The 67,892-nt window shown below is 61.5% G+C and overlaps 1 protein-coding gene across 1 annotated transcript; it reads left to right on the forward strand.

Annotated features, from left to right (window-relative positions):
• The first annotated feature begins 21,724 nt into the window (after positions 1-21,724).
• LACTBL1 (lactamase beta like 1) lies at positions 21,725-44,650 on the forward strand. Its single transcript, XM_054175847.1, has 7 exons — positions 21,725-21,745; positions 27,086-27,230; positions 29,422-29,531; positions 31,956-32,113; positions 32,934-33,181; positions 39,956-40,061; positions 43,671-44,650. Exons 1-7 carry the CDS (start codon positions 21,725-21,727, stop codon positions 44,647-44,649), a joined length of 1,767 nt encoding a protein of 588 aa, XP_054031822.1. The 3' UTR covers position 44,650.
• The last annotated feature ends 23,242 nt before the right edge of the window (positions 44,651-67,892 follow it).

Below are 67,892 nucleotides of genomic sequence, written 5' to 3' on the forward strand. Positions count from 1 at the left end.
CTCAGCAGGGACATTCTCCACTAGCTCAGGACTTGGGGGTGCTGGTGAGGGAGGAGATGGCCAGGAGCAGGCCATGAAAATGCTCAGAGTCTGGAGCAGCTCTGCTCTGGGCACAGGCTGAGGGAGCTGGGGGTGGGCTGCATCCAAAGCATCACTGCCAGCAGAGCCAGAGAGGTGATTCTGCCACTGTGCTCTGCTCTGGTGAGACCTCACCTGGAGTACTGTGTGCAGCTCTGCAGCCCCAACACAGGAAGGACCTGGAGCTGGTGGAGAGGCTCCAGAGGAGGACACAAAGATGCTCAGGGGGTTGGAGCAGCTCTGCTGTGGGCACAGGCTGAGGGAGCTGGGGGTGTTCAGCCTGGAGAAGAGAAGGCTCCAGGGAGACCTCAGAGCAACCTCCCAGGACCTGAAGGGGCTGCAAGAAGGCTGCAGAGGGACTGCTGGCAAAGGCCTGCAGGGCCAGCCCCAGGGCCAATGGCTTCAAAGCAGAGCAGAGCAGATTGAGATTGGCTGTGAGGAACAAGTTCTGCCCCAGGAGGCTGCTGGAACCCTGCAGCAGGTTGCCCAGGGAGGTGGTTGGGCTCCATCCCTGGAGCTATTGAAGGGGAGGCTGGAGAGGGCTGTGGGCAGCCTGCTGCAGGGGAGGATGTCCCTGCTGAGTGCAGGGGCTGGAGTGGCTGAGCTGGGGAGCTCCCTTCCAGCCTGGACCATTCTGTGGTTCTATGATTCTAAGATCAGTGCAGCCTGGGAAGGAAGAGTTGGGCCCTGAGGAGGAGCAGGATGGAGGGAAAGTGAAGATGAGCCAACAGTGCACTCTGATGGCAAAGAGGGAAACCACAACCTGGGCTGTGCTGCCTCTGTGGCCAGCAAGGAGCTCCCCATCCCTGCTCAGGGGTTCTGTGCCTGTGCCCTGCATGCTCTGTGTCTGTGCTTCCTCCTGGCCCCCTCCCTCCAGAACAAGAAAGATGGGAAAGAGAAGAACAGGGGAGGTCTGGCAGAGGCTGGCTGAGGTGTTAAAGGTCTCATGGCTTGGTCTCAGGACAAGTAGAAGGAGATGCTGGCAGACCAAGAGGATGCTGAGGGGCTGGCACCCACAGCCCAGCAGTCCTTGGAGGGCACTGCAGTGAGCATGGAGCCAGACACTGCTCAGCCCCACCAAGCAGTAGGACAAGGGTCACAGAGGTGACAGATGCAGGGGGGAGACTGGGAACAGCTATCAGTGCAGCATTGCTCCTGGCTCAGTCATGTCCCACAGTGACCTCTGAGGGATCTCCCAGAGCATTGGATCTGCTGCACAGGGTCCAGCAGAGAGCTGGGAGGATGATGGAGGGACCTGAACACCTCTGCTATGGAGAGAGGCTGAGAGCCCTGGGGCTGTTTAGCCTGGAGAGGGGCTGTGAGCAATGTCTCTCAATAGCTGAGGGCAAGAGGAAGGGCCCAGGCTCTGCTCAGTGGTACCTGAGAGTAGCACAAGGAACAAGGGAGCCCAGGAGCTTCCACCTGAACAGGAGGAGAAACTTTGGTGTGAGGCTGCTGGAGCCTGGAGCAGGCTGCCCAGAGAGGTTGTGCAGTCTGCTGCTCTGGAGCCTTTCCAAGCCCAGCTGGCTGTGTTCTGTGTGCCCTGCCCTGGGTGACCCTGCTCTGGCAGGGGCTGGACTGGATGACCTCTGGAGGTCCCCTCCAAGCCCTAATGTTCTCTGATCTGCTTCTCCCCACACTGCTCCATGCAGAAGAGCTTCATCCCCAGGCTACCACCTCAGACTCCGCTCTCTCCTCTGCACACCAGGCCTGCTGTGGTGTGAGGTGTCCCTGCCCATGGCAGGGGGTTGGAACTGGCTGAGCCTTGAGCTCCCTTCCCAGCCTGGCAGTTCTGTGATTCTATTTGGATCATTTTCAGTCCATTTTTGTGTGTCTCTGTGACTCTACTGACCTGACACTTTTCACCCAGCAAATTCAGGCACAGACTGGAGAGCTGTTCCTACAGGAAAGGGAATGCAGACTGGAGCAGTGCTTGAAAATCAGCCTGGAGAGCATCAGTGCTGTGTGAACTGCAGAGCCAGTGCCACAGGCTGGGACACTGCCTGCTCCCTGCCCAGCTGCCTGATAAAGTCATCTTTGGTGACAGTATTTGTACAGTGCAGAACAAGAAGAGATCACAGCAGAGGTAGGGGCAGAAGGGAGCTGGGGAGTGGGGTAGGAAAGGAAGAAATCAGCTCCTAGCTGAAAAATTGTAACAGCAAAGAGATCTCACAGAGCAGAGCTGCTTGGAAGAGGCCTCCAGGCTCCCCCAGCCCAGCCCTGCACCCAGCCCTGCAGGCTCAGCACCAAGCCATGGCCCTAAGCCCCAGGCCCACAGCTGCTGGAACCCCCCCAGGGCTGGGCACTGCAGCACTGCCCTGGGCAGACCATTCCAGGGCTGAGATCCCTGCCAGGGCAGAAACCTTTCCTGGTTCCAGCCTCAGCCTCCCCTGGGGCAGCTTGGAACCATTGCCTCTGCTCCTGGCCCTGGGCACCAAGGAGCAGAGGCTGCCCCCTCCTCACCCCAACCTCCCTGCAGGGAGCTGCAGAGAGCAAGGAGGTCTCCCTCAGCCTCCTCTCCTCCAGCCTCAACCCCCCCAGCTCCCTCAGCCCTCCTCCAGCCCAGGGGCTCCAGGCCCTTCTCCAGCCTGGCTGCCCTGCTCTGGACACCTCCAGCCCCTCAGTGTCCTTCCTGCAGGGAGGGCCCAGGGCTGAGCACAGCCCTCCAGCTGTGGCCTGCCCAGTGCTGAGCACAGGGGGATGGTCACCTCCTGGCCCTGCTGCCCACCCTGCTTCTGCCCCAAGCCAGGAGGCCATTGCCCTGCTTGGCCCCTGGGCACTGCTGGCTCCTGGGCAGTGGCTGCCACCCAACCCCCCCAGGGCCCTCTCCCAGCTGCAGCTTTCCATCCACACCTCCCCAGGGCTGGAGCTCCCCATGGGGTTGCTGTGAGGCAGGGGCAGGCCCTGGCCCTTGGCCTTGTTGAGCTTCATCCACTGAGCCTTGGCCATGGCTCTGACCTGCCCAGACCCCCTGTGAGGCTTCCCTCCCCTCTGGCAGAGGCACTCAGCCACCCAGCTGGGTGCCACCTGCAGCCTCACTGAGGCTGCCTCCATGCCTCCAGTTGGAGGAGAAGGAGCAAATGTTGGCAGGTTCAGACTAGGCAATATTTTACTTGTTCTTAAAGACATCAGAGGGAAGGAATGCAAACAGAAAGGGAGAGATATGCAAATTAATGTAAATGGATCTGAAAATGTGCTCACAGCATCAGTCTCTTGGCACCTTACCCCACGGCTGTGCCTGACTGCCTGCATGTGACTGAGCAGGGGGTTAAAAGGGAGGCACAATGTGACTGCTGCAGTGCAGTACAGTGAGCAGCCCAGCCTGGGAGGGCAGCTGGCAGGCTGCATGGCCCCAGGCAGGGCTGGGGCTTCACTTCTGCTGCTCTCTTCTCACTTCAGAGCTAGCAGCACAGCCTCACTCTGTCCCCAGCCAGTGAGGGAAAGACAGACACCCAGAGCAGAGAGCGAGCCTGGGGGTCAGCATTCAGGACAGCTGAAGGTGCTGTTCAGGACAGCTCCTTCTGGTGGGGGTTGGGCTCTTCTCCCAGGCAACAGCACCAGAACAAGAGGACACAGTCTCAAGCTGTGCCAGGGGAGGTTTAGGCTCAAGGTGGCTACAGCTGGCATGCAGGGCTGCAGCAGGGGTGCAGGGCTGCAGCAGGCGTGCAGGGCTGCAGCAGGCATGCAGGGCTGCAGCAGGGGTGCAGGGCTGCAGCAGGCGTGCAGGGCTGCAGCAGGCGTGCAGGGCTGCAGCAGGGGTGTAGGGCTGCAGCTGGCGTGCAGGGCTGCAGCAGGTGTGCAGGGCTGCAGCAGGGGTGCAGGGCTGCAGCAGGCATGCAGGGCTGCAGCTGGCGTGCAGGGCTGCAGCAGGCATGCAGGGCTGCAGCTGGCGTGCAGGGGTGCAGGGGTGCAGCAGGTGTGCAGGGCTGCAGCAGGTGTGCACGGGTGCAGCAGGCGTGCAGGGGTGCAGGGGTGCAGCAGGGGTGCAGGGGTGCAGCAGGCGTGCGGGGCTGCAGCAGGGGTGCGGGGCTGCAGCAGGCGTGCGGGGCTGCAGGGCTGCAGCAGGCGTGCGGGGCTGCAGCAGGCGTGCGGGGCTGCAGGGCTGCAGCAGGCGTGCAGGGCTGCAGCAGGCGTGCGGGGCTGCAGGGCTGCAGCAGGCGTGCGGGGCTGCAGCAGGCGTGCGGGGCTGCAGGGCTGCAGCAGGTGTGCGGGGCTGCAGCAGGCGTGCGGGGCTGCAGGGCTGCAGCAGGCGTGCGGGGCTGCAGCAGGCGTGCGGGGCTGCAGGGCTGCAGCAGGCGTGCAGGGCTGCAGCAGGCGTGCAGGGGTGCAGGGCTGCAGCAGGCATGCAGGGCTCCAGCAGGGGTGCAGCAGGCGGGCAGGGGTGCAGCAGGGGTGCAGGAGGCATGCAGGGGTGCAGGGGTGCAGCAGGGGTGCAGGGGTGCAGCAGGGGTGCGGGGCTGCAGCAGGCGTGCAGGGCTGCAGCAGGCGTGAGGGGCAGCAGGGGTGCAGCAGGGGTGCAGGGGTGCAGCAGGGGTGCAGGGCTGCAGCACACATGCAGAGCTGCAGCAGGGGTGCACCAGGCATGCAGGGGTGCAGCAGGCGTGCAGAGGTGCAGCAGGGGTGCAGGGCTGCAGCCAATCTCAATCTGCTCTGCTCTGCTTTGAAGCCATTGGCCCTGGGGCTGGCCCTGCAGCCCTTTGCCAGCAGTCCCTCTGCAGCCTTCTTGCAGCCCCTTCAGGTGCTGGGAGGTTGCTCTGAGGTCTCCCTGGAGCCTTCTCTTCTCCAGGCTGAACACCCCCAGCTCCCTCAGCCTGGCCCCACAGCAGAGCTGCTCCAACCCCTGAGCATCTTTGTGGCCTCCTCTGGAGCCTCTCCCCCAGCTCCAGCTCCTTCCTGTGCTGGGGCTCCAAGCTGCACACAGCCCTGCAGGTGAGGTCTCAGCGCAGCACAGTGGCAGAATCCCCTCTCTGGCTCTGCTGGCAACGCTGCTTTGGATGCAGCCCAGGCTGTGAGTGGCTTCTCCACTGCTCTTTGCCAAGGCCACTGGCACCCAGTGCCCTGTGAAGCCAATGCTGCTCCCTCTTCACCCCCAGAAATGGAGAGAGTTTGATCTTGCAGCTCCACTTCACACTCACAGCCCTGCATGGCAGCTGCTGGTCTCTGCAGGGAGCCAGAGGCACACCCAGGAAGGCTTTTCACCAGCTCCCCACCGGTGGCTTCGTGCAGTCCTGACCACAGGGATGTGTGGGGGCTGTCCCTGAGCCTCCTCCTGTCCCAGCTGGAGGTGCCTCAGGCCCAGGCTGGTGGCAAGTGAGGAGTTAACAAACACTGCTGGACTCAAATCATTTCATTGTGCCTGCAAATCCCTGCTGCTAGCCACGGGGAAGGCCCTGGGCTGCAGCTCCCTCCCAAGACAATGAGAGGCAATTTCAGCCAGCCTCCTGCTGCTGACCTATTTAAAGAAGCCCCAGGCAGGGCAGAGCAGGTTGCTGCTGCCTCAGCCTGCAGCAGCCAGGGTCCTGCTGCAGCTGCAGTGCCCTGGTGCCACCTCTCTGGGAGCAGGCAGCCCACAGCCTGCCCTCAGCCTGGCCAATGGTGCCACTGGCAGCATCACTGCCCCTGCCCTGCTCAGGCTCTGTCAGAATGGTTTTGAGGAGGGTCTGGGGGTGTCAGGTGGTGACAGACTCCCCAGGAGCCAGCAATGGTCCCTGGCAGCCCAGAGCCAGCCCTGTGCTGAGCTGCATCCAGGGCAGAGAGAGCAGCAGCACAGGGAGGGGATCCTGCCCTCTGCTCTGCTCAGAGCCCACCTGCAGCACTGCCTCCAGCCCTGGGGCCCCCAGCACAAGAAGGACCTGGAGCTGCTGGAGAGGCTCCAGGGGAGGCTACAAAGATGATCAGGGGGTTGGAGCAGCTCTGCTATAGGAACAGCTGAAAGCATTGTGGCTGTTCAGCCTGGAGAAGGGAATCAAGAGCCACAGAGCTGTCAGGGCTGGAAGGGAGCTCAAGGCTCAGCCAGCTCCAACCCCCTGCCATGGGCAGGGACACCTCACACCACAGCAGGTTGCTCACAGCCACCTCCAGCCTGGCTGCAAACACCTCCAGGCAGGAGGCTTCCACCACCTCCCTGGGCAGCCTGTGCCAGGCTCTCACCACCCTCCTGGGCAACAACTTCTTCCTCACAGCCAATCTCAATCTCCCCACTTCTAGTTTTGCTCCATCCCCCCCAGTCCTATCCCTCCCTGACACCCTCAAAAGTCCCTCCCCAGCTTTCTTGCAGCCCCCTGCAGATCCTGGAAGGCCACAATGAGGTCTCCTGGGAGCCTTCTCCTCTCCAGCCTGCACAACCCCAACTCTCTCAGGCTGTGCTCACAGCAGAGCAGCTCTAGCCCTCTGCTCCTCCTCGTGGCCTTGTGCTCCCCTGGCTGGAAGTGGCTTTCAGTCTCACAGCATCACCAAGGTTGGAAGAGACCTCAAGGACCATCGAGTCCAGCCTGTCACCACAGACCTCATGCCCAGACCCTGGCCCCAGGTGCCACATCCAATCCCCTCTTGAAGATTTAGTCCTGCAGAGAGAGCAGCTGCAGCCTGCAGAGAGGAGCAGGCCCCAGCAGCTGGGCAGTGCAGGGCAGCAGCAGCAGCTGAGCTCAGCAGCAGGCCAGGCAGGAGAGCAGCAGCAGCAGCAAAGGCTCTCCTCTGGCTGGGCAGCAAGGGGAGGGCAATAGAGCCCCTTGGCCCCGGGGGACCCCTCCTCCTGGGAGGGGCAAACCAAGTCCTTCTCTGCCCACCTGGATGCAGTCTCTTTGGCCCTCCTGGCAGGCTGGGCTCGTTCAGCCCTCTGCCCCCACCAGCATGGCTGTAAGCCAGCAGAGCCAGAGCTGAGCAGCCTGGGGAGCAGGCTGTGGTGTGGGAGAGTGTGGAAGGCTTGGCTCAGGGGCAGGTGAAGGCTGTCAGTGGCTCTGCCCTTGTCTCTTGATGTCTCTCCTCTTGTGTGACTGCGGGAGGGTGGCTGGAGCCCTTGGCAGTGAGGGCCGAGGTGAAGAAGTGCTGGAGAAGCTCAGCCTCCTCCATGTCACTTGTCAGCAGCTCTCCTCTTTCCCTTCTGAGGGGAGAGCAGGAGCTGTCCAGGGCAGATCCCCAGCAGATGCAGCTGTGTCTTGCTCAGAGGCTGGAGAGAAAAGCAGGAGGCAGAGTTAGCTGCATGGCAGCTGGAGCCCAGGAGCTGGCTAGGGAGCAGCTTCCAGCAGGGCAAGAGGCAGCTGAGGCCTGCAGAGGCTGAAGGCCAGCAGAGGAGAGCAAGGCTGGAAGGGCAGGAGAGGAGCAGAGGCTGCTGAGCCCCCCAGGTGCAGTGCTGGCACTTACTGTGGAGGTTGCTTCCCTCTGCTGCTCTGCAGGGCCCCCAGGGGCCAATGCTCACAGCTGTGGCTGTGCCTCAGCCGAGCCACTTCCCGGAAGCTGTCGGTCAGCAGCCTGTTGGCTCTGTCCAGTTCCTCTTCCAGAGCTCCAAGGCTCTGCTCCATGGCCCTCCTGGAAGGCTTCTTGCTCCTCAGCTCTCTTCTGGCTTCGGCAAGGATGGTGGCCTGCAGCAGGGCAGCCCAAGGCCCAGCAGTCAGCAGGAGAGGCAAAGGCAAGGCAGAAGCCCTGGGAGGCAGGGGTGCAGCCCCAGCTGGCAGCTGCCAGGGGGACAGAACTCACCTGGGCGACCTCATGCTTGAAGTTGTCCTCTCTCATCCTTTGCAGCCAGCGCTGCTGACTCCTGGCCCCAGCAGGGGCTGCTGTGCAGTGAGCTGTGCAGTGAGCTGTGCAGTGAGCTGTGCAGTGCCTCAGCCCAGGCCTGGCCGAGCGCTGCTGCAGCTCAGCCAGCAGCCGCTGCAGCTTCTGGTTTGCAGCTCGCAGCTGGCAGCAATCTTCCAGCAGCTCCTCCTTGGCCTTCTGCTGAAGTTTGGCTTCCACTTCTGCCAGCAGCTGCTTGCCCAAAGCCTGCTGGAGCTCTGCCTGCCTCGGTGGCTTTGCTCTCTAGGGAAAGAAGCCATCTCAGCTGCTCAGGGAGCCTGCTGAGCCCCAGCACATCAGGCACTCTCTCAGCCCGTCCCCCTGGGGCAGCTGCTGCAGCCAGGGCCCTGAGGATCTCTGTGCTCCTCTGGGCCTGCTGCAGCAGCCAGCTCCCTCTGCTTCTGCCCCTGCCCCAGTGCCCTCCCTGCCCCTGCCCTGCCCAGCCTGCTTTCCATGCAGCCCAAGATGCCAGAGGCACTGAGGGCTGCAAGAGCCCCTGGGCAGCCCCTGGGCAGCTCGTCCTGCCCCGAGCTGCCCCAGCCTTCTGTGCTCTCCGAGCCTTCATCCCTGGGCCCTGGGCCACCTGCAGAGCTCTCTCAGGTACCTGTTGCTCCCTCTCCTGCAGCTGCTGACGCAGGAAAGCGTTTTCCTGCTGCAGCTGGGCCACTTGTTGCTGCAGCTCTTCTGTCCTCTGGGTGGCCTCTTTGCTCTGCTGCCTGTGGTGAGCCTCCTGCAGAGCACCCTGCCTCTGGAAAGCTGAGGTCTCCTGCAGGCAAACTCTCTTCAGCTCCTGCAGCTCCTTCTGCAGCCTGAAAATCTTCCTCTCCGCTTTGGCCAGCTGCTGAGCCATGTGCTGGAAGGTTGCTGTGCCCTGCTGCAGCAGCTCCGTGTGCCTGTGGAGGTGCTGCTGAGAGGCCCCTTCAGCTTTGCTCAGCTGCTCAGCCAGGTGCTGGATGATTTGCTCCTTCTCCAGGAGCTCTTCATGCTCCTGCAGCAGCTGCTGAGATGCTCTCCGAAAGGCTTGGGCGTCGAAGCTGTCAGCCGTCCGACGGCCTCCTGCGGCTCCTCCCTGCCTGCCCTGCCGCCGGCCCTCCGCAGGCCCTGCCCCGGGGCCGTGCCTGCCGAGAGAGAAAGCAGAAGCAGCTGCGGGCAGGGCTCGGGGCAGCTCCCTGCCCAGCATCCTCTGCCCCTTCCGCAGCTGCCTCCCCGCAGAGCAAAGCGCCACAGGCAGGCAGCCCAGCCCCGGCTCCTGGCCGAGGGCCCAGGAGGTGCCCAAAGAGCAGCCCCAGGCCTGCAGCCCCTACCTGTCCCCCAGCTCCCACCAGAGGCTCATCTGCTCCAGACACCTGCCCCGGCACTCACAGAAGCCACTGCTGCTCCTGGAGGGCAGGAGCCACTGCCACGGCCTTGAGCTTCGCACTGAGCGCCAGATGCTCTTCATGGCCCTGCAGGAATGGGCACTGCACTGCCTGGGCACTGCCTGGGCACTGCTGCCAGGCAGCACTTGCTGGCACTGCCAGCTGCTGGCTGCAGACCAGGAGCTGAGCCCCGAGGAGCAGCAAGGATCAGGCAGCTGCCTACAGCCTGTGCCAGCAGCAGCAGCACCAGGAGCAGCACCAGCACCGGCACCAACAGCACCAGCACCCCCACCAGCACTGGGCACCAACAGCACCACCAAGAGCAGCACTGGCACCAACAGCCCCAGCAGCACCAGCACTGGGTACCAACAGCACCACCAAGAGCAGCACTGGCACCAACAGCACCAGCACCACCAAGAGCAGCACTGGCACCAACAGCACCAGCTGCACTACCACCAAAACCACGTCCAGCACCAGTTCCACCAGCACCCCTGGCACCACCACCAGCACCAGCAGCAGCTCCAGGCACTGTGACTGCATGGCCTGCCCCAGCCCCTGATTTATGCTGCCCCTGATGTCATGAGTGGCTCTGTGACATCACAAAGCTGAGGCTGCTGAGGCCTCTGGGGCTGGATGGATCCTTCCCTCCAGCTGTCAGCCACAGCACACAGCTTGGTGCTGAGGGAGCCTCAGTGCCTCTGTCCATGGCCCCAACAGAGCTGCTAGAGAAGCCTGCTGCCAGTCCTGAACCCTGAGGGACTCCACTTGTCCCTGGCCTCCACCTGGCCAAGGACCACTGACAGCCACTCCTGGGCTCTTTCTTTGCCCCCCAGTGTCCTCCCATCAAAGCCACATCTGAGCAGCCTGGGGAGCAGGCTGTGCTGTGGGACAGGCTTGAAGGCTTTGCCCAGGTCCAGGTTAATGCTGTCAGTTGCTCTGTCCTTGGCTGTTGATGTTGTGACTTTGTCACAGAAGGCCACCAGGTTTGCCAGGCAGGATTTGCCCTCTGTGCAGCCCTGCTGACTGCCCCAAATCCTCTCTTTGTTATCCTTCTGCCTCAGCAGTGCCTGCAGGAGGATCTGCTCCAAGATCTTACCAAGCACAGAGCTGACACTGCCTGCTCTGTAGTGCCCTGGGTCATGGAACCTTGTTGGACATGGAGGTTATGTTTCTCCTTCTCCAGCCAGTGAGGACTTCCCTGGGTCCCCAGGACTTTCTCTCCACCCCAGGTTGCTGATAGTCCAATTCCAGCAGCCCTCTCCCCAGCTCCAGACTGCTCTGGTTTTCCTCCCCCCTGGATGGGGAAGGGTGGCCCATGGGAGGCAGGGGAGGAGGATAAGATGTGGTCCTTGGCAGGTGAGGCTGCTACCTAGCACAGGAACCTCTGGGACCCCCTGTAGTCTCAACTCATCCTGGCTGGAGCCCCTCAGGCTGAGGGAGCTGGAGAAGAGGAGGCTCAGGGGAGACCTTCTTGCTCTCTGCAACTCCCTGCAGGGAGGTTGTAGCCAGGAGGGGGTTGGGCTCTTCTCCCAGGCACCCAGCAGCAGAACAAGAGGACACAGTCTCAGGCTGTGCCAGGGGAGGTTTAGGTTGGATGTTAGGAAGAAGTTCTACACAGAGAGAGAGATTGGCCCTTGGGATGTGCTGCCCAGGGAGGTGGTGGAGTTCCCATCCCTGAAGGTGTTCAGGAGGAGACTTGATGGGGTGCTTGGTGCCATGGGTTAGTTGATTAGGTGGTGTTGGATTGGTGATGGGTTGGACTCAATGATCTTGAAGGTCTCTTCCAACCTGATTAATTCTATTCCATTCCATTATATTCCATTCCATTCCATTCCATTCCATTCCATTCCATTCCATTCCATTCCATTCCATTCCATTATATTCCATTCCATTCCATTCCATTATATTCCATTCCATTCCATTCCATTATATTCCATTCCATTCCATTCCATTCTATTCTATTCTATTCTATTCTATTCTATTCTATTCTATTCCATTCCATTCCATTCCATTCCATTCCATTCCATTCCATTCCATTCCATTCCATTCCATTCCATTCTATTCTATTCTATTCTATTCTATTCTATTCCACTCCATTCCATTCCATTCCATTCCATTCCATTCCATTCCATTCCATTCTATTCCACTCCATTCCATTCCATTCCATTCCATTCCATTCCATTCCATTCCATTCCATTCCATTCCATTCTATTCCATTCCATTCCATTCCATTCCATTCCATTCTCTATACCCTGAAGCTAAATTAATATCCCAGAGCTAAATAAATAAGCTGGAGGTAAGAGAAATACCCCAGAAGTCAGTAAGTACCTTGGAACTGAGTAGTCCAGAGCTAAACACTCCAGAATTAACTAAACAGCCCTGAGCTAAATAGATATATAGTTATATACATATATAAAAGTATATATATCTATGATATAATCTGTAGATAATATGTATTATATGCACATAAATATTAAACATATAGAAGAGAAAATGCCACTGCCAGAAGAGAGGGAGAGGAGGCTGAGTGGGACCTAGCAGCATCTTCCACTGCCTGAAGAGGCTGGAGAAGGCTCAGACAGGCTTGGGTGCACAGAGAGGGGGGCAGTGGGCACAAGCTGGCATGGGATGAGACATCCAGGAGAATTCCTTCATCTGAACGTGGAGAAGCAGCAGGACAGAGTCCCACAGGCAGATGGCTTCAAGGTCTTTAACATCTTCATTGATGATCTGGAGGAGGGCATTGAGTCAGTCATCAGCAAGTGTGCAGCTGACAGCAAGCTGGGAGCAGATGTTGGTCTGTTAGAGGGCAGAAGGGCTCTGCAGAGGGACTTGCCAGGCTGGGCAGATGGGCAGAGGCCAACAGGATGGCATTCAGCAAGTCCAAGTGCCAGGGGCTGCACTTTGGCCACAGCAACCCCATGCAGAGCTACAGGCTGGGGGCAGAGTGGCTGAGAGCTGCCAAACAGAGAGGGACCTGGGGGTGCTGGTTGATGGTAGGCTGAACATGAGGCAGCAGTGTGCCCAGGGGGCCAAGAGGGCCAAGGGCATCCTGGCCTGGAGCAGGAACAGTGTGGCCAGCAGGAGCAGGGAAGTCCTTGTGCCCTGTGCTCAGCACTGCTTAGGCCACACCTGGAGTCCTGTGTCCAGCTCTGGGCTCCTCAGGTCAGGAAAGAGGTTGAGCTGCTGGAAGGTGTCCAGAGAAGGGCAACAGAGCTGGGGAGGGGTCTGGGGCACAGCCCTGGGAGGAGAGGCTGAGGGAGCTGGGGTTGCTTAGCCTGGAGAGGAGGAGGCTCAGGGGTGACCTCATTGCCCTCTACAACTCTCTGAAGGGAGGTTGTAGCCAGGAAGGGGTTGGTCTTTCCTCCCAGGCACCCAGCAGCAGAACAAGAGGCCACAGTCTCAAGCTGTGCCAGGGGAGGTTTAGGCTGGAGGTGAGGAGAAAGTTCTTCACCGAGCGAGTCGTTCGTCATTGGGATGTGCTGCCCAGGGATGTGGTGGAGTCCCCATCCCTGGAGGTGTTCAGGAGGGGATTGGATGTGGCCCTTGGAGCCATGGTCTGGTCATGAGGTCTGTGGTGACAGCTTGGACTCCATGATCCTTGGGGTCTCTTCCAACCTTGGTGATACTGTGAGAGTGTGAGACTGTGAGGGTGTGAGACTGTCTCTTCCAACCCAGACCACTCTGATGCTATGGAATGAGTCCTACCCCTGAAGCCAGCTCTGCTCTTGGGTCTTGGAAGGAAATGAGAAGCTTTCCACTTTCACAACCCCTGCAGGATCCTCCTGGCTCCACAAAGGCCAAGGGGATCAGCCCTGGAGCTGCTCAGCTCACCTTGCAGGGCAGCCTGAGCCTTGGCCCCAGCCTTGTGCTGCTGCTCATTTGTCTGTGAAGGGAATCACCACCTCCAGGGGGGTGCAGGGGATTAGCAGAGCTGTGTCCCTCCTTTAGCAGCAGAGGCCAGGGAGCTCCCTGCTGCCATGGGGCTGCCAGGGGCCGCAGCCATCCTCAGCCAGCTGCCGGCAAGCAGTTAATGAGAGAGCTGTGGAAGGGCTCCGGGGAAATCCACCTCCCCGGCAGGCTTCTGCCAGCACAGGGCCTGGCAGCTGCAGCCAGCTGTGCTCTGCACGGCCCTGGGGCACTGGGGGCCTCAGAGTGCTCTGTGGGCTGAGGGAAGCCCTGCTCAGAGCCAGCACAGGACACCTTTTGCAGAGCTCTGGGGGCTCTGCTGGGCCCTGGCAGGTCAGAGCTCCCTGCCCCAAGGCCAGACCTCCTCTGGGGCCTGACCCAGTCCAGCCCTGCACCCAGCCCTGCAGGCTCAGCACCAAGCCATGGCCCTAAGCCCCAGGCCCACAGCTGCTGGAACCCCCCCAGGGCTGGGCACTGCAGCACTGCCCTGGGCAGACCATTCCAGGGCTGAGATCCCTGCCAGGGCAGAAACCTTTCCTGGTTCCAGCCTGAGCCTCCCCTGGGGCAGCTTGGAGCCATTGCCTCTGCTCCTGGCCCTGGGCACCAAGGAGCAGAGGCTGCCCCCTCCTCACCCCAACCTCCCTGCAGGGAGCTGCAGAGAGCAAGGAGGTCTCCCTCAGCCTCCTCTCCTCCAGCCTCAACCCCCCCAGCTCCCTCAGCCCTCCTCCAGCCCAGGGGCTCCAGGCCCTTCTCCAGCCTGGCTGCCCTGCTCTGGACACCTCCAGCCCCTCAATGTCCTTCCTGCAGGGAGGGCCCAGGGCTGAGCACAGCCCTCCACACCACAGCACTTCACACCACAGCACTCCACACCACAGCACACCCTCTGCATGCATCACAGAGCCCAGAGGTCCTTCTGGCTGCACAGAAGCAGCTGTGCTCAAGAGCCCTGCTTGGGATGCTCAGCTCTGCTGGGCACCTGGACCTGCACACCTGGCTGCAGTGCAGCTCAGAGCAGCTTCAGGCAGAGCAGGCAGGGGGATGTGGCAGGAGGCCTTAGTTGTGCTCCAGAAAGTGGAGGGAAATTGCCAGTGCTGAAAAAACTTACTTCAGCATCACAGCATCAGAGCATCAGAGCATCACAGCATCACAGCATCAGAGCATCACAGCATCACAGCATCAGAGCATCACAGCATCACAGCATCAGAGCATCACAGCATCAGAGCATCACAGCATCACAGCATCAGAGCATCACAGCATCAGCCAGGCTGGGAAAGAGCTCTAAGCTCATTGAGTCCAACCAATCACTCAGCACTTTCTAACCAACTACACCATGGCTCCAAGTGCCACATCCAATCCCCTCTTGAACACCTCCAGGGATGGGGACTCCACCACCTCCCTGGGCAGCACATCCCAAGGCCAATCTCTCTTGCTGGGAAGAATTTCTTCCTAACATCAGCCTGAACCTCCCCTGGTGCAGCCTGGGGCTGTGTCCTCTTGTTCTGAACCTGAGCAGAGGTAGGACATGCAAGCCATGGGTGATGCTTTGGGTCCTGCCCTCTCACTCCTGTGCTGGAATCAGCCTCTGCCATGCCACTGTGCTGCTGTAGCCCAGAGGGTTCCCAGTGCAGGTGTGAGGACTGCACAGCAGGGGCAGACAGGTTGTCCTGCTCCTGGTGTGTCAGTCACCTGCAGATCAGAGTCACAGAGTGTGAGGGGCTGGGAGGGACCTGGAAAGCTCATCCAGCCCAAGCCCTGCCAGGGCAGGGTCACCCAGAGCAGCTCACACAGGAACACAGCCAGGAGGGGGTTGAATATCTCCAGAGGAGACTCCACAGCCCCCCTGGGCAGCCTGCTCCAGGCTCTGTCACCCTCCCAGGGAATAAATTCTCCCTCCTGTTCCCATGGCACTTCCTCTGCCTCAGCTTCCACCACTGCCCCTTGGCTGGCATTGGGCATCCCCCAGCAGAGCCTGGCTCCAGCCTCTGGGCACTGCCCCTGCACAGCTTCATCCCCAGCAAGGAGCTCACCCTCAGGCTCCTGCTCTCCAAGCTGCAGAGCCCTCAGCTCCCTCAGGCTCTCCTCATGAGGAAGATCTTCCACTGCCTGCAGCAGCTCTGTGGCTCTGTGCTGGACTCTCTCCAGCAGTTCCCTGAGGTCCTTCTTGAGCTGAGGGCCCAGAACTGGGCACAAGATTCCAGCTGTGGCCTCAGCAGGGCAGAGCAGAGGGGGAGGAGAACCTCTCTGATCTCCTCAGCACAGCCCTTCTGATCCAGCCCAGGCTGCCCTTGGCCTTCTTGGCCACCAGGGCACACTGCTGGTTCTCCTGCTTCTCCTCACCCCACTGAGGGAGCAGAGTGGGTGAGCAGCTGCCTGGTGCTTAGCTGCTGGCTGGGTTTAAACTCAGCTTCCACCACTGCCCCTTGGCTGGCATTGGGCATCCCCCAGCAGAGCCTGGCTCCAGCCCCTGGGCACTGCCCCTGCACAGCTTCATCCCCAGATACTCACAGGGGGATAGAAACACAGAACAATAAAATCCTTTGGGTTGGAAAAGACCTTGATGGCCATCAAGTCCACCCACTCCCTAACTGTGCCAAGGCTGGTGCCAAACCACAGCCCTCAGCACCACTTCTCTGTGGCTTTGAAACCTTCCCCTGGCTGGGGCCTCAGCCTGGCAGCCTGGGCCAGGGCCCAACAACACTTTTGGTGAAGCAATTTTCTGCTATCCAACCTGAACCTCACCTGGTGTAACCTGAGGGCATTTCCTCTCATCCTACCACTTGCTACTGGGCAGAGGAGTCCAACCCCCACCTGGCTCCATCCTGGGCTGCATCCAGAGCAGTGTGGCCAGAGCTGGAGAGAGAGGATCCTGCCCCTCTGCTCTGCTCTCAGACCTCACCTGCAGGCCTGGGGCCAGCTCTGCAGCCCCAACACAGGAAGGACCTGGAGCTGGTGGAGGCCAGAGGAGGACACAAAGATGCTCAGGGGCTGGAGCAGCTCTGCTGTGGGGCCAGGCTGAGGGAGCTGGGGGTGTTCAGCCTGGAGAAGAGAAGGCTCCAGGGAGACCTCAGAGCAACCTTCCAGGACCTGAAGGGGCTGCAAGAAGGCTGCAGAGGGACTGTTGGCAAAGGCCTGCAGGGCCAGCCCCAGGGCCAATGGCTTCAAAGCAGAGCAGAGCAGATTGAGATTGGCTGTGAGGAACAAGTTCTGCCCCAGGAGGCTGCTGGAACCCTGCAGCAGGTTGCCCAGGGAGGTGGTTGGGCTCCATCCCTGGAGCTATTGCAGGGGAGTCTGGAGAGGGCTGTGGGCAGCCTGCTGCAGGGGAGGATGTCCCTGCTGAGTGCAGGGGCTGGAGTGGCTGAGCTGGGGAGCTCCCTCCCAGCCCAGAGCACTCTGTGGGTCTCACCAGGACCCAGCCCCACAGTCCCCAGGCAGGGGCAGCAGGGCAGCCCCAGAGGCTGTGGCAGTGCTGCTGGGGCAGGTCTGGAGTCAGTGCACACAGCAGGGGCAGTGGAGGCCACAGGCAGGCACAGGAGCAGGCAGAGCTGCTCTGGGGACCAGCAGCCCTCAGGCAAGGACTAAAGGCTCAGGTGTGCAGCTGAGCTGCAGCCCTCTGCACCAGCACAGGATGTGCAGGTGGAGAGCCCAGGGGAGGCTGGGGCAGGCTCCTGATGAATCCTCCCTCACAGAGCTCTGTCTGCTGCATCCCACCCCCTGCCCTGCAGCAGCTCTCCTGCAAGCTGCTGCCTGAGGTTACCACAGGGCTGCTGCTAAGCAGCTTTGCAGTGAGCTCCCAGCTCCTGGGCTCCTGGGCTCAGGCCATGCCAGCCAAGAGCCAGCCCAGCCCAGCCTGCTCTGTGCTGCCTGCTGGGCTGAACCCCCTGGACACCTCTCCTGGTGGTCTCCAGCAGTGTTCCTCCTGAGGCTTCTGAATTGCTGAGTGGGGAGAGCCAGCAGCTGGCAGTGCTGCCACTGCCTCTCTGCCTGCCCCAGGCTGCCCCAGGCTGCCCAGCCTGGCTGTGGCACCGTGCAGCAGCAGCCTGCCTGGCTCTCTGCTCCCTCCTGTGGCTTCCAGACCCCTTCAGCCACACAGAGCCCTCAGGAGAAGCAATCAGCTGCCAGGGGGACACAGAGGGCACACAGAGGGGCAGCAGGGTCCCCCCCAGCAGAGCTCTGCCATGGGGCACTGGGGAAGGGGGAAAGTCCTCCTGCACCCCCAGGCTGCTTCAAAGGCTGCTGGGGAGAGGAGGGCAATAGAGCTGCCAGCTGCTGTTCCTGCTGCAGCTTCCCCTTTGTCACTGCTGAAAGGCTGAGAGCACAGTGATGAGAGGAGAGCCAGACCTGGCCCAGCACCCAGGGGCTGCTCCCTGCTCTGCCTGCCAGGCAGAGAGTACTGCCCCACCCACCCCAGAGCCTGCCCCACCCACCCCAGAGCCTGCCCCACCCATCCAAGAGCCTGCCCCACCCATCCCAGAGCCTGCCCCACCCACCCCAGAGACTGCCCCACCCGTCCCAGAGCCTGCCCCATTCATCCTACCTGCCCCACCCACCCCAGAGCCTGCCCCTCCGCCCCAGAGTCTGCCCCACCCACCCCAGAGCCTGCCCCACCAATCCCAGAGACTGCCCCACCCACCCCAGAGCCTGCCCCACCCAACCAAGAGCCTGCCCCACCCATCCCAGAGCCTGCCCCACCCATCCCAGAGACTGCCCCACCCACCCCAGAGCCTGCCCCTCCGCCCCAGAGTCTGCCCCACCCACCCCAGAGCCTGCCCCACCCGTCCCAGAGCCTGCCCCACCCACCCCAGAGACTGCCCCACCCGTCCCAGAGCCTGCCCCATTCATCCTACCTGCCCCACCCACCCCAGAGCCTGCCCCACCCACCCCAGAGCCTGCCCCATTCATCCCACCTGCCCCACCCACCCCAGAGCCTGCCCCACCCACCCCAGAGCCTGCCCCATTCATCCCACCTGCCCCACCCACCCCAGAGCCTGCCCCATTCATCCCACCTGCCCCACCCACCCCAGAGCCTGCCCCACCCATCCCAGAGCCTGCCCCATTCATCCTGCCTGCCCCACCCACCCCAGAGCCTGCCCCATCCATCCCACCTGCCCCACCCATCCCACCTGCCCCACCTGTCCCAGAGCCTGCCCCACCCATCCTAGAGCCTGCCCCATCCACCTCAGAGCCTGCCCCACCCACCCCAGACCCTGCCCCACCCATCCCACCTGCCCCACCCATCCCAGAGCCTGCCCCACCCACCCCAGAGCCTACCCCACCCATCCCAGAGCCTGCCCCACCCACCCCAGAGCCTGCCCCACCCATCCCACACCTTCCCCAGCTCCTCTCCTGACTCTTCCTGCTGCTCCAGGCCCTCCTCCCCCTGGCTGCTGGGCCTGAGGCTGTGCAAGGGTCTGGGGGGGACTTCACCCAGGCCTCTCCTGCCGGCTTGGAGCTCTCAGGTGCACAGAGGGCAGGGGGGGAAAGGCTTCTGGGTGCACTTCACAGCCACTCCCTGCCCTCTCCCTGGGCCTTTGTCTCAGGCAAGGAGGAGCTCAGGGCTGGCTCTCCCCCAGCACAGGAGCAGCCAAACCCTCCCCAGCCCCTGCTGGCTCCCACAACTACACCCTGGGAGCCTGCCCTCAGCCAGGGGCTGGGCAGCAGCTGGGACCTGCCAGAGACCTCCAGGTGCCTGTGGCAGGACAGTGGCAGCCACAGCCTCCAAGGAAGAGATCCTGCTGGAAGCATTGAGGAGAAAGACTGTGGAGAGGTCTTGAGGCTGAGCTGCAGCCAGAGCTCTGCTCCAGCCCGAAGCAGCTCAGGCTCAGACTTCACAGTGAGCCTCAGCCTCACAGAATGCATCAGGCAGGGACCCCCAAAGGGCATCTTGGCCAAGCCCCTGCAGGCAGCAGGCACAGCTCCAGCTGCAGCAGGCTGCCCTCAGGTCTGGTCTGGAGTGCCTCAGGGCACAGCCCTGCCCATTACCCCTCACTGAGCTGGGGCTGCTCAGCCTGGAGAGGAGAAGGCTCCAGGGAGACCTCCTGGTGGCTTTTCAGTGCTTGGGCTGGGATTGTAAGATGGGGACAAGGGGTGGGGATGCAAAACTCAAGGAGAGCAGATTCAGAGGGGGTAGAAGGGAGAAATTATCTCTGTTAAGTGAAAAAGTGAAAAGCCCCTTCCCAGCCAAAGCAGCCTGGGCCTGTGGGACCAGCTGGAGAGGGCAGGGGGTGGCAGCACCCCTGAGCTGCATCATGCCCCTGGATGTGGTGCAGAGCTGAGGGGGGGAGCATGGCCTCCTCTGTGCTGAGCATTGATCACAGGCACAGAGTGTGAGGGGCTGGAAGGGACCTGGAAGGCTCATCCAGTCCAAGCCCTGCCAGGGCAGGGTCACCCAGAGCAGCTCACACAGGAACACAGCCAGGAGGGGGTTCAATACCTCCAGAGGAGACTCCACAGCCCCCCTGGGCAGCCTGCTCCAGGCTCTGTCACCCTCCCAGGGAATAAATTCTCCCTCCTGTTCCCATGGCACTTCCTCTGCCTCAGCTTCCACCACTGCCCCTTGGCTGGCATTGGGCATCCCCCAGCAGAGCCTGGCTCCAGCCTCTGGGCACTGCCCCTGCACAGCTTCATCCCCAGCAAGGAGCTCACCCTCAGGCTCCTGCTCTCCAAGCTGCAGAGCCCTCAGCTCCCTCAGGCTCTCCTCATGAGGAAGATCTTCCACAGCCTGCAGCAGCTCTGTGGCTCTGTGCTGGACTCTCTCCAGCAGTTCCCTGAGGTCCTTCTTGAGCTGAGGGCTCAGAACTGGACACAAGATTCCAGCTGTGGCCTCAGCAGGGCAGAGCAGAGGGGGAGGAGAAGCTCTCTGACCTCCTCAGCACAGCCCTTCTGATCCAGCCCAGGCTGCCCTTGGCCTTCTTGGCCACCAGAGCTCATTGTTGGCTCAGGGTCATCCTGCTGTGCACCAGGACCCCCAGGGCCTTTTTCCCTTCCCTGCTCTCCCACAGCTCAGTCCCCAAACCATCCTGATCTGTGAGGTTGCCCTTCCCCAGGAGCCAGACTCTCCCCTTGCCCTTCTTGCATTCCACCCCAGTTCTCCCTGCCCAGCTCTCAGCCTGCCCAGGTCTGGCTGGATGCAGCACAGCCCTCCTGTGGCAGCCACTCCACCCAGCTTGGTGCCAGCAGCCAGCTGGCTGGCAGTGCCCCCTGTGCCCTCAGCCAGGTCATTGGTGAACAGATTGAATGGTCCTGGTGCCAGCACTGGCCCCTGAGGGACTCCACCTGACTCAGGCCTCCATCCACTGACCACAGCTCTCTGGCTTGTTCCCTTCAGCCAGCCCACAGCCACCTCACTGCCTGACCCTCCCCTGACCCTCCAGGCCACACTGCCAGCTGGGAGGACGCTGTGGCAGTGTCCAGTGCTCCACTGAAATCAAGACACAGGCACTGCTCTGCCAGCTCCTGTCCCCCTGCTGAGGTCCTCTCCAAGGGCTAGCAGGTTGGTCAAACACTTCAGCCCCCAGTGTGCCCCCAGCTCCCCAGCTCCCCTCTGCTGTGCTGCTTGAGCTGTGAAAGCAGCAGCAGGACCCAGCTGGGGCTGGATCCCTGGCCAGATGCTGCAGTGCTTGAGCAGGGGTGAGGCATGGCTGATTAATCTGTGCTCAGAGAGGCTGCCTGCTGGGATTAGTGCTTCAGATGCTCTTAACATCTGCAGCTGCACAGCAGCCCCAAATTCAGCAGCACTGGGAGCTGGAGGGGTGCAGCAAGGCTGGTAAGAGCTCCAGGGGGGAGGGGGGAGGGCAGGGTGCTGTGGATTGCCACTGCCAGGTAGCAGGACAGGAAGGAGGAGCTGTGGGGAAGGTGGCAGGGGGGACAATTCTCTTGGCTTTGAGCTGGGAGAGGGGAGACTGAGACTGGAGAGGAGGAAGAGATTCTTGGCAGTGAGGCTGGGGAGACTCTGGCACAGGCTGCCCAGGGAGGCTGTGGCTGTGCCCTGCCTGGAGGTGCTCCAGGCCAGGCTGGATGAGGCCCTGAGCAGCCTGGGCTGTGGGGAGGGGTCCCTGCCCACAGCAGGGGGCTGGAGCTGGATGATCCTGAAGGCCCTTTCCAACCCAAAGCATTCTCTCCATCTGTGCTCCCACAGCTGACAGAGGTTTGCTTGGCTGTGCCTGTGGTCCCCAAGCCCAGGGAGGATGCTGTTGGCTGGGTGGAGGCAGCAAGGCTGGGAAGCCAGGGAGAGGGCTGGGAGGACCTCACAGAGCAGGCACAGCGCAGATGTGGCAGCCCTGAAGGTCTGCAAGCTGCAGCCCCCTGTGTTTGGGAGGTGGGGGGAGGGTGGTCGTGGTGCCAGGCACCTCCCAGCTCCTGCAGGGAGCACAGGAGGCTGCCAAGGCTGAGGCAGGGACAGGGAAGGGCTCACTGAGGGCTTCCCTCGGGTGGCTGCTGTGGTCCAGGTCCCTGTCCCAGAGCAGTCCCTCCCTCCTGGTCTGTTCAGCTGAGCTTTGTGGCTTCCTTGCCCCAGCTCTGCTTTGCTGCACTAACTCTCAGCTTCTTTTCATCACAGCCTCCTGGTTGTGAAGACAACAGCCCCGGGGATGAACAGAGCCTCCTGAGCAGCCATGGATGGGCTCCAGCTGCGGGTAAGGCTCCCCCCATGCAGGGCACCGCTCCCAGCCCCCCTCCCAGCCCCCAGCAGCTAAGGGCAGGGAGAGCACCGGCTCCAGCCGGGGGCAGAGAGCTGCCAGCAGTGAGTCCCTGCCCTGTCCCTGGGGGAACTCCAGGAGGCAGCTCAGGATCAAGCCCAGAGAGCGCCTGAGCTCCTGGCTTAAGCTCCTCCAGCTCCCCTGCCCAAGAGCAGCCCAGCCTGGCCCTGCCCTGCCTGCCCCTGCCCAGCCTGCCCCCTGCCCAGCCTGCCTAGCCTGTCCCCTGCCCAGCCTGCCCCTGCCCTGCCTGCCCCTGCCCTGCCTGCCCCTGCCCAGCCTGCCCCTGCCCTGCCTGCCCCTGCCCTGCCTGCCTAGCCTGTCCCCTGCCCAGCCTGCCCCTGCCCTGCCTGCCCCTGCCCTGCCTGCCTAGCCTGTCCCCTGCCCAGCCTGCCCCTGTCCCCTGCCCAGCCTGCCCCTGTCCCCTGCCCTGCCTGCCCCCTGCCCAGCCTGCCCCTGCCCTGCCTGACCCCTGACCCCTGCCCCCTCCCCAGCCTGCCCCTGCCCTGCCTGCCCCCTGCCCCCTGCCCAGCCTGCCCCTGCCCAGCCTGCCCTGCCTGCCCCTGCCCTGCCTGCCCCCTGCCCAGCCTGCCCTGCCTGCCCCTGCCCAGCCTGCCCCTGCCCAGCCTGCCCTGCCTGCCCCTGCCCTGCCTGCCCCCTGCCCAGCCTGTCCTGCCTGCCCCTGCCCTGCCTGCCCAGGGCTGCCTGGCTGGAGGCACACAGGGACTGTCCATCCCAGCAGTTAATCTCCTCCTGTTCAGATGTCAGGAGGAGATGAAGCCTCTATAAATAGGTGGTGAAGGCCTCCTGGTTTCAGCTGTGCTCCACACACATGGCAGGGAAGCATTAGGGGGAATTAGCATCCAATCTCCCAGGCCCTTTCCTGGGCACAGAGGCTATTCTCTGCCTGCTGCTTAATCTCCTTGCCCAGGGGAGCTCAGCAGCACGTTCTGGAGGGTCTGAGCCAGCCCAATGGCCAAGGAAACCTGGAGCAGGACCTCCAGGCACCTGAAGTGGCCACTTGAAGCAGAGTGGCTGAGCAGCCCCTGCCCCTGATACCCTGGAGCATGGCAAGGTGCTCAGAGCCCCCCTGCCCGGGGCTGGGAGCAGCTGCTGTGGGCTGGTTGCCTCTTGCACATGCTGGGACACCTGACAGCAGCCTCTGGGACCAGGACAGCTCCTGCTGAGGGTATGTGTGGGGCCTGGGGTTCTTTCCAGCTCTCCCTAAGTGGTGCTGAGATGTTTGGGGCTGGGCACTGGCAGGGTCTGTGATAATTTGCCTGGATGGGCCAGGGGGGCAGGGTGGTGCAGCTGGGAGCTGTGGGTGAAGTCTTCATTTCCTCTTCAAAGATCAGGGGGGAGGCAAAAACCCACAGCAGAGAGCTCAGCTCCCCATGGGAAGCTGGGGGGCAGCTGCTGCTGAAGGCTCTGCAGTCCCCTGCCTGTGTCTGGGTGGTAGCCTCCATCCCCCTGCCTGGCTGTGCTGATGGAGGGATTGTGGTGGGTGGAAAATTCCCCTGCCCAGCATTCAGCTGCCAGCCCAGCTGGGAGCAGAGGAAGCTGCATCCAGCAGCAGAGCTCCAACCTGCAGTGCAGTGCAGTGCATCTGAGCTGCAGTATTTGCAGGGGTTTGCAATCAATGGACAGCACAAGAACTTCCCTGGCCAAGGAGCAGGGGAAGCTGCCAGCTGCTCCCTCCCTGCCTCCCCCTGCACCAAAGGGGCAAGAGAGAGGAGCAGAGAAGTTAGACTCAGCCAAAGCAATGCAGCCAAGGTCAGGCAGGAGCAAGTTAGGATCTGTGCAGAGCACAGAAGTGAGGAGAGAGAAATTGTTTGGGGAACCAAATCTTCTGGTAGCTCTCTCTCCACTGGGGTTGTGCAGGATGAGCTTTGGCTTCCTTCTCCCCCCCAGCAGTGATTTATTTCCCTTGCACTGCTTTCTGGTCAGGATCTGTGACCAAAGGTGAGAGGCACAGCCCAAACCCACCACAGTGATGCACAGGAGATGGAGAAAGCAGCTGCAGGGGAGGTGATAGCAGCCAGGGGCTGGGGTGGGAAGGGAGAGGAGGTTTGCAGGTATCTGTCCATCTGGTTTTCCCAGGGGCTCACAGCTAGAGGGTAGAAGTGGTACTCTTCCTGCAGGGCAGCTTAGCAGGTAGAGCATCTCCTCAGGGGGATGAATGTTCCTCACACCACTGCCTGCCTGGTGCCCTGCCAAGAGCAGAGCTCCATGCCTCTGGTCCCATGGCTGTGCAGTGCCACTAGACACAGAATCACAGAATCCAGCAGGTTGGAAAAGACCTCAGAGCTCATCAAGTCCAACCTATGGCCTAATCCCTAACCCCTCCTGACAGCTAAGCCATGGCTCCAAGGGCCACATCCAGTCCCCTCTTGAACACCTCCAGGCACAGGGACTCCACCACCTCCCTGGGCAGCACATCCCCAGGGCCAATCTCTTGCTGGGAAGAACTTTCTCCTCACCTCCAGCCTAAACCTCCCCTGGCACAGCTTGAGACTGTGTCCTCTTGTTCTGGGGCTGGGTGCCTGGGAGAAAAGACCAACCCCCACCTGGCTCCAACCTCCCTTCAGGGAGTTGCAGAGAGCAAGAAGGTCTCCCCTGAGCCTCCTCTTCTGCAGGCTAAGCAACCCCAGCTCCCTCAGCCTCTCCTCCCAGGGCTGTGCCCCAGACCCCTCCCCAGCCTTGTTGCCCTTCTCTGGACACCTTCAAGTCTCTCAATGTCCTTCTTAAAGGGCAGTGATGGCTCAGAGAATGAAGGAGCACTTCAGGGCACTTGCCATCCACAAGAGACAAAGAAGAGTTTGGAGAGGAGGAGGAGAGGTCAGTGCTGGTGTCTGTGGGTGCCCAGCTAGTGGTGCAGGGCATCTGGAGGTCAGGAGGTGAAGCATCTACCAGAAAGCCTTTTCCCTTCTCTCAGCCAGCCAGGAATGGGAGTTCAGCAATGAAGCAAGGAAACAGGCAGGGAAAGGATCAGAGGAAGGGCAGGCTGGTGAGGAGTTGTGCTGGAACTAAACCCTAGAAAGTCAGCCCAAGGAGGGCCCTGCCCCAGCCCTTGCTGCAGGAAACAGCAGCAGCAGCTCACTGCAGCACCCTTCAGCATCAACTGAATCCTGCAGCATGAGGCTGAATAAAGAGCTCCCAGAACAGAGGCTTCCCCTGGTGTGGATGCCATCTGCTGCCCTCTGAGGCACTGAATGGGGAGGGTTCCTCTAAACCAAACTGGGTTTGGTGTCCAGAGGAAACACAGATCACTGGGGCTGGAGCATGGACTCTGTGCTCTGGCAGCTGCAGGGCTGAGAGGCTCTGCAGGCACCTGCATGGTCCCAGCCCAGCTTGGAAGCTCTGATCAGGTTATGGAGGAAGCTGAAGAGAGCTGCCCTCAGAAACGTGTGGGAGGCTTCCTGAGCAGGCATCCAGGGCTCTGGAAAGAGCTGTGGTGGTTCATGCTCTTTGAGGTCTCTTCCACCCTTGGTGATACTGTGATGCTGTGAACTGCAGCCTGGAGTTGTCAGATTTGCCAGCTGGATCCTCACAGAGCCCTGGGCAGGGCTGGAAGTGGCAATGAGCCCTGGGGGGCCAAGAGGCCAAGGGGGTCCTGGGGGGCACTCAGCAGTGTGGCAGCAGAGCCAGGGAGGTTCTGCTCCCCCTCTGCTCTGCCCTGCTGAGACCTCCCCTGGAAGATTGCATCCAGCCCTGGGCTCCCCAGCTCAGGAGGGACAGGGAGCTGCTGCAGAGAGGCCAAGGGAGGCTGCAAGGCTGCTGAAGGGACTGCAGCACTGCCTGGGGAGGAGAGGCTGAGAGCCCTGGGGATGTTCAGTCTGCAGAGGAGAAGGCTGAGAGGGATCTGATCAATGGCTGTCAATAGCTGAGGGCTGGGGGCCAGGAGGGAGGGCCAGGGCCAGGCTCTGCTCACTGTGCCCTGGGATAGGCCAAGGGGCAGTGGATGGAGACTGCAGCACAGGAGGCTCCAGCTCAGCATGAGGAGGATCTGTGAGGCTCCCAGAGGCCTGGAGCAGGCTGCCCAGAGAGGTTGTGGAGTCTCCTCTGGAGCCTTCCCAGCCCTGCCTGGATGTGTTCTGTGTGCCCTGTGCTGGGTTCTATGTCCTGCTCTGGCAGGGGGGGGACTGGAGGGTCTCCAGAGGTCCCTTCCAGCCTCTCCCATCTGTGATCTGTGACTGCAGGGTGCCCAGCTGGGGGTGCCAAGGCTCAGTTGCCTTGCAGCAGGTTTGTAGCAACTCTCCTCTATCTCAATAATAAAACAAAACACCAAATGGGGCACAGGACCTGGGGGGTGTCAGAGGAGTGCTTCAATCTGTCTCTCCCCCAAGTCAGCCCAGGCAAGCTGGAGCAGCTTTGGCACATGGAGCACACTGGATGCCAAAGGCAGAGCATGTTTCCCAGCACTGATTGCCAAGCCTCCCCGAGCAGCACACTGACCTGCAGCCAGGGAGGGAGCACAGCTCAGGCTCAGCCACCTCAGCTTTTGTCATCTGCTCCTTGCTTTCCTCCAGCAGCTCTGGGGCTGTCTCACCAACCTGGATGGGCTCCAGCCTTGTGAGAGCTGCACAGACCCAAACCATCAGCCCCTTTCCCTACACGTGGCATCTGGGAATGCCAAAGCTTGCAGATGGTTGGTGATAGAATCTCAGGCACAGAGCAGAAGGGTAAGGGCAGAATGTGGTGAACAACTCCATCCATGAGAGCAGGATCTGCTGAGAAGCTCTGGCTGGTGGCTGCCACGAGCAGATGCTGGGCTCTGGGGGGGGCAAGGACCAGGAACAAGTCATAATGGCTGAGCAGGGAGGAAATGAGAGCTGTGGCAGAGGCCTGCCTGGGCTGATGAGGCTCACCTGCAGGCAGAGGAAAAGGAGCAAGGAGTGCACAGTGCTCTTGGGCAGCATGGCCAACAAGCAGGGGGACCCAAGGTCTTGTGAAGCTCCCTGGGAGGCAAGAAGCCATCCCTGGCCCCAGTTCTGTCAATGGGAGCTGCTGTGCCCAGCTCTGGGGCTGCAGCAGCCTCCTCTCTCCTCTGGAGCCTTTCCAACCCCACCTGGATGTGTTCCTGGCTGCCCTGCCCTGGCTGCCCCTGCTGTGCCCAGGGGCCTGGCCTGGATGAGCTCTGGAGGTGCCTGTTCTGTGGATGGCATCGACCCCTGCCCCTGCAGGAGCTCCACTCTGCTGCAGTGTGCCCCTGCCCCTGGGGCTGTGCAGGACTGGCAGCTGCTGTGCCCCTGACCTCCTCTCTGTCCTTCCTGCCCACAGCCAGCGCCCAGCAGCCGCAGCCTGCTCAAGCTTGCTGCCATGGAGGTGAAGTGGATCCACATCTCGGCCATCTTCTTCTTCCTGCTGTCCCTGGCCATGACAGGCTGCTTCCTGTGGCAGTACAGCCTGCCCAAGCTGGAGCCCAGTGAGTAGCCATTGTTCAGCTGCCTGATGGCTTGCCACAGGACTGGGAGATGCCTTGCTCCCCCCTCCAAGAGCACACAAAATTGCCTCCTTGCTGCTGCAAGGATAGAGAGGAGAACAACCCTGGCTGGAGGGAGGACCCCACAGCTCTGCTGCTGCCTGGAGAGGCTGCAGTACTTCTGGCCCTAACCTGGGGTGATTGCTATGCCAAGGAGATCATTCAGTTTGAACTCTCCATCAGCCCCCAGGGCTCTGTGATTTAGTGTCCTGTGGTAAAAGCCATCCCAGGTTAGAAAGGGCTTTGCTGTACAGCTCACCAGGGGCTTCAAATCATGGAATGATAGACTGGGTTGGGTTGGAAGGGGCCTTAGAGATCACCCAGTGCCACCCCCCTGCCATGGGCAGGGACCCCTCCCCCCAGCCCAGGCAGCTCAGGGCCTCATCCAACCTGGTCCTGAACACCTCCAGGCAGGGGACAGCCACAGCCTCCCTGGGCAGCCTGTGCCAGAGTCTCCCCAGCCTCACTCTCAACAATTTCTTCCTCATCTCCACTCTCAGTCTCCCCTCTCCCAGCTCAAAGCCATTGTCCTCATCCTGGCACTCCCAGCCCCTGTCCAAAGTCCCTCCCCAGCTCTCCTGGAGCCCCTTCAGGTACTGGAAGGTTGCTCTGAGGTCTCCCTGGAGCCTTCTCTTCTCCAGGCTGAACACCCCCAGCTCCCTCAGCCTGTGCCCACAGCAGAGCTGCTCCAACCCCCTGAGCATCTTTGTGGCCTCCTCTGGACCCTCTCCACCAGCTCCAGGTCCTTCCTGTGCTGGGGCTGCAGAGCTGGCCCCAGGCCTGCAGGTGAGGTCTGAGAGCAGAGCAGAGGGGCAGGATCCTCTCTCTCCAGCTCTGGCCACACTGCTCTGGATGCAGCCCAGGCTGCCCTTGGCCTCCTGTGCTGCATCTCACCCTGCCTGCTCCTGGCCAGCTTCTCCCCCCCAGCACCCCCAAGTCCTTCTCCTCAGGGCTGCTTTCCATCCCCTGCTCCCCCAGCCTGTGCTGACAGTGAGGATTGTTCAGCCCAGCTGCAGGACCTGCACTTGCTCTTGCTGGAGCTCCTGAGGGTCACCTGGGCACCACCTCTGCAGCCTGCCCAGGTGCCTGTGGCTGCCCTCCTGTCCCTCTGGCACAGGGACAGCACCACTCAGCCTGCTGCTGCTGCACACTGCTGCTGCCTGGGTCCTGCTGTCTGCAGCAGTGATAAAGATGCTGAACAGCTCAGGTCCCAGTGTGGAGCCCTGAGGGCCACCACTGTCACTGCTCTCATCTGAGCTCAGGCCACCGCTGGGCACTGCCCTCTGGATGTCAGCCCCCAGGCAGCTCCCTGCCCGCTGAGGCTCCCTCCAGCGCGCCCACAGCTCTGCAGCCGGCCGTGGGGCAGCGCAGAGGCCTTGCAGCAGGCAGTGGGGCAGAGAAGCCAAGGCTGCCTCTGGGGAGCAGCAGCAAGGGAGCTGCGGCGGGGCGAGCTGCGGCTGTGGCGGGGGCTGAGGCGGCCGGCGGGGGCTGAGGCTGAGGGGGCTGAGGCTGAGGGGACTGAGGCTGAGGGGGCTGAGGCGGCCGGCGGGGGCTGAGGCTGAGGGGGCTGAGGCGGCCGGCGGGGGCTGAGGCTGAGGGGGCTGAGGCTGCCGGCGGGGGCTGAGGCTGAGGGGGCTGAGGCTGCGGGTGGGGGCTGAGGCTGAGGGGGCTGAGGCTGAGGGGGCTGAGGCTGCCGGCGGGGGCTGAGGCTGCCGGCAGGGGCTGAGGCTGAGGGGGCTGAGGCTGAGGGGGCTGAGGCTGAGGGGGCTGAGGCTGCCGGCGGGGGCTGAGGCTGCCGGCGGGGGCTGAGGCTGAGGGGGCTGAGGCTGAGGGGGCTGAGGCTGCCGGCGGGGGCTGAGGCTGCCGGCGGGAGCTGAGGCTGAGGGGGCTGAGGCTGAGGGGGCTGAGGCTGCCGGCGGGGGCTGAGGCTGCGGGCGGGGGCTGAGGCTGTGGCTGCGGGCGGGGGCTGAGGATGCCTGCGGGGGCTGAGGCTGCGGGCGGGGGCTGAGGCTGCGGGCGGGGGCTGAGGCTGTGGCTGCGGGCGGGGGCTGAGGCTGAGGGGGCTGAGGCTGCCGGCGGGGGCTGAGGCTGCCGGCGGGGGCTGAGGCCTCGCTGCTCTCTCTGTGTCTTGCAGCGGCGGCGGCGCCGGAGCAGCGCCCCCAGGCGGTGCGGATGTGCCCTCGCTACCCCGAGCCCGCGCCCCTCCAGCACCCCCTGCCCGTCCTCAAGGAGGCCCTGGAGAAGGTCAGCAGCGCAGGGCCAGAGGCAGGCACAGCTCCTGCCTGCTCTGCCCGTGTCTGCACGGGGAGGGAGGGGGAGGGAAGGAGGGGGAGGGGGAGAGTGAGTGTGAGAGTGAGTGTGAGAGTGTGTGGTGTGAGTGAATGAGCGGGAGTGTGCAGTGGGAGTGAGTGTGTGTGAGAGTGAGTGTGAGTGAATGAGTGAGTGTGAGTGTGAGTGAAGGAGTGGGAGTGAAGGAGTGGGAGTGAGTGTGTGAGTGAATGAGTGGGAGTGTGAGTGCAAGTGAATGAGTGTGAGTGAAGTGAATGAGTGCGTGTGTGAGCGAGAGTGAATGAGTGTGAGTGAATGAGTGTGAGTGTGAGTGAATGAGTGTGAGTGTGAGTGAATGAGTGTGAGTGAAGTGAATGAGTGTGTGAGTGAGTGAATGTGTGTGTGAGTGTGAGTGTGAGTTTATGAGTGTGAAGGAGTGTGAGTGAAGGAGTGTGAGTGAAGGAGTGTGAGTGTGTGTGAGTGAATGAGTGAGAGTGTGAGTGCAAGTGAATGAGTGTGAGTGTGAGTGAGTGTGAGTGAAGTGAATGAGTGTGAGTGTGAGTGAGTGTGAGTGCAAGTGAATGAGTGTGAGTGTGAGTGAGTGTGAGTGAAGTGAATGAGTGTGAGTGTAAGTGAATGAGTGTGAGTGAAGTGAATGAGTGTGAGTGTGAGTTTATGAGTGTGAGTGAAGTGAATGAGTGTGAGTGAGTGAATGTGTGTGTGAGTGAGTGTGAGTGTGAGTGAATGAGTGTGAAGGAGTGTGAGTGAAGGAGTGTGAGTGAAGGAGTGTGAGTGTGTGTGAGTGAATGAGAGTGTGAGTGCAAGTGAATGAGTGTGAGTGAAGTGAATGAGTGTGAGTGAAGTGAATGAGTGTGAGTGTGAGTGAATGTGAGTGTGAGTGTGAGTGTATGAGTGTGAGTGAGGTGAATGAGTGTGAGTGAGTGAATGTGTGTGTGAGAATGAGTGTGAGTGAGTGAAGTGAATGAGTGTGAGTAAATGAGTGTGAGTGTGTGTGAATGTGTGTGAGTGTGAGTGAGTGTGTGTGTGAGTGAATGTGTTAGTGAGTGTGAGTGAATATGAGAGTGTGGGAGTGTGTCAGTGTGAGTGAGTGTGAGTGAGTGAGTGTGAGTGTGTTGGTGTGCAGCTGTGCAGTTTGCAGCCCAGCTCCTCTCCCTGCTCCCTGGCTCGCTGCTTGCTCTGTGTCTCCGCTGCTGGCTCCGGTCTGGGCGCTGGGTGCGGCACAGCAGCAGGCCAGAGATGAGCTCTGGGACCTGTGCCCAGGGGGGTCCTGTCCTGCTCAGAGGGGGTAGAGCTGCCCTGTGCAGGGGCTGTGCCTGGGCTGCTCTCTGGGTTTGTGTCAATGGAACTCTGTGTTCCTGGCCTTCTGTGCTGTGCTGGGCTGCAATTACCCCAAACTAGCCCAGGAGAAACTGCCCCACAGTGAATTGCCAGACTGGCTCAGAAGCTTTGGAAGCAAATACAATCAGAGTCATCCAGGTGGGAAAGACCTCAGAGAGCATCAAGTCCAAGCTGTCACCCAACACCTCCTGGCAGCCAAACCATGGCTCCAAGTGACACATCCAATCCCCTCTTGAACACCTCCAGGGATGGGGACTCCACCACCCCCCTGGGCAGCACATCCCCATGGCCAATCTCTCTTGCTGGGAAGAATTTCTTCCTAACATCCAGCCTGAACCTCCCCTGGCACAGCTTGAGACTGTGTCCTCTTGTTCTGCTGCTGGCTGCCAGGCAGAAGAGACCAACCTCCACCTGGCTCCAACCTCCCTGCAGGGAGTTGCAGAGAGCAAGAAGGTCTCCCCTGAGCCTCCTCTTCTGCAGGCTAAGCAACCCCAGCTCCCTCAGCCTCTCCTCCCAGGGCTGTGCTCCAGACCCCTCCCCAGCTCTGTTGCCCTTCTCTGGACACCTTCCAGCAGCTCAACCTCTTTCCTGACCTGAGGAGCCCAGAACTGGACACAGGACTCCAGGTGTGGCCTGAGCAGTGCTGAGCACAGGGCAGGATGAGCTCCCTGCTGCTGCTGGCCACACTGTTCCTGAAGCCCCACCCAGAGAGGGGGAAATGAGGAGAGAGGAGCTCAGTTTACCCATCCAAGTTTGCCTGCTCTGCCCAGTGAGATGCCTCAGAGCCTATCATGGCTTTTCCTGTCCCATCCAGCAGTCATTGATTTACCTTCTGCTGCTTTCGAGACCTGGGCACAAGTTTCCAGGCCCCGCCTGGAGCTGCCCCCCCTCTGCTCTTCTGTGCAGCTGGGGGTGCAGCAGTCCCACCCTGCTTCCCAGCCCTGGGCAGGGTGGCAGTTTTGCTTCCTGAGGCACATCCCCGTTCTGGGGGGGTCGGGGCCGTCGCAGGCTGGCTGCCCCTGATGCCCCCCGGCCCCGCAGGTGGATCTGATGCTGCGCCAGAAGCTGCAGGACGGGGCCGTGCCTGCCGCCTCTGCCATCGCCATCTACAACGACACCGTGCTCTGGACAGGCAACTTCGGCAGGAAGAACGGCTCAGAGCCCTCCTCAGGGCTGCCCAACGAGTACACCATCTACAGGTGAGGCAGAGGTGCCAGGGCCTGGCAGCTGGGGAAGGGGCAGGTGGGTGCCTGCGGCCTGAGCAGCGAGGCGGAAGCTCTTTCGTGCCTCCCAGACAGGGTGAAAGGGAAAAGCTCCACACGGGATTGGAAGGTTCAGCAGGAGTGTTCATAGAGTCAGCCAGGCTGGAAGGGACCTCCAAGGTCATCCAGTCCAGCCCATCACCCAGCCCCATCCAACCCACCAGAGCATGGCACTGAGTGCCTCATCCAGGCTTTGCCTGGACACCTCCAGGGCTGGGGACTCCACCACCTCCCTGGGCAGCACATCCCCAGGGCCAATCTCTCCTGCTGGGAAGAACTTCTTCCTAATATCCCCTGCTGAGCACAGGGCAGAATGACCTCCCTGCTCCTGCTGGCCTCAGGGAGCTGGGGTTGCTTAGCCTGGAGGAGAGGAGGCTCAGGGGAGACCTTCTTGCTCTCTGCAACTCCCTGAAGGGAGGTTGGAGCCAGGTGGGGGTTGGTCTCTTCTGCCAGGCACCCAGCACCAGAACAAGAGGACACAGTCTCAGGCTCTGCCAGGGGAGGTTTAGGCTTGAGCTTAGCAAGAAGTTCTTCCCAGACAGAGAGATTCCCTTTGGGTTGTGCTGCCCAGGGAGGGGTGGGGGTGGGGTCCCTGGGGGTGTTTCAGCAGAGCCTGGATGAGGCACTGGGTGCCAGGGTCTGGTTGATCAGTTAGGGTTGGGTGATTGGTTGGGCTTGGGGACCTTGGAGGTCTGTTCCAGCCTGGGTGACTCTGACTCTCACTGCTCCCTCTGTGTCCCTCTGCTCCCGCTGCTAGGATTGCCAGCGTCTCCAAGCTCTTCCCCACCCTCATGCTGTACAAGCTGTGGGAGGAAGGCAAAGTCACCTCCCTCGACGACCCCCTGGAGCGCTACGCCCAGAGCTTTGTCATCAAGAACCCCCTGGGGAGGCTGAAGGAGGCAGAGCAAAGGTTCCCAGCAGAGGGGCTGATGTTCCTGGAGAAAGGCTCCCTGCCCCCCCGGCCATCGCCGGTCACGCTGCGCAGGATGGCCAGCCAGCTCTCAGGTGAGGCCTGCCCTGCCCTGCCCAGCCCAGCCTTGCCCTGCCCTGCCCAGCCCTGCCCTATCCTGCCCTGCCCTGCCCTGCCCAGCCCTGCCCTATCCTGCCCTGCCCTGCCCAGCCCAGCCCTGCCCTGCCCAGCCCGGCCCTGCCCAGCCCTGCCCAGCCCTGCCCTATCCTGCCCTGCCCTGCCCTGCCCTGCCCTGCCCTGCCCAGCCCTGCCCTGCCCTGCCCAGCCCTGCCCTATCCTGCCCTGCCCAGCCCTGCCCTATCCTGCCCTGCCCAGCCCTGCCCTGCCCAGCCCTGCCCAGCCCTGCCCTGCCCTGCCCTTCCCTGCCCTGCCCTGCCCTGCCTTATCCTGCCCAGCCCTGCCCTGCCCGGCCCTGCCCTGCTCTGCCCGGCCCTGCCTTATCCTGCCCAGCCCTGCCCTGCCCTGCCCTGCCCTGTCCTGCCCAGCCCTGCCCTGCCCAGCCCTGCCCAGCCCTGCCCTGCCCTGCCCTGCCCTGTCCTGCCCAGCCCTGCCCTGCCCTGCCCTTCCCTGCCCTGCCCTGCCCAGCCCTGCCCAGCCCTGCCCAGCCCAGCCCTGCCCTGCCTTATCCTGCCCAGCCCTGCCCTGCCCGGCCCTGCCCTGCTCTGCCCTGCCCTGCCTTATCCTGCCCAGCCCTGCCCTGCCCTGCCTTATCCTGCCCAGCCCTGCCCTGCCCTGCCCTGCCCTGCCCTGCCCTGCCCTGCCCTTCCCTTCCCTGCCCTGCCCTGCCCTGCCCTTCCCTGCCCTGCCCTGCCCTTCCCTTCCCTGCCCTGCCCTTCCCTGCCCAGCCCTGCCCTGCCCAGCCCTGCCCTGCCCTGCCCTGCCCTGCCCTTCCCTTCCCTGCCCTGCCCTGCCCTGCTCAATCCCTGTCAGGGTTGGAAGCAGAGCACGTGGTGCTGGGGAGCAGGGCTTGGCAGGGTTAGATACTGGTTGGCCTCCATGGCCTTAAAGGTCTTTCCCAGCCTGCAGGACTCTGCATGAGAGATTCTGAGCTGCTCTGCAGGTGAGGAGAACACCAAGTGTTAGATCATGGACCTGGCAGGCTGGGAAGGGACCCCAAGGCTCAGCCAGCTCCAGCCCCCTGCCATGGGCAGGGACACCTCACACCACAGCAGGTTGCTCACAGCCACCTCCAGCCTGGCTGCAAACACCTCCAGGCAGGAGGCTGCCACCACCTCCCTGGGTGCCACCACCTCCCTGAGTTCCCAGAGCTCAGTCAGGAGCCTTGGAACCAGGCTGTCAGCAGCTTCCTGGGGTGCTAAAGGAAGCTCTTGTCCAGGCCACCTGGAAGGGGAAGGTCCCAGGCTGCACTGCTGGGGCTGTGTCACTGCCAGTGAGGGGAATGTCTACAGCCTGGGACACAGCAGCATCCCCTGCTCTGTGAGACCTCCTGCAGGCCTGGGCCAGCTCTGCAGCCCCAACACAGGGAGGACCTGGAGCTGGGGGAGAGGCTCCAGAGGAGGACACAAAGATGTTCCAGGAGCTGGAACAGCTCTGCTCTGGAGCCAGCCTGAGGCAGCTGGGGGTGTTCAGCCTGGAGAAGAGAAGGCTCCAGGGAGACCTCAGAGCAACCTCCCAGGACCTGAAGGGGCTGCAAGAAGGCTGCAAAGGGACTGCTGGCAAAGGCCTGCAGGGCCAGCCCCAGGGCCAATGGCTTCAAAGCAGAGCAGAGCAGATTGAGATTGGCTGTGAGGAACAAGTTCTGCCCCAGGAGGCTGCTGGAACCCTGCAGCAGGTTGCCCAGGGAGGTGGTTGGGCTCCATCCCTGGAGCTATTGAAGGGGAGGCTGGAGAGGGCTGTGGGCAGCCTGCTGCAGGGGAGGATGTCCCTGCTGAGTGCAGGGGCTGGAGTGGCTGAGCTGGGGAGCTCCCTCCCAGCCCAGAGCACTCTCTGGCTCTATGAAGCCAGGCCCCAGTGGCTCAGAGGTTTCTGTGCTGCAGCCCCAAACACTCTGATGTTCCTGAGAGGCAGAGCTGAGAGGCAGAGTGGCACCAGCCCTCTTTGCTGTAAATAGAGAGACCTTGATGACTGAGCTAACTTCAGCTGTCAGTGTGGCTCCTGAGCTGGGATTCCTGAGCTATGAATAGGTTTGGTCTTGCTGGCAGGAGATCATTAATCTGCTGCTACCTCCACCATTGAGTAACTCTTCCTTTAAGCTCCTAGGTGCTCACAGGGCTCAGGAGAACTTTAACCTCCTGACACTTGGCTCTGAGGTTGCAGAATGTGATGGGCAGAGAGGCTGTGCTGGTAATTCAGGTGGCATTAGATTAAACTCTGCATCACCTGCAGGGCTCCAGGCTGGAATAGTTGTCCTAAAACTAGGACCTAAGGGCAACAGAGCAGAGAGGCAAACTGCAGTGGCTCAGGACAAAGTGCAGCAACATCCCAAGCAAGACAAAGTCAGAGGGAGGGTTCCCCATAAGGGGAGGATGTGACTGACATCTGGAACCAGAGACAACCAACCAAACCTGGCCAGTGGCAGAGAGAGAGCTCTGAGTGAGCACAAAACTGCCCAGGTCCTCTCCTGCAGACAAGGCCTTGCTTTAGCCAACTTGATGCTGTCCCCAGGGGCAGCAGCTTGGTCCCCTCTGACTCTCAGGAGCACACAAAGCTGCTGTGCTTGCAGCAGTCTGCTGGGCTGCAGCTCCCAGGGAGTACATTTTCTGTGCTGTATGAAGCTCTGGTTCTCCTTCCCAGGGTGACCTGAGCTGGAGGCTGTGCTGCTGCAGGGGTCTGAGCAGAGGAGAGCAGAGGAGAGGGGCAGAATCCCCTCCCTTTCTACAGGTGTGCCAAGGTCTCCTTTCTCCTCCCTCTGCCACCTAAGGGCACTCTCCTGCCCACACAAGGGCTGCTGTATGCAGCTCTTGTTCTCCTTCCCAGGGTGACCTGAGCTGGGCTGGGCTGAGCTCAGTGCAGGTGCAGCTTCCTGCCTGGTTCATGCTGTGCAGGGCAAAAACCTGGACTTGGCTGTGATGGGAAGGAGCAAGAGCACAACAGGTGTCAGTGTGCATGGCTGAGGGTGACTCAGGAGGACAGAAAAGCTTTGTTAGTGCCTGCATCACTGGTGGGGAAGGAAAACATCTTCAGCTCTCCTTCAGTCCCACTGGGGCAGTCCAGAGTGGTGTTTGATCCTGGCCAGTGGGCAGCATGGGGTAGAAATCCTCCTTGTCCCAGAGAGCTACAGTCACAGAGTCACAGAGTGTCAGAGGTTGGAAGGGACCTCCAGGGATCATCCAGTCCAAGCCCTGCCAGGGCAGGGTCACCCAGAGCAGCTCACACAGGAACACAGCCAGGAGGGGGTTGAATATCTCCAGAGGAGACTCCACAGCCCCCCTGGGCAGCCTGCTCCAGGCTCTGTCACCCTCCCAGGGAATAAATTCTCCCTCCTGTTCCCATGGCACTTCCTCTGCCTCAGCTTCCACCACTGCCCCTTGGCTGGCATTGGGCATCCCCCAGCAGAGCCTGGCTCCAGCCTCTGGGCACTGCCCCTGCACAGCTTCATCCCCAGCAAGGAGCTCACCCTCAGGCTCCTGCTCTCCAAGCTGCAGAGCCCTCAGCTCCCTCAGGCTCTCCTCATGAGGAAGATCTTCCACAGCCTGCAGCAGCTCTGTGGCTCTGTGCTGGACTCTCTCCAGCAGTTCCCTGAGGTCCTTCTTGAGCTGAGGGCTCAGAACTGGGCACAAGATTCCAGCTGTGGCCTCAGCAGGGCAGAGCAGAGGGGAAGGAGAACCTCTCTGGGCCTGCTAACCACAGCCCTTCTGATCCACCCTAGAGCAACCCTGTTCATGGTCAGCCATAGAATCATAGAACCACAGAGCTGCCAGGGCTGGAAGGGACCCCAAGGCTCAGCCAGCTCCAGCCCCCTGCCATGGGCAGGGACACCTCACACCACAGCAGGTTGCTCACAGCCACCTCCAGCCTGGCTGCAAACACCTCCAGGCAGGAGAATTCCACCACCTCCCTGGGCAGCCTGTGCCAGGCTCTCACCACCCTCCTGGGGAACAACTTCTTCCTCACATCCAATCTGACATCCATCCACTGCTTCCATCACTCTGCTGGGGTTCACAGAATCACAGAAAGATTTAGGTTGGAGAAGAGCCTCAGGATCACCAAGTCCAACCCAGAGCCTACTCTACAAGTAGGTAGAAACCATATCCCCAAGCACCACATCCAAACAGATCCAGGGCTGGTGACTCCACCAGCTCCCTGGGCAGCCTCTTCCAATGCCTGATCACTCTTGCTGTGAAAGAATTCTTCCTCATGTCCAGCCCCAAGCTCCCCTGGTGCAGTTTCTTCCCTTGCTTAGCTCCTTTTGCATTCCCCTGTCCTTAGCTCTCTAGATTGTGGCCCAAGTCTCCCACACCACAGCAGCAGGACACAAGAGCAGACCTGGACCCTGGCACCATAGAATCAAGGTTGGAAAAGACCTCAGAGCTCAGCAAGTCCAAGCTGTCACCCAGCACCTCCTGACAACTAACCCATGGCTCCAAGGGCCACATCCAATCCCCCCCTGAACATCTCCAGGGCTGGGGACTCCACCACCTCCCTGGGCAGCACATCCCAATGGCCAACAACTGGGAAGCACTTTCTCCTCACCTCCAGCCTAAACCTCCCCAGAAGGAGAGGCACAGCTTCAAACCCCCCCTGAAGATCACAGAATCAATTGTCAGGGTCAGAAGGGACCTCAAGGATCATCCAGCCCCAACCCCCCTGCCTTGGGCAGGGTCACCTCACGCTGGATCAGGTTCCCACTAAGATCAAATGGATGTTGAGGTCACCTCACATTTCCTGGCTGTCAAAACCCCAAAGGGAAGAGGCTCTGCTCAGTCCCAAGATCAAAGGCACTGCCTGACATGTTCCACAGAGGGTTTGCATCCAAGTCCCTCCCGTGGCAGCTGCTCTCTGAGCTCTCCTCATTAGCTGGGCTGCTCCACGCCACTACAAAAGGAACTCCAAAGCTTTTCCTCCTCAGCACTTGCTGGGGACATGGCTGGAGGGAAGCTCCAGCTTGTTAAGGCTCTGGTTCTCAGAGCCATGTGAATGACAGCAGGAGAGGCTCCTGTACATTATTACCAGCATGCTTGTCACATCAATTAGCAGCCCATGAGGCAGGGCTCGCTGCCTGTGGAGCTTCTGCTGTGCTCACACAGCCTCTGGGTTACCATCTCTAATGAACCTCAAGAGGCTGCACAGCTGTGCTGGTGCTGCCTGAACTCTCCCTGCAGAGGACATGAAGGAGTCCATTGTCTGCTGGAGGGTGCTCAGAGCCTCTCCTCTCTGCTCACTCAGCTGCACAAATCCCCACTGACTGGAAGCAGAAAAAGGGCTCTTGAGGTGCAAACCCCAAGGTCAGGCCAGCTGGGGCAGGAAGGTGCTGCTGCTCCAGCAGCACAGGGCCTGGCTCAGCTGTGCCTTGATGGAGCAGATGCTCACCAAGCAGAGCACTGCAAGTTGTGTTCTGGCATGCCACAGGATCACAGATCCCAGGATCACAGATCCCAGGATCTGAGGAAGTTAGTGGTTGGAAGGGACCCCTGGAGATCTTCAAGTCCAAGCCCCTGCCAGAGCAGGACACAGAATCCAGCACAGGGCACACAGAACACATCCAGGCAGGGCTGGGAAGGCTCCAGAGGAGACTCCACAACCTCTCTGGGCACCCTGCTGCAGGCCTCTGGGACCCTCACAGGGAAGAAGTTCCTCCTCATGCTGAGCTGGAGCCTCCTGTGCTGCAGTCTCCATCCACTGCCCCTTGGCCTATCCCAGGGCACAGTGAGCAGAGCCTGGCCCTGGCCCTCCCTCCTGACCCCCAGCCCTCAGCTATTGACAGCCATTGATCAGATCCCTCTCAGCCTTCTCCTCTCCAGACTAACCACCCCCAGGGCTCTCAGCCTCTCCTCCCCAGGCACTCTCCAGTCCTTTCAGCATCCTTGCAGCCTCTCTTGGACTCTCTCCAGTGGATGTCCCCTCTCTGGTTTCCTTCCAGCCTCTAAATCAAAGTCAGCTTGGAATGTGCTGCCCAGGGAGGTGGTGGAGTCCCCATCCCTGGAGGTGTTCAAGAGAGGCTTGGATGTGGCACTTGGAGCCATGGTCTGGTCATGAGGTCTGTGGTGACAGCTTGGACTTGGTGATCTTTGAGGTCTCTTCCAACCTTGGTGATTCTGTGATTCTGAGAGGGTTTGGGCTGTTCAGCCTGGAGAAGAGAAGGCTCCAGGCAGACCTCAGAGCAGCCTTCCAGGACCTGAAGGGCTCCAGGAGAGCTAGGGAGGAACTTTGGACAAGGGCTGGGAGTGGCAGGATGAGGACAATGGCTTTGAGCTGGGAGAGAGGAGACTGAGACTGGAGATGAGGAAGAAAGTCTTGAGAGTGAGGCTGGGGAGACTCTGGCACAGGCTGCCCAGGGAGGCTGTGGCTGTCCCCTGCCTGGAGGTGTTCAGGGCCAGGCTGGATGAGGCCCTGAGCAGCCTGGGCTGGTGGGACATGTCCCTGCCCATGGCAGGGGCTTGGAACTGGCTGAGCTTTGAGCTCCCTTCCGACCCAACCCAGGCTGTGGTTCTGTGCTCCCCTGCTCCAACCTCCCTCCCAGAGCAGCACCACCCAGGCTGGGTCAGCCTTGCAGCACCTCGCTGTGTGCATGCAGCACCTGTGTGCAGCTTCTGTTCCCCTCTTTGCCTTTTGCTCACTCCTCCCCAGGCTCACTGTGTGCTGCCCCAGGGCTTGTCTCAGCTGGTTAACCTCTCTGCTGCCTGGCACAGGTCTGCCCAGGAGGCTGCGATCCACAACGCTGCTGTGGAAGGGCAACACGCAGGAGGCTCTGGCGCTGCTGAAGGATGATGTGCTGGTGGCTGACCCAGGAACCAGGTCAGAAACATTCACTTGGGAGATGCCATCACAGCCCTTAGGATGCACACAGCTCTGATCACTGGGCTTGTGTCCTCCATGCTCCATGGGGTGGTGGGTGGAAAATTCCCCCCAAAGTTGAATTGCCAGAGCAGCTCAGCTCCCATCCTGGCTGAGCCTCTGCCCAGCTGCAGGACTCTGCTCCCATCCTGGCTGAGCCTCTGCCCAGCTGCAGGACTCTGCTCCCATCCTGGCTGAGCCTCTGCCCAGCTGCAGGACTCTGCTCCCATCCTGGCTGAGCCTCTGCCCAGCTGCAGGACTCTGCTCCCATCCTGGCTGAGCCTCTGCCCAGCTGCAGGACTCTGCTCCCATCCTGGCTGAGCCTCTGCCCAGCTGCAGGACTCTGCTCCCATCCTGGCTGAGCCTCTGCCCAGCTGCAGGACTCTGCTCCCATCCTGGCTGAGCCTCTGCCCAGCTGCAGGACTCTGATCCCATCCTGGCTGAGCCTCTGCCCAGCTGCAGGACTCTGCTCCCATCCTGGCTGAGCCTCTGCCCAGCTGCAGGACTCTGCTCCCATCCTGGCTGAGCCTCTGCCCAGCTGCAGGACTCTGCTCCCATCCTGGCTGAGCCTCTGCCCAGCTGCAGGACTCTGCTCCCATCCTGGCTGAATCTCATTTGGTTCCTCTGTGCCCAGCTCTCAGCCTGCCCAAGTCTCTGAATGGCCTCACAGCTTTCAGGGGTCTCAGCCCCGTTCAGTGTCATCAGCAAGCTTGCTGAGCAGCCTCTGCCTGTCTGTGTCTGTTCCTTCATCAATGTCATTGATGAAGATGTTGAGCTATTTTGTTAGCTGCTCAGCCACAACAAAGCAATGCAGCCTTGGTCAGCAAAAAAGCAGCTGAAGCACCAGCAGCAGAGTGAGGAGGTGAAAGGAGAGAAGGTCAGACCACACAGACCACCCTGGGGTGTGATGAGCCCCACACCTGCCCCTGCCTCTGCCCCTGGGGTATGATGAGCCCCAAGCCTGTCCCCATGGTGGAGGTTGTCCAACCCTCTGCTCATCTGTGGCCCTGTTAGCTGATGCTGGTGTGAGTCACCCCAGGCTGTCCATGCTGTGTCTGTTGTGGTTTCCATGTCTCTAAGCCACCTCCAAGCTCTGTTACCATCCCCCTGGCCTGGCAACACTCTCTTGGCCGAGCTGCAAACCCTCAGCAGCAGGCAGCAGGTCAGGGGAAGCATTCAGACAGCCTGGGGGAAACTTCCTAAGGCTGTGAAGGTTTAAAGGAACCAAATCACACTTTGGATTGATTTTTGCCACTGGTTGCTGATGATTCTCCATGGCTTAAAGGCTGCAGGCTTAGAGCAGTCCATGCTTTGCTCATGGCAGCCCTGCTTTGGCTTTGTCCCATGGCCTGTGAGGAGTTCACACAGATGTTGTGTCCCTGCCCATGGCAGGGGGGTTGGAACTAGATGATCCTTGTGGTCCCTTCCAGCCCTGACTGATTCTGTGATACTGTGATGTTGCCTGAGGGATCTTGAGAGTTTAACACAGCCGCCCTGGGGTCTGCATTGTGCTTACCACTGAGGTCACAGAATTGTTCTGCTTGGGAAAGACTTCTAAGGTCATGGAGCCCAGCTGCCAGCCTGAGACCCCCATGGCCACTGAGTGCCATGGCCACACCTCCCCTGAGCACCTGGAGGGATGGGGACCCCATCAGACAGCCACTCACACGGCCTCAGCTCCTTAGGCTTGAGAGCTTAAACCTGTCCCTGGGTGGCCCTGGTGAGACCACACCTGCAATGCTGTGTCCAGTCTGGGGCTCCCCAGTTAAGAGAGACAGAGACCTGCTGGAGAGGGTCCAAGGGAGAGCTGCATGGATGCCTGGGGGTCTGGAACATTTGTTAGGAGAGACTGAGAGCCCTGGGGCTCTTTAGACTGGAAAGGAGAAGGCTGAGAGAGATCTGATCGATGTCTATCAAGATCTGAGGAGTGGGGGTCAGGAAGGAAGGGTCCAGGCTCTGTTCAGTGGCATCTAGTAGTAGGACAAGGAGCAATGGATCTAAACTGGAACCCAGGGGGTTCCACCTGAGCATGAGGAGAAAATTCTTCACTCTGAGGCTGCTGGAGGCCTGGAGCAGGCTGCCCAGAGAGGCTGTGGAGTCTCCTGCTCTGGAGACCTTCAGAGCCCACCTGGCTGTGCTCCTGTGTGCCCTGCCCTGGGTGACCCTGCTCTGGCAGGGGGTTGGACTGGGTGAGCTCTGGAGGTCCCTTCCAACCTCTAAGATCCTGTGAAGCTGTGACACCGAATTGTGATGTAAGCAGAACTCAGCTGTGGGGCCTCACACAGCTGCAGAAGAGACTCTCAGAGCTGAGGAGATGATGAAATTTGGCTGTTTGAAGAGCAGTTCCCACTGCTGTCTTTGAACTTGATCCAAGGGTAAAGACTTCAAGCACTCTCTGGATGCTCAGGGCTGGGGCACTCAGCTGTCTTGGCAGGCTGAACATTGCTGGGTGCTGCTTTGAAGCCTTGGCAGTGCTGTTTAAGTGCTTTTAGCATCTTAAGGTAGCTTAGGTGATGAAGTGATTATCCCACCTTAGATCCCCAAAGAGGCTTACCTGGGATTTGGAGACCTTTGAGGTAAGCACTTGGAACCCAGCTCTTGAGGGGAGTGGATCTGTTCTTTGGAGAGCAAGCAGCCAGGACAGGCAAGGTTGGCATAACTTTGGTGCTTCAGCTTTCCATCTCCACATCTCCTGCTGTACCTAGGGCTCAAGAGCTCTGCTAATGTCCTGCAGGAAGGAGCATTTGCAGAGGTCTTGGGGGTGCTGGGAGGGGAGAAGCTGGCCAGGAGCAGGCAGAGTGAGATGCAGCACAGAAGGCAAATCACAGCCTGGGCTGCATCCAAAGCAGTGTAGCCAGAGCTGGAGAGAGAGGATCCTGCCCCTCTGCTCTGCTCTCTCAGACTTCACCTGCAGGAAGGACCTGGAGCTGGTGGAGAGGCTCCAGAGGAGGCCACAAAGATGCTCAGGGGGTTGGAGCAGCTCTGCTGTGGGCACAGGCTGAGGGAGCTGGGGGTGTTCAGCCTGGAGAAGAGAAGGCTCCAGGGAGACCTCAGAGCAACCTCCCAGGACCTGAAGGGGCTGCAAGAAGGCTGCAGAGGGACTGTTGGCAAAGGCCTGCAGGGCCAGCCCCAGGGCCAATGGCTTCAAAGCAGAGCAGAGCAGATTGAGATTGGCTGTGAGGAACAAGTTCTGCCCCAGGAGGCTGCTGGAACCCTGCAGCAGGTTGCCCAGGGAGGTGGTTGGGCTCCATCCCTGGAGCTATTGCAGGGGAGGCTGGAGAGGGCTGTGGGCAGCCTGCTGCAGGGGAGGATGTCCCTGCTGAGTGCAGGGGCTGGAGTGGCTGAGCTGGGGAGCTCCCTCCCAGCCCAGAGCACTCTGTGCTTCAATCATTCTATGATTCTCTTTCTTAACAGCAATGCCAAGCAGCAATGCCTCCTCCCTCTCTCCTCAGCATCCCCCCCGAGGAGCTGACAGTTGCCCCCCGGAGAGGAGAGCCCCAGCCCCTGCTGCTGCACTGTGCCCCCCGCAGCGAGCGGGGCTGACCCAGGGGTGTTGCTCTTGCCTTTCAGATGCCACTACAGCAACCTGGCCTTCTCCCTGCTGGCACACGTGCTGGCTGAGCACGCCGCCGAGGGGCAGTACCAGCGCTGGGTGGCAGAGCACATCCTGGACCGCCTGGGCATGGAGGACACCGGCTTCGACATCACCGCCCCCGTCCGCGCCCAGATGGCCGTGGGCTTCTACGGCAGCCGGCAGCCGGCCCCCCTCTACGACCTGGGCTGGTACAGACCCTCTGGCCAGATGTACTCCACGGCTGCCGACCTCGCTAAGCTGGCCATGGTGCTCCTGGGCACCTACCACCGGCGCCTGCTGGAGCCGGACACGGTGAAGACCATGCTGACGCCGCTGCTCAAGTGCTCCGGCGAGTACTTCGCCAACAAGACCGGCACCCCCTGGGAGATCAACGAGCAGCTGGGCTACGACGTCGTCAGGAAGGACGGGGACCTGGATGGCTACTCGGCCACCTTCTCCCTCATCCCCAAGCTCCGCCTGAGCTTCATCGTGCTGATGGCAGGGCCCCGGCCCCAGGGCGCAGACGTGGTGACCCAGGCCTACGAGCATCTCATTCCCGCCATGGAGACGGCGTTCAGGGAGGCGGAGAAAAGCCTCCTCCCACCTCCCAGCCCCAGCCCCTACCTTGGCTACTACACCTATTCCAACCTGACCTTCTATGAGATCAAAGCTGGCCCCGGGGGGGTGCTGGTGATGCAGCAGTTTGGCCCTCACGTGGAGGAGCTGATCCCCGAGAAGTTCCGGACCATCAAGCTGCACCACCTGGAGGAGCGCGTCTTCCAGGTGGTCTTTGACAAGGAGTTTCCCTGCGTGCTGCACCTGGGCTCTGCCTCCATCTCCCTGGAGACCCAGAACGGGCAGCTCTTCAACTTCTACCCCTTCGACCGCCAGGGGCTGTCCCCCGGCTTCGACGCTCCGGGGCTGAACACCTACGGCGTGGCGCGAGTGCTCCGCCGCCCGGTGTTCTACACCTAGAGCCCCCCTGCCCCTGCCCGGCAGCTGGCTCCACACCCCCCTCTCTCCAGCCTCTCCTGCCTGCCTGGCTTGAGCAGTGCCCCTTCAGAGGGCAGAGCTGGTGGCAAGTGACCCTCCCGCCCCTCTGCCACGTCCCGCTGCCGCTGAGCTTTCCTGCTGGCGGCGCAGAGCAGGCCAGCTGGGAACTGCAGAGGCCAGCTGGGAACTGCAGAGGCCAGCTGGGAACTGCAGAGGCCTGCAGGGGAACAGAACAGAGGTGGGAATGTGCTGGCTGGCTGGTGTGGGGATGCCAGCAAGTGAAGCCCAGCACTGAAGGCTCCACGCTGCCATGGTCTCTTTGCTGACCACTGCGCCGCCTGGCTGCCACGGTCAGGGGATGGAGGACTCCCTGTGTCGCTCAGACAATGTCTCCTCTTCGGCCCCAGGGGGTGCCCAAGGCTCTTCAGGAGCACACCTACCATGAAGATCCCCCACCTGGGCTTGCCAAAAGCATTCTGTGCTAGAAGATGGCACCAGCCTGACCCCAGGCCCTGCTGGTGACGCCTGGGCAGCTGGGGCACCTTGCTTCCCCGGGCCGCAGCAGGGAAGCTCTGGAAAGGGCAGGCAGAAACATGACCCTGTCTTGAGGCCAGGGATGTCCCTAGCAGCGGCTGTCACACAAAGGGCTGCCAGGGACAGGCTGTGGGTGCCATCAGGACTTCAGTAAAGCATTTGACACTGTCTCACTGCAGCCTCCTGGACAAACTGCTGGCTTGGGTGGGTGGGAAGGAAGCTGGCTGATGGCTTGGATGGGTGGGTGCTACACTGGGTGAAAAGTGGCTGATGGCTGGGCCCAAGGAGGGCTGGGGAGTGGAGAGAACTCCAGCTGGCAGCTGGCCACCAGGGCTGCTCCCCAGGGCTCAGTGCTGGGGCCAGGTCTGGTTCACATCTTCATCAGTGGTCTGGATGAGGGGGCTGGGGCACCCTCAGTCACCTTGCAGGTGACACCAAAGGGTCTGGCAGTGTTGATGTGCTGGGGGGTAGAAAGGCCTTTCAGAGGGACCTGGCCAGGCTGGATCCTTGGGCCTAGCTCAGCTGTATGAGGTTTAACAACCCAGAGTGCTGGCTCCTGCACTTGGGTCACAACAACCTGAAGCAATGCTCCAGGCTCGGGGCAGAGAGGCCTGGCAAAAACTGACCTGGGGATGCTGATCAACAGCCAGCTCAGGATGAACCAGCACTGCCCAGGGGGCAAGAAGGCCACCAGCATCCTGGCTTGGGTCAGGAATAGTGTGGCCAGCAGGAGCAGGCAGTGATCATGCCCCAGTACTGGGCACTGGTGAGGACACACCTCAGGTACTGGGCTCAGTTTTGGGGCCCTCACTCCAAGAAGGACACTGAGGGCTGGAGCAGGGCCAAGGGGCAACAGAGCTGGGGAAGGGTCTGGAGAGCAGGGCTGGGGAGCAGCAGCTGAGGGAGCTGGGGGGGTTCAGCCTGGAGCAGAGGAGGCTGAGGGAGACCTCATTGCTCTCTGCAGCTCCCTGAGAGGAGGCTGGAGCCAGGTTGGGGTTGGGCTCTGCTCCCTAGTCTCAGGTGACAGAAGGAGAGGAACTGGCCTGAGATTGTGCCAGGGGAAGGTCAGGTTGGAGATGAGGAACAATTTCTTTGCTGGAGGAGTGGTCAGGGACTGGCAGAGGCTGCCCAGGGAGGTGGTGGAGTCCCCAGCCCTGGAGGTGTTCCAGAAACCTGTGGCCATGGCACCTGGGGCCAGGGTCTGGTGGCCATGGTGGGGCTGGGTCAGCAGCTGGACTTGATGATCTTTTCCAGTCCAAATGGTTCTATGATCCCATGAGACAGCAGTAGTTAAGAACAGAAGCTGAACCTAACTCCTGTGGGCTGGGCCTTACAAACACCCTGGTGTGCTCAGCTGCACTCAGCTTGGTGACTGCCTCAGTATGTAGGCAAGTGTCTGAGTGTGGCACTTGGGCACAGGAGCCCCTGGCAAGCTGTGTGTCTGCTCTGCTGGGGGGTCTGGAGAGGTTTGTGTCCTGCATGCCTGGGCAGGCATCAGTGGTAGCTAAGGACAAGTGCAGCAGCCTGGGGGTCACTACAGGCAGCTCAGAAGCTCCTGCAAGTAACCAACAAAGCCCCAGGTGCTTTTTCTTCTCCCTCCCTGTGCCCACTCAGCATCCCTGGCACTGGTCAAGACACTGGTGGCCATGGCACCCTGGGGGTTATGGCCAGGGTGCTCTCAGCTTGGCAGTTGGACTCTCTGATCTTGGAGGCCTTTGCCAGCTGCAACAAGTCTGAATCTGTAATCCTGACACAGATGATCCACCACTGGTGCCCAGCACCATGGCACTGGGATGGGAGCAGTGCAGGGCACCACTGCAAAACAGGGCAAGCAGCACCCCTGAGGAGCTCCTGCAGACCTCAGCAAGTGTAGGAGAGCTTTGTGGCTGCAGCCCTGAGGGAAACCTGGCAGGAAACCAGAGGGGGAGGGCAAGCAAACTCCTCCCCCAGAATCAGCAGCCTGGCTGCAGGGCATGGCTCTGGCTGCACTGCATGGCTGTGGCTGCAGGGCATGGCTGTGGCTGCAGGGCATGGCTGTGGCTGCACTGCATGGCTGTGGCTGCACTGCGTGGCTCTGGCTGCAGGGCATGGCTCTGTGCACTGCATGGCTCTGGCTGCACTGCATGGCTCTGGCTGCAGGGCATGGCTCTGGCTGTAGAGCATGGCTCTGGCTGCAGGGCATGGCTCTGGCTGTAGAGCATGGCTCTGGCTGCAGGGCATGGCTCTGGCTGTAGAGCATGGCTCTGGCTGCACTGCATGGCTCTGGCTGTAGAGCATGGCTCTGGCTGCAGGGCATGGCTCTGGCTGCAGGGCATGGCTCTGGCTGCACTGCATTGCTCTGGCTGCACTGCATGGCTCTGGCTGTAGAGCATGGCTGTGGCTGCAGGGCATGGCTCTGGCTGCACTGCATGGCTCTGGCTGCAGAGCATGGCTCTGGCTGCACTGCATGGCTCTGGCTGCAGAGCATGGCTGTGGCTGCACTGCATGGCTCTGGCTGCAGAGCATGGCTGTGGCTGCACTGCATGGCTGTGGCTGCAGAGCATGGCTCTGGCTGCACTGCATGGCTCTGGCTGCAGAGCATGGCTCTGGCTGCACTGCATGGCTCTGGCTGCAGAGCATGGCTCTGGCTGCACTGCATGGCTCTGGCTGCAGAGCATGGCTCTGGCTGCACTGCATGGCTCTGGCTGTAGAGCATGGCTCTGGCTGCACTGCATGGCTGTGGCTGCACTGCATGGCTCTGGCTGCAGAGCATGGCTGTTGCTGCACTGCATGGCTGTGGCTGCACTGCATGGCTGTGGCTGCAGGGCATGGCTCTGGCTGCACTGCATGGCTCTGGCTGCAGAGCATGGCTGTGGCTGCAGAGCATGGCTCTGGCTGTAGAGCATGGCTGTGGCTGCACTGCATGGCTCTGGCTGTAGAGCATGGCTGTGGCTGCAGGGCATGGCTCTGGCTGCAGAGCATGGCTCTGGCTGCACTGCATGGCTCTGGCTGTAGAGCATGGCTCTGGCTGCAGGGCATGGCTCTGGCTGCACGGCATTGCTCTGGCTGCACTGCATGGCTCTGGCTGTAGAGCATGGCTGTGGCTGCAGGGCATGGCTCTGGCTGCACTGCATGGCTCTGGCTGCACTGCATGGCTCTGGCTGCAGAGCATGGCTGTGGCTGCAGAGCATGGCTCTGGCTGCAGATCATGGCTCTGGCTGCACTGCATGGCTCTGGCTGTACTGCATGGCTGTGGCTGTAGAGCATGGCTCTGGCTGTAGAGCATGGCTGTGGCTGCAGGGCATGGCTCTGGCTGCACTGCATGGCTCTGGCTGTAGAGCATGGCTCTGGCTGTAGAGCATGGCTCTGGCTGCAGGGCATGGCTCTGGCTGCACTGCATGGCTCTGGCTGTAGAGCATGGCTCTGGCTGCACTGCATGGCTCTGGCTGTAGAGCATGGCTCTGGCTGCACTGCATGGCTCTGGCTGTAGAGCATGGCTCTGGCTGCACTGCATGGCTCTGGCTGTAGAGCATGGCTGTGGCTGCAGGGCATGGCTCTGGCTGCACTGCATGGCTGTGGCTGCAGGGCATGGCTCTGGCTGCACTGCATGGCTCTGGCTGCACTGCATGGCTCTGGCTGTAGAGCATGGCTCTGGCTGCACTGCATGGCTCTGGCTGCACTGCGTGGCTCTGGCTGCAGGGCATGGCTCTGGCTGCACTGCATGGCTCTGGCTGCACTGCATGGCTCTGGCTGTAGAGCATGGCTCTGGCTGCACTGCATGGCTCTGGCTGCACTGCATGGCTCTGGCTGTAGAGCATGGCTGTGGCTGTAGTGCATGGCTGTGGCTGCAGGGCATGGCTCTGGCTGCACTGCATGGCTCTGGCTGCAGGGCATGGCTCTGGCTGCAGGGCATGGCTCTGGCTGCACTGCATGGCTCTGGCTGCACTGCATGGCTGTGGCTGCAGGGCATGGCTCTGGCTGCAGGGCATGGCTCTGGCTGCACTGCATGGCTCTGGCTGCAGAGCATGGCTGTGGCTGCAGAGCATGGCTGTGGCTGCACTGCATGGCTCTGGCTGCAGAGCATGGCTGTGGCTGCAGGGCATGGCTCTGGCTGCACTGCATGGCTCTGGCTGCAGAGCATGGCTGTGGCTGCAGGGCATGGCTGTGGCTGCACTGCATGGCTCTGGCTGCAGGGCATGGCTCTGGCTGCACTGCATTGCTCTGGCTGCACTGCATGGCTCTGGCTGTAGAGCATGGCTGTGGCTGCAGGGCATGGCTCTGGCTGCACTGCATGGCTCTGGCTGCACTGCATGGCTCTGGCTGCAGAGCATGGCTGTGGCTGCAGGGCATGGCTCTGGCTGCACTGCATGGCTCTGGCTGCAGAGCATGGCTCTGGCTGCAGGGCATGGCTGTGGCTGCACTGCATGGCTCTGGCTGTAGAGCATGGCCTGAAGGCCCTGCCAGGGGCTGGGCACACTGGCAGAGCAGAGCCCCTTCAGAGTGTATCTTCTGCCAGCCAGGAGAGCTTGCAGCTTGGCTCCCCTTGCAGCTCTCCTGCTCTCCTTGTGCACACTCAGCCTTGCAAGTGAAGCTGTCTCAGAGGGAGTGAGGAAATCACTTCCCTCCCTGCCTGCTCTCCTGCTGTCCCTCAGCTTTCCCTCTGTCTGCAGCTCTTCAGCTTCAGGTTTGAGTCGAGAGCCCAGCTCTGAAGTCCCTCACTCCCAGCCTCAGTTCCCTGCCTTTGCTCAGCCCCTTCCAGCTGCCTGGCACACAGGAGCTGCTGCAACCTTTGCCTTGCAGGCAGCTGTGGTTGCTGCTCTGGTGCTTTCCTCTGGGCTCTGCAGGTGAAGACCTTTCAGACCTTGTGCAACCCTCAAGTGTTTGATCTGGGCTACAGCTACAGCAATAAACTCTGTGCAGGCCTTTGCTGCTGTCAGCTGTGCCCATGCCCAGCGGTCTGTGTGCAGGCAGAGCTGCTGCTGCTGGCAGTGTCCCCTCCCTGCCATGGCACAGCAGTGCCCTGAGGGCTTGCAGCTCACCAGAGGCAGTGGCTGGTGCTCAGGGTTTGGAGTGGTCTCACCCTGCTCTGCTTGAGAGAGAGAACTGCCAGGCTTGGGGCTCCTCCTGCTTTGGAACACAGAAGTGGTTGCTCATATCAGGTACAGTGAGAAGCTGCCACTGAAAGGCAAAAGGCCCTGGGGGTCCTGGTGGGTGGGAGGTTGACCCTGAGCCAGCAGTGTGCTCTGGTGGCCAAGAAGGCCAAGGGCAGCCTGGGCTGGATCTGAAGGGCTGTGCTGAGGAGGTCAGAGAGCTTCTCCTCCCCCTCTGCTCTGCCCTGCTGAGGCCACAGCTGGAATCTTGTGCCCAGTTCTGAGCCCTCAGCTCAAGAAGGACCTCAGGGAACTGCTGGAGAGAGTCCAGCACAGAGCCACAGAGCTGCTGCAGGCTGTGGAAGATCTTCCTCATGAGGAGAGCCTGAGGGAGCTGAGGGCTCTGCAGCTTGGAGAGCAGGAGCCTGAGGGTGAGCTCCTTGCTGGGGATGAAGCTGTGCAGGGGCAGTGCCCAGGGGCTGGAGCCAGGCTCTGCTGGGGGATGCCCAATGCCAGCCAAGGGGCAGTGGTGGAAGCTGAGGCAGAGGAAGTGCCATGGGAACAGGAGGGAGAATTTATTCCCTGGGAGGGTGACAGAGCCTGGAGCAGGCTGCCCAGGGGGGCTGTGGAGTCTCCTCTGGAGACATTCAACCCCCTCCTGGCTGTGTTCCTGTGTGAGCTGCTCTGGGTGACCCTGCCCTGGCAGGGCTTGGACTGGATGAGCTTTCCAGGTCCCCTCCAGCCCCTCACACTCTGTGACTGTAGCTCTCTGGGACAAGGAGGATTTCTACCCCATGCTGCCCACTGGCCAGGATCAAACACCACTCTGGACTGCCCCAGTGGGACTGAAGGAGAGCTGAAGATGTTTTCCTTCCCCACCAGTGATGCAGGCACTAACAAAGCAGCCTTCCAGTACCTGAAGGGCTCCAGGAGAGCTGGGGAGGGACTCTGGACAAGGTCTGGGAGTGGCAGGATGAGGAACAATGGCTCTGAGCTGGGAGAGGAGACTGAGACTGGAGACGAGGAAGGAGGAGGTCGCTTCTGCTCCTTGGTGCCCAGGGCCAGGAGCAGAGGCAATGGTTCCAAGCTGCCCCAGGGGAGGCTCAGGCTGGCATCAGGAAAGGTTTCTGCCCTGGCAGGGATCTCAGCCCTGGAATGGTCTGCCCAGGGCAGTGCTGCAGTGCCCAGCCCTGGGGGGGTTCCAGCAGCTGTGGGCCTGGGGCTTAGGGCCATGGCTTGGTGCTGAGCCTGCAGGGCTGGGTGCAGGGCTGGGCTGGGTGAGCCTGGAGGCCTCTTCCACACTGGATGTGTGCTGTGGTTCTGTGACTGAAGGAGCAAATGTGAACAGCCTTGCACACTGTGTCTCAGCCTGTGCTGCTCTCTCTCTCTCTCTGTTCCCTGCCCTTTCCTAATTGGGGGTTTGAGTTATTTGTGCAGAATGTTTTCTGGTTGTCTCCATCTTGTTTGCATTTCAACAGGGAGAGAAGATCTATGGAGCCTCCAGGACACAATATGAGCAGCTTTGATTGTAGCCCTTGCTATAACCATATCTGAGCAGCCTCAGGCCAGATATTTCATTCCCAGCTGCCTGGATAAGTCAGTGAGAGGCTCCTGCCTGCTGCAGAGAGCAGTGAGGTCTCCCTCAGCCTCCTCTCCTCCAGCCTCAACCCCCCCAGCTCCCTCAGCCCTCCTCAAGCCCAGGGGCTCCAGGCCCTTCTCCAGCCTGGCTGCCCTGCTCTGGACACCTCCAGCCCCTCAGTGTCCTTCCTGCAGGGAGGGCCCAGGGCTGAGCACAGCCCTCCAGCTGTGGCCTGCCCAGAGCTGAGCACAGGGGGATGGTCACCTCCTGGCCCTGCTGCCCACCCTGCTTCTGCCCCAAGCCAGGAGGCCATTGCCCTGCTTGGCCCCTGGGCACTGCTGGCTCATATTTAAGCAACTGTCAGCCAGAACCCCCAGGTCCCTCTCCTTCAAGCTGCTGTCACTGTGAGCTGCAGGCTCTCCCCATGCCCAGCAGCTGAGCAGATCCTGCATCTTCTCTGCCTGCCTGCACATTTGGTTGATGACTTTTCCCTTCCACTGTTCCCATGGCTATCTCCATTCAGCTGCATATCTTCCTCTGTGGGGCTCCCTCGAAGGCAGCTGCCCCTGGGTGAGCTGGCAGGCAGTGACCAGCAGAGCACTGTGCTAAGGATCTGAGGACAAAGGAGAGGGTGGCAGTGAGCTGAGCCAGCAGCCTGGGGATCAGGGCAGCTTTCAGCACAGTGCAGGTGACAGATTCCTGCCTGGAGAAGGAAGGCAGAGACAGGAAACACCTTGGGGAGAAGAGATGTGGGTGGCAGCATTCCAGGTGACAGCCAAGAGCACTGCTGGAGCAGCTGCTGCTGGCACTGATCCTTTGGTCTGTGCCCAGCACTGAATCAGGTTGGCAATGGCTCTGTCCTGAGAAGGATCAAGAGTCCCTGATGGAACCCAGCTGCACTGCCCTGATCCAGCCAAAGATCTCCTGATGTTCACACTGTGCCTGTGGCTCCTTCCACACCCCCTACTCCTCCCCTGCAGTGTGGCTCTGGCTCCTTCCACATCCCCAGCTCCTACCCTGCAGTGTGGCTCTGGCTCCTTCCACACCCCCTGCTCCTACCCTGCAGTGTGGCTCTGGCTCCTTCCACATCCCCTGCTCCTCCCCTGCAGTGTGGCTCTGGCTCCTTCCACATCCCCTGCTCCCCCCCTGCAGTGTGGCTCTGGCTCCCTCCACATCCCCTACTCCTCCCCTGCAGTGTGGCTCTGGCTCCTTCCACATCCCCTGCTCCTCCCCTGCAGTGTGGCTCTGGCTCCTTCCACATCCCCTGCTCCTCCCCTGCAGTGTGGCTCTGGCTCCTTCCACATCCCCTGCTCCTCCCCTGCAGTGTGGCTCTGGCTCCTTCCACATCCCCTGCTCCTCCCCTGCAGTGTGGCTCTGGCTCCTTCCACACCCCCTGCTCCTCCCCTGCAGTGTGGCTCTGGCTCCTTCCACATCCCCTGCTCCTACCAGAGCTGTCTGCAGGTGCCCCCAGCGGCTGCTGGCTGCTGTCAGGCTGCAGCTCCCTTCCCTCCCCGCTGGGCAGAAGCAGCCTCTTGGCTCCTGCGTCCCTGCCCCTCCTGCTCTGCCCCAGCTGGGCCCTTCCCTGCCCCGCTGGGAACGGAGCCCTCACACTGCAGCTCAGTGCACTGCAGCCAGGGCCAGCCTCAGGAGGCAGGGCTCGGCCAGGCTTGTGGAAGTGGAAGATGCCTTGTCCCAGTTTAAGGAGAAGAGAGGCTCTCCAATGCTTCTCAAGTAGTTAAGCTCCCCAGAGGGCTGGGCAGAAATGCAGAGCACCCTTGGGAGCTGAAGTGGCAGTGCTGCTCCTCACCTCCAGCACCACACTGTGAGGCACATCAGGTACAGAGGAGGAGAAACTTCTCAAGGAGGAAACTCTTCCCTGTGAGGCTCCCAGAGGCCTGGAGCAGGCTGCCCAGAGAGGCTGTGGAGTCTCCTGCTCTGGAGCCTCTCCAGCCCCACCTGGATGTGTCCTGTGTGACCTGTGCTGGGGTCTGTGCTCCTGCTCTGGCAGGGGCTTGGACTCCCTGATCTTTGGAGGTCCCTTCCAGTCCTAACATCCTGTGAGCCTGTGATCCATAGTCTGGGCTTAACACAGAAGCCCATGAAGCTTTCCCCAGCCTCCACCAAACCAGGCCAAAAATCCTGGCCTCCAATGCCCTGCTCCCCCCATGCTAAGCCTCTCTGCACCCCCACTACCCAACCAGGTGCTGCAGCTAGACCTCAGCTCAGCAGCTCCCAGCCCCTGCCAGTGCCACTGCAGGCCTCACTCCCCTGCACGTCAGAGAGAAGGGAGCAGCACTGGGAAGGGGAGAGAGGGGGGAAGGGGAGAAGGGGAAGGAACAGCTTGTGCTGAACCTGTGTAAGTGGGAGATGCAGGCACCCTGGCAATGAAATAACCACAACTGCACTTCTCAGTTCACCTCCTGAACCTCCCCAGCCTCGGGGGGGGCTGCACCCTTTGGTTTCTTACAGGCACCCAGCCCCAAACCATGCCATGCCCCCAGCCCCAAACCATGCCATGCCCCCAGCCCCAAACCATGCCATGCCCCCAGCCCCAAACCATGCCATGCCCCCAGCTTCAAACCTGGTCACCAGCTCTAACTGGCAATGCTGAAGTCAGGGAGGGAAGCAGAGAAATGGCTGAGAGAAGCACTCCTCAGGTGGTTTTATCACAGTGTCACCAAGGTTGGAAGAGACCTCAAAGATCACCAAGTCCAAGCTGTCACCACAGACCTCCTGACTAAACCATGGCTCCAAGTGCCACATCCAATCCCCTCCTGAACACCTCCAGGGCTGGGGACTCCACCACCTCCCTGGGCAGCACATTCCAATGGCCAACAACTCTCTCAGTGAAGAACTTTCTCCTCACCTCCAGCCTAAACCTCCCCTGGCACAGCTTGAGACTGTGTCCTCTTGTTCTGGTGCTGGGTGCCTGGGAGAAGAGCCCAACCCCCACCTGGCTCCAACCTCCCTGCAGGGAGTTGGAGAGGGCAATGAGGTCTCCCCTGAGCCTCCTCTTCTGCAGGCTAAGCAACACCAGCTCCCTCAGCCTCTCCCCACAGAGCTGTGCTCAAGGCTTCTTTACCATCTGACACTTCTTAGCAGGGAGCAGTTCTGGATGATCAGATTCCCCTCACCAGAGGAAAAGCAACCAATCTCCTTGTGTGTGGGTAAGAAGGAACACAAAAGGTTGTGATGCTGAAGGGGTTGGAGATGCTGTGATGTTCCCAGCAGCTGTGCTAGGTCTGGGCTAAGCCTTCAAAGGTTTTCACAGATCTTGAGTAGAAAAGCAGCAAAGTGTAAAGAAAGCACCACTGGGTGTGAAGGGGAAAGCAACAGCAGCAAACAGCAGCAAACAGCAGCAGCCAAGTTCAGGTCAGGACCTGAGCTGCTGGGTGCTGTTGGCCGAGCAATCATCAGCACACAGAGGCTGGCTCAGGCGCTTCAGCTTGCAGCCAGTGGCCACCTACAGTGTCCCAGCTGGCAGCAAGCAGCTCCCTCCCCTTCCCAGCCAGCTGGCTGCTCATGGCCCTCAGTGGTTTTGTCAGCTTTCTCAGTCCCTTCCAGACTCAGAGCAGTTGGTTTGGCTTCTCTTCAGCGCTGCCATCTCCATGCTCCTCAGCAGCTGGCTCTCCCTTGGCCCCAGCACTGCTTTCTCCAGCACACAGAGCTCCCTCCTGCCAGTTCTTCCTTCCCACAGCCGGAGTGAAGCCTGCTGCCAAGCTCACATTAGCCACACGTGGGCCTGGGAAGTGCTGTTCTCTCTCCTTCATGGATTCAGAGATTGATTGGAATGGAATGGAATGGAATGGAATGGAATGGAATGGAATAGAATAGAATAGAATAGAAGGGGCTCCTCATGGTGCTGTGAGGAGAGCAGTGCTGCTCAGAGGTACTCCATGGCTCTCCTTTGCCCAGGACTTGTGCAGCATTCCATGGCCTCGGTTTGGAACACAGTGTGACTTGGAACAAAAATGTTATTTAGGGCAAAAAATACTCTTTGGGTGCCAGACACACTGAGGGCAGTGTGCCCAACCAGGCATCCAGGCAGCTTGGGCTGCAGTGGCTGAGAGCAGCCAGGCAGAGAGGGATCTGGGGGCACTGGATGACAGCAGAGGAACAGGAGCCAGCAGTGTGCCCAGGGGGCATCCTGGCCTGCATCAAGAACAGTGTGGCCAGCAGGAGCAGGGAGCTCATCCTGCCCTGTGCTCAGCACTGCTCAGGCCACACCTGGAGTCCTGTGGCCAGCTCTGGGCTCCTCAGGTCAGGAAAGAGGTTGAGCTGCTGGAAGGTGTCCAGAGAAGGGCAACAGAGCTGGGGAGGGGTCTGGAGCACAGCCCTGGGAGGAGAGGCTGAGGGAGCTGGGGTTGCTTAGCCTGCAGAAGAGGAGGCTCAGGGGAGACCTTCTTGCTCTCTGCAACTCCCTGCAGGGAGGCTGTAGCCAGGTGGGGGTTGGTCTCTTCTCTCTAGCACCCAGCACCAGAACAAGAGGCCACAGTCTCAAGCTGTGCCAGGGGAGGTTTAGGCTGGAGGTGAGGAGAAATGACTCACGGAGAGAGTCATTCGCCATTGGGATGTGCTGCCCAGGGAGGTGGTGGAGTCCCCATCCCTGGAGGTGTTCAAGAGGGGCTTGGATGTGGCAGTTGGTGCCATGGTCTGGTCAGGTCTGTGGTGACAGCTTGGACTCCATGATCTTTGAGGTCTCTTCCAACCTTGGTGGTACTGTGATACATCTGAGGTCTCTTCCAGCCCAGGCCATTCCATGGTTCCATGATTCCAAATGGGCAGCTGGAGCACTCTGTGCTCTGCCTTCACCCAAACTGTGCTGGCAGCAGCAGGCCACTTCCAGAATGGGAAATGTGCCATTTCTCACAGCTTGTGTAAGGAACAGCCCCAGAGATTCCATCCCTCCTCCTGCAGGAGCTGCTAAACCCTTCCCTGAGACCATGTCCTCTACCTGGAGTTGTGTAAAGTGTTTGACACTGTCCCCCTGCCATCCTGCTCACCACATGGGGACAGCATGGACCTGAGGGGTGGCCACTGCCTGGGTCAGCAACTGGCTGGAGGGCTGCACTCAGAGTTGAGGTCGATGCTCAGAGTCCAAATGGAGACCAGGGATGAGTGGAGTCCCTCAGGGCTCAGGGCTGGCAGCAGTTCTGCTTCACATCTTTGTTGGTGCCATGGGCAGCAGACCCCAGGGATGTCACCCAGACAGCAGCACTCAGCTGGGTGTCATCAGCACACTGCTGATGGTGCCCTGGGGCCTGCTGCTGCCTGCAGCAGTGACAAAAAGATGAAACAGGGCAGAATCTAAAACTATTGAAGAGAACCACAGAAGCATTTTGGTTGGAAGAGATCTTGCAGGTCATCAGGCTCAACCCTGAGCCCAGATCTTGCTTGGATGACAGGAGCTATAAGGAGAGGGGATGGGACCAGAGGGATTGGGACCTGAGGTGGCTAAACCAAGTGAGGAGAAGGCTGAAGGATTGATTTCCTGGCATCTGTGGCTACCTGGTGGACAGCTGTGAAGAGGAGAGAGGAAACCTAAGTGGTATTAGCACCAGGAGGGGAGGCAGCTGCAGCCTGCACCATGGGAAGTTCAGGCAGGCTTTGAGGAAGAGGTTTCTGCAGCCCCTGGGGAGCTCCCCAAAGAGCTGAGGAGCTGCTGCTCTTGGAGGCCTTCTCTCCAAGATGTGGATGTACAAAGCATCACCCACCCTGCCCTAGTGCTGGCAGCACTCTCTGCTGGGGGCCCATGGTCCACAGGGCTTTCTGCCACTCCAGGGGCAGAGTGGATCAGCCCAGCCTAGAACCAGAAGAGACAGCAGGAGAGTTTCTAAAACACTGGGGCTTGAATTTGCACAGGGTCACAGCTCACAGGGTATTAGGGGCTGGAAGGGACCCCCAGAGATCCTCCAGTCCACCCCCCACTCCCCCCTGCCAGAGCAGGAGCAGAGAATCCAGCCCAGGTCACACAGGAATGCATCCAGATGGGGCTGGAAAGGCTCCAGAGGAGGAGACTCCACAGCCTCTCTGGGCAGCCTGCTTTTGAGGCCTTTGAGTCAAAAGGAAGTTGCAAAGGCAGGAGGAAAACCAGTCAATAAAAACACAGACAGAGCCAGGCCCAGCTGGCAGAGGAGGCTCTGGCTGCAGAGGTGGATCCTCTTCAGGTGCAGTCCTTAGAGGTCTGGATGCAGCATGGAGCAGGTCCAACACAGGGCTCCAGCAGGATCTTGAAAGGCTCCAGAGGAGACTCCACAACCTCTCTGGGCAGCCTGCTCCAGGCCTCTGGGACCCTCCCAGGGCAGAAGTTCCTCCTCATGCTGAGCTGGAGCCTCCTGTGCTGCAGTTTCCATCCACTGCCTCTTGTCCTACCCCAGGGTGCAGCTGAGCAGAGCCTGTCCCTGTCCCTCCCTCCTGACCCCCAGCCCTCAGACACTGATAAGCATTTATTAAATGCCCTCTCAGTGTTCTCCTCTCCAGATGTGGTACAGGTAGGTAAGGACTCTGCCACCACTCTGGGATTTGTCTGTGAAGGACTGATTCATGTTTGTCCCTAAGGAGTGTGTCTGGGGCCAGAGAGGGAGAGAAGCTCAGCTTCTGTGCTATGAAATCAAAGGCACAAACAAGGCCAAAATATCAACAGCCCTTGAGGCTATTTATTGCACAATAAAGTGGCTGGATCAGAAGGAGAGAGAGAGAATAGAGAGAAGAGAGGGAGAGAGAAGAGGAAAGGAATTTTATCACCACCCCCCTCACCCCGCCAAGAGAGTTTGGGTCTGTGGAGGAAGGCTGCAGCAGCTCTCTGGAGGAGAGCTCATCCTTGCTGGCTGTGCTGTCCTCTGAGCAGCCTCCTCAGCTCCATGAGGTGCAGCAGGTGGACCTTGGGACACAGAGAGAGGCTTCCTCTTGGTCTGCTTCCCCCAGGCTCCATGGGGATGTCTCTGGCATTTTTCTCTCCTGGTATTCTCTCTGCTTTTCATCAGAGCAGCCCTGCCCAGGTCTCTTCCTTCTCTCCTGTTTCCCTTCCCAGCAGCATTGTCCAGGGCTTCTCCCAAGCCAGGAGCTGCTCAGATCTTTTACACAGTTTTCAGGTGTGTGTATTCCAGAGAGTGTGGAGGGCAGAGGCCTCTGCCCTTTGCCAGGGCAGCTGCAGCCTGCACCTTCCAGAGAGTCCTTCCAGTGGCTCTGCCCAGTACACATCAGCTATTGCCTGGGCAGCAGCAAAGGAGATTTCATCTTTGTTGAGTCACATCAAGAGAGAGAAGATTGAGTCTCTCACAGAGTGAGGCAGAGCTCTTCAACCCTCCTCAAAGGAGTTAAGGAAAGCTCCACTCAGGATTGGCCACAATGGGACAGGTTAAGTGGAAATGCTGTTGATGCCATGAGCTCAAAGGTCTCTTCCAACCTGCTTCATTCTACTCTGTTCTGTTCTGTTCTGTTCTGTTCTATTCTATCCTATTCTGTTCTGTTCTGTTCTATATTGCAGTGCACTTCCCCTTTGCCTTCTCAGTTTTGCCCTGGTGGCAGTCAGAGCAACTGCACTTTGAATTGTTGGAGTTGTGCCACCAGAGAACTCTGATAGCAAAGGTTATCCTTCATTTGGAGCATCAGTAAAGAAAGAGAGCTCAAACTCTGTGTTATCAATGGTCCAGGCTGGAAGGGAGCTCCCCAGCTCAGCCACTCCAGCCCCTGCACTCAGCAGGGACATCCTCCCCTGCAGCAGGCTGCCCACAGCCCTCTCCAGCCTCCCCTTCCCAGGGATGGAGCCCAACCACCTCCCTGGGCAACCTGCTGCAGGGTTCCAGCAGCCTCCTGGGGCAGAACTTGTTCCTCACAGCCAATCTCAATCTGCTCTGCTCTGCTTTGAAGCCATTGGCCCTGGGGCTGGCCCTGCAGGCCTTTGCCAGCAGTCCCTCTGCAGCCTTCTTGCAGCCCCTTCAGGTCCTGGGAGGTTGCTCTGAGGTCTCCCTGGAGCCTTCTCTTCTCCAGGCTGAACACCCCCAGCTCCCTCAGCCTGTGCCCACAGCAGAGCTGCTCCAACCCATCTTGGTGTCCTCCACTGGACCCTCTCCATCAGCTCCAGGTCCTTCTGTGTTGAGGGCTCCAGACCTGCAGCCAGTACTCCAGGTGAGGTCTTACCAGAGCAGAGTACAGTGGCAGAATCACCTCTCTGGCTCTGCTGGCAGTGATGCTTTGGATGCAACCCAGGCTGTGATTTGCCTTCTGTGCTGCATCTCACCCTGCCTGCTCCTGGCCAGCTGCTCCCCCACCAGCACCCATGGCATGGCTTCTTTCATTTAAACTCTCTGATCTGGCTTGTGGCTTGTAGTGAAGAGAAAAGTCACCTGCCCTGCTCCACTGGGAGGATTACTGAACACTAGAACAGGCTCCCCAGGGCTGATTTGGAGGTGATCAAAAGATGCAGAGATGTGGTGCTGAGGAACATAGTTCAGCATCGGCCTTGGCAGTTAGAGAATAGAATAGAGTAGAGTAGAGTAGAATAGAATTGAATTGAATTGACCAGATTGGAAAAGACTCTTTGAGATCACCAAGTCCAACCTCTCCCCCAGCACCATCTGATCAACTCAACCATGGCACCAAGGGCCTCAGCCAGGCTCTTCCTGAACACCTCCAGGGATGGGGACTCCACCACCTCCCTGGGCAGCACATCCCCAGGGCCAATCTCTCTTGCTGGGAAGAATTTCTTCCTCACCTCCAGCCTAAACCTCCCCTGGCACAGCTTGAGACTGTGTCCTCTTGTTCTGGGGCTGGGTGCCTGGCAGAAGAGACCAACCCCCACCTGGCTACAACCTCCCTTCAGGGAGTTGCAGAGAGCAAGAAGGTCTCCCCTGAGCCTCCTCTTCTGCAGGCTAAGCAACCCCAGCTCCCTCAGCCTCTCCTCCCAGGGCTGTGCTCCAGACCCCTCCCCAGCTCTGTTGCCCTTCTCTGGACACCTTCCAGCAGCTCAACCTCTTTCCTAACCTGAGGAGCCCAGAACTGGACACAGGACTCCAGGTGTGGCCTGAGCAGTGCTGAGCACAGGGCAGGAGGAGCTCCCTGCTCCTGCTGGCCACACTGTTCCTGATGCAGGCCAGGATGCCCCCTGGGCACACTGCTGGCTCCTGTTCCTCTGCTGTCATCCAGTGCCCCCAGATCCCTCTCTGCCTGGCTGCTCTCAGCCACTGCAACCCAAGCTGCCTGGATGCCTGGTTGGGCACACTGCCCTCAGTGTGTCTGGCACCCAAAGAGTATTTTTTGCCCTAAATAACATTTTTGTTCCAAGTCACACTGTTCCAAACCGAGGCCATGGAATGCTGCACAAGTCCTGGGCAAAGGAGAGCCATGGAGTACCTCTGAGCAGCACTGCTCTCCTCACAGCACCATGAGGAGCCCCTGGCTGGTCCCCAGTTTGGTACCCAGCGTTTGGCAGCGCTCAGGACGAGGGCTCCCAAAGCCTCCTGCAATCAGGCCAAGCACTGCCCATGCGTTTGCCCTTCTGCAAGGCAGGTTCAGGCTCTCTGCTTCCAAAGCAAGCCAGGCACTTGTGGTGTGAGGGCTTGGAGGCCTTCCAGCTGTTCTTGGCTGAGGATCTCCCTCCACGTTTCAGGCAGTGCTGGGAGAGGCCTCCCCATGCTCTCTGCCCTGCAGTCAGGGTCATCAGCACAGGCTGGAACACAGAGCTGCAGCAGCAGGCAGAGCTCTCTCCTGACACTGCCACGGAAGAGCTCCCTGCCCAGCAGCTGGGGTTGTGCTTTGGCAGCTGCCTGCCTCCCCAGCCTCTCCTCCTGGGCACTGCTGCGCTGCAGTGCAGTGCCAGCCGGGCAGCAGCCGGGATGGAGGCGCAGCAGCCGGGATGGAGGCTCAGCAGCCGGGATGGAGGCGCAGCAGCCGGGATGGAGGCGCAGCAGCCGGGATGGGGGCGCAGCAGCCGGGATGGAGGCACAGCAGCCGGGATGGAGGCGCAGCAGCCGGGATGGAGGCGCAGCAGCCGGGATGGGGGCGCAGCAGCCGGGATGGGGGCGCAGCAGCCGGGATGGAGGCGCAGCAGCCGGGATGGAGGCGCAGCAGCTGGGATGGAGGCGCAGCGGCCGGGATGGAGGCTCAGCAGCCGGGATGGAGGCGCAGCAGCCGGGATGGGGGCGCAGCAGCCGGGATGGAGGCGCAGCGGCCGGGATGGAGGCACAGCGGCCGGGATGGAGGCACAGCAGCCGGGATGGAGGCGCAGCGGCTGGGATGGGGGCGCAGCAGCCGGGATGGAGGCGCAGCAGCCGGGATGGGGGCGCAGCAGCCGGGATGGGGGCGCAGCAGCCGGGATGGGGGCGCAGCAGCCGGGATGGAGGCGCAGCAGCTGGGATGGAGATGCAGCAGCTGGGATGGAGGCGCAGCGGCCGGGATGGAGGCGCATCGGCCGGGATGGAGGCGCAGCAGCCGGGATGGAGGCGCAGCAGCCGGGATGGAGGCGCAGCAGCTGGGATGGGGGCGCAGCGGCCGGGATGGAGGCGCAGCAGCCGGGATAGAGGCGCAGCAGCCGGGATGGAGGCGCAGCGGCCGGGATGGAGGCGCAGCAGCCGGGATGGAGCCGCAGCAGCTGGGATGGAGGCGCAGCGGCCGGGATGGAGGCGCAGCAGCCGGGATGGAGGCGCAGCAGCCGGGATGGAGGCGCAGCAGCCAGGATGGAGGCGCAGCAGCTGGGATGGGGGTGCAGCGGCCGGGATGGAGGTGCAGCAGCCGGGATGGGGGCACAGCAGCTGGGATGGGGGCGCAGCGGCCGGGATGGAGGCGCAGCAGCCGGGATAGAGGCGCAGCAGCCGGGATAGAGGCGCAGCAGCCAGGATGGAGGCGCAGCAGCTGGGATGGGGGTGCAGCGGCCGGGATGGAGGCGCAGCAGCCGGGATGGAGGCGCAGCAGCCAGGATGGAGGCGCAGCAGCCGGGATGGAGGCGCAGCAGCCGGGATGGAGGCGCAGCGGCCGGGATGGAGCCGCAGCAGCTGGGATGGAGGCACAGCAGTTGGGATGGGGGCGCAGCAGCCGGGATGGGGGCGCAGCAGCTGGGATGGAGCCGCAGCAGCTGGGATGGAGGCGCAGCAGCCGGGATGGAGGCACAGCAGTTGGGATGGGGGCGCAGCAGCCGGGATGGGGGCGCAGCAGCCGGGATGGAGGCGCAGCGGCCGGGATGGAGGCGCAGCGGCCGGGATGGAGGCGCAGCAGCCGGGATGGAGGCGCAGCGGCCGGGATGGGGGCACAGCGGCTGGGATGGGGGCACAGCAGCCGGGATGGAGGCGCAGCGGCCGGGATGGGGGCACAGCGGCTGGGATGGGGGCACAGCAGCCGGGATGGGGGTGCAGCAGCTGGGATGGAGGCGCAGCAGCTGGGATGGAGGCGCAGCAGCCGGGATGGAGGCGCAGCGGCCGGGATGGAGATGCAGCAGCTGGGATGGAGGCGCAGCGGCCGGGATGGAGGCGCAGCAGCTGGGATGGAGGCGCAGCAGCCGGGATGGAGGCTCAGCAGCCGGGATGGGGGCGCAGCAGCCGGGATGGGGGCACAGCAGCCGGGATGGGGGCGCAGCAGCCGGGATGGAGGCGCAGCGGCCGGGATGGAGGCGCAGCGGCCGGGATGGTGGTGCAGCAGCTGGGATGGAGGCGCAGCAGCCGGGATGGAGGCGCAGCAGCCGGGATGGAGGCGCAGCGGCCGGGATGGAGGCGCAGCAGCCGGGATGGAGGCGCAGCGGCCGGGATGGAGGCGCAGCGGCCGGGATGGGGGCGCAGCGGCCGGGATGGAGGCGCAGCAGCCGGGATGGAGGCGCAGCAGCTGGGATGGAGGCGCAGCGGCCGGGATGGAGGCGCAGCAGCCGGGATGGAGGCGCAGCAGCCGGGATGGAGGCGCAGCAGCTGGGATGGGGGCGCAGCGGCCGGGATGGAGGCGCAGCAGCCGGGATGGAGGCGCAGCGGCCGGGATGGAGGCGCAGCGGCCGGGATGGGGGCGCAGCGGCCGGGATGGAGGCGCAGCAGCCGGGATGGAGGCGCAGCAGCCGGGATGGAGGCGCAGCGGCCGGGATGGGGGCGCAGCGGCCGGGATGGGGGTGCAGCAGCTGGGATGGAGGCGCAGCAGCCAGGATGGAGGCGCAGCAGCCGGGATGGAGGCGCAGCAGCAGGGATGGTGGCTCAGCGGCCGGGATGGAGGCGCAGCGGCCGGGATGGAGGCGCAGCAGCCAGGACGGGGGCACAGCAGCCAGGATGGAGGCGCAGCAGCTGGGATGGAGGCGCAGCAGCCGGGATGGAGGCGCAGCAGCGGGGATGGAGGCGCAGCAGCTGGGATGGAGGCGCAGCAGCCGGGATGGAGGCGCAGCAGCCGGGATGGAGGCGCAGCAGCCGGGATGGAGGCGCAGCAGCCAGGACGGGGGCACAGCAGCCAGGATGGAGGCGCAGCAGCTGGGATGGAGGCGCAGCGGCCGGGATGGAGGCGCAGCGGCCGGGATGGAGATGCAGCAGCTGGGATGGAGGCTCAGCAGCCGGGATGGAGGTGCAGCAGCCGGGATGGGGGCGCAGCAGCCGGGATGGAGGCGCAGCAGCCGGGATGGGGGCGCAGCAGCCGGGATGGAGGCGCAGCAGCCGGGATGGGGGCGCAGCAGCCGGGATGGAGGCGCAGCAGCGGGGATGGGGGCGCAGCAGCCGGGATGGGGGCGCAGCAGCCGGGATGGAGGCGCAGCAGCCGGGATGGAGGCGCAGCAGCCGGGATGGGGGCGCAGCAGCCGGGATGGGGGCGCAGCAGCCGGGATGGAGGCGCAGCAGCTGGGATGGGGGCGCAGCAGCCGGGATGGGGACGCAGCAGCTTGGATGGGGGCACAGCAGCTGGGATGGAGGCGCAGCAGCCGGGATGGAGGCGCAGCAGCTGGGATGGGGGCGCAGCAGCCGGGATGGGGACGCAGCAGCTTGGATGGGGGCACAGCAGCCGGGATGGAGGCGCAGCGGCTGGGATGGAGGCGCAGCAGCTGGGATGGAGGCGCAGCAGCTGGGATGGAGGCGCAGCGGCCGGGATGGAGGCGCAGCAGCCGGGATGGAGGCGCAGCAGCTGGGATGGGGGCGCAGCGGCCGGGATGGAGGCGCAGCAGCCGGGATGGAGGCGCAGCGGCCGGGATGGAGGCGCAGCGGCCGGGATGGGGGCGCAGCGGCCGGGATGGAGGCGCAGCAGCCGGGATGGAGGCGCAGCAGCCGGGATGGAGGCGCAGCGGCCGGGATGGGGGCGCAGCGGCCGGGATGGGGGTGCAGCAGCTGGGATGGAGGCGCAGCAGCCAGGATGGAGGCGCAGCAGCCGGGATGGAGGCGCAGCAGCTGGGATGGGGGCACAGCGGCCGGGATGGAGGCGCAGCGGCCGGGATGGAGGCGCAGCAGCCAGGACGGGGGCACAGCAGCCAGGATGGAGGCGCAGCAGCTGGGATGGAGGCGCAGCAGCCGGGATGGAGGCGCAGCAGCTGGGATGGAGGCGCAGCAGCCAGGATGGAGGCGCAGCAGCCGGGATGGAGGCGCAGCAGCCGGGATGGAGGCGCAGCAGCCGGGATGGAGGCGCAGCAGCCAGGACGGGGGCACAGCAGCCAGGATGGAGGCGCAGCAGCTGGGATGGAGGCGCAGCGGCCGGGATGGAGGCGCAGCGGCCGGGATGGAGATGCAGCAGCTGGGATGGAGGCTCAGCAGCCGGGATGGAGGTGCAGCAGCCGGGATGGGGGCGCAGCAGCCGGGATGGAGGCGCAGCAGCCGGGATGGGGGCGCAGCAGCCGGGATGGAGGCGCAGCAGCCGGGATGGGGGCGCAGCAGCCGGGATGGAGGCGCAGCAGCTGGGATGGGGGCGCAGCAGCCGGGATGGGGGCGCAGCAGCCGGGATGGAGGCGCAGCAGCCGGGATGGAGGCGCAGCAGCCGGGATGGGGGCGCAGCAGCCGGGATGGAGGCGCAGCAGCTGGGATGGGGGCGCAGCAGCCGGGATGGGGACGCAGCAGCTTGGATGGGGGCACAGCAGCTGGGATGGAGGCGCAGCAGCCGGGATGGAGGCGCAGCAGCTGGGATGGGGGCGCAGCAGCCGGGATGGGGACGCAGCAGCTTGGATGGGGGCACAGCAGCCGGGATGGAGGCGCAGCGGCTGGGATGGAGGCGCAGCAGCTGGGATGGAGGCGCAGCAGCTGGGATGGAGGCGCAGCGGCCGGGATGGAGGCGCAGCGGCTGGGATGGGGGCGCAGCAGCTGGGATGGAGGCGCAGCGGCTGGGATGGAGGCGCAGCAGCCGGGATGGAGATGCAGCAGCTGGGATGGAGTCTCAACAGCCGGGATGGAGGCGCAGCAGGCCGGCGGCAGAGCTGTCAGCTGCACTGTCAGAAGGGTCAGGATCCCACACAGAGGAGCGGAGCAGTGAACTGCTGCCTTGGCTGGCAGCTCAGGCAGGTTTGCTGCCTCTGGACATCTTTGGTTCTCCTCTGAGGCATTGTGGAGCCAGGGTTAATGTTGGCCTCCACCATGTGAGAATCCAGCAGGCAGGACATTGAGAGCCTGAGCAGCAGAAGGGGTTGGTGACCGCTCCCTGTGCCAGCCAAAATGGCAAAGTCATTGCTGCCCTTCAGACTGCAGCCAAGGTGGCTGTGCTGCCATCAGGGGCCCAGCAGCGCTGTGGGTGAAGCCCCCACTGCAGGACATCCTGTTCTGGGAGCTGTGCTGCAGCCATGGCTGGAGCAGGCAGAACCACAGAATTGCCAGGGGTGGAAGGGACCTCATGAGAAGAAACTTCCTCACTGTGAGGGTGCTGGAGGCCTGGAGCAGGCTGCCCAGGGAGCAGCCTGCTCTCCTTTGGAGACTTTCAAAACCTGCCTGGATGCATTCTTGTGCAGACTGCCCTGGGTGACCCTGCTCTGGCAGGGGGTTGGACTGGATGAGCTCTGGAGGTCCCTTCCAACCTCTAACATTCTGTGGTTCTGTGACAAAAGCTGCAAGTGAGTTCCTGCAGCCCAGAGAGCCAAGCAGAGCCTGGGCTGCAGCAAGAGAAGTGTGGCCAGCAGGGCCAGGGAGGGGATTCTGCCCCTCTGCTCCACTCTGCTGAGACCTCCCCTGGAGCTCTGGGTCCAGTTCTGGAGCCTCTGTGCCAGGAAGGCTCTGGAGGGGCTGGAAGGTGTCCAGAGAAGGGCCACGAGGAGGAGCAGAGGGCTGGAGCTGGCTCTCTCCTCAGGGCTGCTTTCCAGCCAGTCCCTGCCCAGCCTGGAGTTGTGCCTGGCATTGCCTCCCCCCTGCTGCAGGACCCTGCCCTTGGCCTTGTTGACCCTCCTGAGGTTGGCTTGTGCCCACCTCTCCAGCCTGCCCAGGTCCCTCTGGATGGATCCCTTCCCTCCAGCTGTCTGCTGCCCCACACAGCTTGGTGCCATCAGCAACCCTGCTGAGGCTGCACTCAGTGCCACTGTCCCTGGCACCCACAGAGATGTTGAACAAGCCTGGGCCCAGGGCTGATCCCTGAGGGACTCTGCTTGTCCCTGGCCTCCCCTGGGCCATGGACCCATGGACAGCCACTCTCTGGGTGCAGCCATCCAGCCAGCTCTGTATCCCTCTGGTGGTCACCCATCACACCCCTGTGTCACCAGCCTGGGGACCAGGCTGTGGTGTGGGACAGTGCTCAGGGCCAGGCAAACCACAGCAGTTGCTGCCCCTCCTCTGTTGATGTTGTCACCTGTGCAGAGAAGGCCACCAGGTTGGTCAGGCAGGATTTGCCCTTGCTGAAGCCCTGCTGACTGTTCCCAATCACCTCTTCACTATTCTTCTTCAGGACAAGGCTCCTTGAGGAACGAGGCAGACATTTCAGGTTGGCTATTAGGAAAACTTTCCCCCCAGCAGGGGTTCTCAGCACTGTGCCAGGGAGGTGGTGCAGTCCCCAGCCTTGGAGGTGTCTCAAAGCCTCCTGGCTGCGGTGCTGAGGGCTGTGGTGCTGAGGGCTGTGGTGCTGAGGGCTGTGGTGCAGTGGCAGTGGCTCAGCAGTGCAGTGGTTGTGAGCTCTGGGTCAGCAGTTGGGCTTGAGGAGCT

The sequence above is a fragment of the Dryobates pubescens genome, chromosome 33, assembly GCF_014839835.1.
Source record: "Dryobates pubescens isolate bDryPub1 chromosome 33, bDryPub1.pri, whole genome shotgun sequence".
Taxonomy (NCBI): Eukaryota; Metazoa; Chordata; class Aves; order Piciformes; family Picidae; genus Dryobates; species Dryobates pubescens.

Bases quoted from the DNA above. Each gene is read 5' to 3' on its own strand.
- LACTBL1 (XM_054175847.1), top strand. From the start codon at position 21,725: ATGGATGGGCTCCAGCTGCGG. The intron at 21,746-27,085 runs GTAAGGCTCCCC...TCCTGCCCACAG, and splicing joins TGGATGGGCTCCAGCTGCGG to CCAGCGCCCAGCAGCCGCAG. The intron at 33,182-39,955 runs GTGAGGCCTGCC...TGCCTGGCACAG, and splicing joins GATGGCCAGCCAGCTCTCAG to GTCTGCCCAGGAGGCTGCGA.